The 72089-nt window shown below is 45.3% G+C and overlaps 1 protein-coding gene across 2 annotated transcripts; it reads left to right on the top strand.

The window, feature by feature from the left end:
• Positions 1-36055: 36055 nt before the first annotated feature.
• PRR29 (proline rich 29) lies at positions 36056-68406 on the top strand. 2 transcript variants are annotated; one of them, XM_063963518.1, is made up of 7 exons: positions 36056-36133; positions 38085-38185; positions 44628-44718; positions 46883-46998; positions 48624-48823; positions 64648-64718; positions 67727-68406. In XM_063963518.1, exons 2-7 carry the CDS (start codon positions 38102-38104, stop codon positions 67756-67758), a joined length of 594 nt encoding a protein of 197 aa, XP_063819588.1. In that variant the 5' UTR covers positions 36056-36133; positions 38085-38101; the 3' UTR covers positions 67759-68406. The 2 variants fall into 2 exon arrangements, with proteins under 2 accessions (XP_063819588.1, XP_063819587.1); XM_063963517.1 differs by lacking the exon at positions 36056-36133 and adding an exon at positions 37958-38007.
• Positions 68407-72089: the final 3683 nt, after the last annotated feature.

Genomic DNA, 72089 nt, shown 5'->3' with positions numbered 1-72089 from the left:
TTGAATCTTGTCTAAAATCTGAGTAAGGGAATGTTCGGGGTCAGATATATAGAGAAGGATATCGTCAGCGAAAGCTGAAAGTTTAATTTCCTGACTACCCACTTTTATACCTCTAAAAACAGACCAATCCTGTAATGTCGTAAGTAACGGGTCAAGGGCCAAATTAAATAGCAGAGGTGATAGAGGGCATCCTTGACGGGTTCCCCTTTCCAAAAAGAATCGTTGGCCTCTAGTCCCATTAATTAATAGAGAGGCAGATGGAGTGTTGTAAATATATAGTATATAGTTAATAAAGCTCGTGTCAAACCCCCTTCTCTCCAATACAGCAAACAAATGTGGCCATAGTACCATATCAAAGGCCTTATTGGCATCGAGGCTAAGAAGCATGTTTGAGTCCGTACATGGAGACTGGGACGCAGCCACCGCCGCCAGAGCCATGCGGATTGCTTTAACCGCATGTCTGCCAGTCACAAAACCCATTTGTGTCGTGGTGAGGATATCAGGGAGAACGGATTGAAGTTGCGTCGCCATTATCTTGGCTAGTAATTTGTAGTCTACATTTAAGAGACTAATTGGTCTGTAGGAGGAAAGGAAATTGGTGTCCCTACCAGGTTTAGGAATAAGTGTAATAAAGGCTTCATTAAAGAGCGGGGATGGGGAACTCCTCTCGTGTATTGCGTGAAACAATTCCAGTAAGGAGGGGACAATTTGGGCCTGTAACATGCGGTAGTAATCGCCCGACAAGCCATCTGGGCCTGGAGATTTACCATGGGGCAAATTGGAGATAGCGGTGTTAATTTCCTCCGCCATTATATGACCTACAAGGGCTTCTCTCTGGTCTCTGGTCAAGGGGGCAATACTTCATCTGTGAGCAACTGTGTTTGTATGTCAGTATCTATTTGTGTCGATTGAAACAAGGACTGAAAATAGGATTGAAATTGTTCCACTATTTCCTGAGACTTAGTGATAACCCGGCCAGACCTGGGGTGGTGTATGGTGGTTATAACATGTCGTTTTTGGGGGGGGTCTAGAAATAACCGCCAATAACCTGCCAGCCTTATTGCCCCATCTATAAAATTTATTTTTGGTGAAATCTAGGGAATGTTTCGCTTGGGTAGCTAAATAGGTTTCAAGCAGGCGTCTAGCCTGCTTGTATTCGTCAAGGGTAGTCTCCGTTGGGTTAGAAGTATATGTTCGGAAGGTCCTGGACATGGTTGCTTTTAACGTAGTGTATTCCAATTTGGAATCTCTTTTTTTCCGGGTGACATAACTAATAATGTGGCCCCTCATCACTGCCTTTGAGGCATTCCAAAAGATTTCGGGTTTGTCCCAATATTCTATGTTGTCGTCAACGTAATTGGTCCAATGATATGTTAGGTACAGTTTAAAGTCCTCCGAGTTTGCCAGGTATTGTGGGAATCTCCAGATACGATCTGTCGAATGCATTTGGGGATGGGCCAGCGCTAACGTGACGGGGGCATGATCAGAGATCAATATATCGAGTATATCTACCCCAGCAGTCTGGGACATTAATTCATCGGCAATTAAGAACCTGTCAATACGAGACAAAGTTCCATGTGCCAATGATAAATGGGTGTGTGTTCTGTCAGTCGGGTGTAACAGTCTCCATGGGTCAGAGAGGTCTAAGGAGTTTTGAAATGCCAACAGGTGTCTGCACTGGGAGTCAGTGGCTCTCGACACAGTCGTTGATCTGTCAACTGTAGGATCGTCCACCATGTTATAATCCCCACCCACTATTAGGGAGTAGTTAGTTCTGCTTAGAAGGATGTGGGCAATGTCCTGAATAAATGTGTGTGTATTAACATTCGGGGCATACAGGTTGACAAGGGTATATTTAGTGTGAAAAAGCTCTATGTCCATAATGATATATCTGCCTTCGGGATCAATGATTTCTGTTAAAACAGTAACAGGGAGGTTTTTTTGAAAAAGTATGGCTACCCCTCTGGCTTTTATGCGAAAAGGAGCAGCGATACAAGGACCAAGCCATGGTGCTTTCAATACATTTTCCTCACCCGCCAGCCAGTGCGTTTCCTGTAAGAAAATCACATCCGGATGGAAACGTTTAAGGTGCGTGACCACACGTCGTCGTTTGACCGGGGAATTAAGTCCTCCTACATTCCAAGAAATTAATTGAATCAATTTCGGGGGTAGTACCTCAGATGAGGAAGAAACTGCAGACGGCATGGCTACCCATTCCCCCCAGGGCAGTGAGAAACTTGACAGGTGAACAAGAAATTCAAGCGGACAGTGGCGGCTCCCCTCCCAACCCAAGGCCGCCAGGATAGCAGTGATCTCAACAGCATAAACATCAGCGTGACATGAAATATATAGCACAGTCTTAATATGTGAAATAACAATGGTGAACCATAATGACTCAAAACTCTATTTCCTAACATTTTCCTAACAACCAAAACCATGGTGGGCACCAACTAGGTCTAGTGGTGCGCACACAAAATACTAACGAAGTAATTACTAACTTAGTGAGAGTAGATATTTATAGTAAATTACTGTATGAACTATAGGAGAAGAAAAAGAAAAAACAAAACAATTAAATTGGCAAACACACATCCGCCCGAGGCGGGAGTACCCGATGCGATCAACCCATAGCATCTCACCGACAAATATCCTAATTAACAGGTGACTTTGATGGGGATTTGCGAGTCAGAAAGTGAGATCTCGCCACTTCCGGGTCTGTGTAAAACATTTGACTACCATTCTCAGAGACCCGCAGTTTGGCTGGGTACAACAAAGCAAACCTGATATTTTTGCTATGTAAATGGGAACAAACGTCAGAGAATTCCTTTCTTTTCTGAGCCACTGCAGCCGAGAAGTCTTGAAATATCAAGATCTTGTGACCCTTGACTAACAATTCTCTAGTTTTACGATAAGCTGTGAGAACCTGTTCTTTGGCCCTGTAGTCTAGGTAGCGAGCAATGACCGGGCGCGAGCGCTTCCGCGCTCCGTCCTGCATCGCCCCCAGTCTATGAACTCTTTCGAGATGTGGGATTTCCATATCGTCTATAATTCCCAACGAATTTGGGAGGTCTATAGAAAGATAGGAGGAGAGGGCTTGGCCCGTCAAGGACTCTGGAATGCCTATAAATCTAAGGTTATTCATACGGGATCTATTTTCCAGGTCCTCAACTTTGTCCTGCAGTTGTTGTATATATTTATATTGGGATGATATCCCCTCCTGACAGGATTGGACCAAGTCCTCAGTGTCACCCAGTCTCGTTTCCAATGCAGTAAAACGCGTCGCATGAGAATCTATGCGAGCCAAACCCGTTTCTAAGCGGGCCTGTAGGTCGTCAAATCGCTTATCAAGCAGGGGCATAAGGAAATCTGAAATCTCTTTAGCCGTTAGGGGAGGGGTGTTATCACTAGGTAAGCTAGGTGATTCCGAACCATGTCCAACCGGGGAGGGTGGGCCTGATTTAGGGGGGGGTTCTTTCCCCTTCCCTGCTTTATAAGAGGTGTTGGATTGTTTCGGAGGCATGGTCTTGTCGAGGTATTTGTCCATACCCCAGATAATGAAATATGGAACAATCAACGTCTCCTACAAATAGTGTTTCCCCAGATATAGACAATGGCGGAAAAACAGAGGTGATTACATATAAAGCTCGTGCGGGGGTGTTAAACAAAACTCACTATCTAGAGCATACCGCAATCTGCGAGAGAGCCCATGAAACAGCCCCGGCAATAAACTACGGTAATTCTCGGCTGGGGTGAAAGCATATATCTAGGAACAATATAATATGTCAAGCAATACAGAATAGATTATCTGAATGAAAATAACAAACGTCACATAATGGTATAGAAAAATAACAAATGGTACATAAAGGTTGCTTCAGGAGCCAGCAACGCTGAATATATGGCTAAAGTAATCAAGAGGAAGAATGCAATCTCTCTGTGAGTCTCCTAACAAAGGGGGTAATTCCAAGTTGATCGCAGCAGGACATTTTTTAGCAGTTGGGCAAAACCATGTGCACTGAAGGGGAGGCAGATATAACATGTGCAGAGAGAGTTAGATTTGGGTGGGTGTGTTCAATCTGCAATCTAAATTGCAGTGTAAAAATAAAGCAGCCAGTATTTACCCTGCACAGAAACAAAATAACCCACCCAAATCTAACTCTCTCTGCACATGTTATATCTGCCTCCCCTGCAGTGCACATGGTTTTGCCCAACTGCTAAAAAATTTCCTGCTGCGATCAACTTGAAATTACCCCCAAAGAGTCACTGGGTGGCACTATTCCCTCTGTTGCAGCACAACTCTTGACGCAAAGTCAGGCGATATGATTTCCCTTATGTAGCAGGCAAAGCCTTAGCCCAGGAATCAGGGGAATGATATATAGAGTCCTTCTCTGGGAGCGGGATGTCACGATATAGCACCAGCCGGTGCTATTCAGCATCAGAAGAAACAGTAGGCACTCCGACAAGGACCACGGCAAAACAGTAGACCAGTCCCTTCCGTTAGTGTATAAGGGGCTCTCGAAGGGGGAGGGGAGAAGGAAGGGGAGAAGCAAATGAGGGTAGCTTTTGAACAAGGAGGAGAGGGATGTATTGCAAGGGGGGAGGAAAGGTTCACACAGGAGGGGGGGCGGTACCAAGTAAGGGGCAATGTAGAAGAAGAAAGGGGAGATTGTTAGTTAACGACAGTAGGGAAGACACACAATATTAGTACCTGGGGTAGCTGCATAGCCTCGCAGGCATGCAATAAAAGCAGCAGGTCAGCTCCAGGAACACCAGCGACCGAGTGCCTGGAGAGTTGCAGCCCTGAGGTCCCTTGGATATTAGCTGTATGAGCGGGTAGTCTCAGCGGTACAGGTACGGGAGGGGCACCAGAGGAATCAGGAGCATGCCCAGATGGACATACAACCGATCAGCAGGTATATACTCCTGCCGGCTCCCGCGTTCATCCACCAGGACACGGATCAGGGTGGGCAGCAGCAACTCCAGCCAGCGAGGCGTCCGCGATAGCGTGAGCGGCCAGCCGCGGCAATCCCCACGGGCACCCCCAGCAGCACAGAGTCGAGCGGGTCACGCAGGAGGAGTCCGCTGTGTTTATGAAGCGGTCGGGCCGGCGGCAAGGGGACGGCTCGCGCCGCGCTCTGATCCACGGTGTGAGGAGGCAGGAAGGCCCTCCGACAGACTGCAGCTCCGTACGTGACGGGAGATCCAGGAGTGGTGTCACAGCAGGGGGATCCTTCGCTGGTGGCTCAGGCCTCCAGAGCCCATCTTCGGGGACCCACGGCCGGAGACCCAGCCAGTGACGGTGGAGACGCCGCCCCACAGTGCAGGTACAGAGCGGTCAATATGGAGCTAAGGAGAAGGGTCAGTGGGGAGGGGGGGAGTAGAGCGGACGGAGCCCTGACTCCCGGAGTTCGCGCCCAATCCAGGCAGCTACCCACGCCGCCAGTATCAACGGCTCGACTTCGGCGGAGAATAGATGCACAGGGGTTTGTAAGATACTAAAATGTTCCTCCACACTCGGGGGAAGTATTCCCATAAAATACGTAGCTCCTAGCAGGCAAGATAAGGAGGATTGAGCTGGATTTCCTTAGCCCCTGTGCAGGGAGAAGTTAAAAAGCGGCCATGCTGGATGCCCCGCCCACCGGAAGTCGTCTTTTTATTCTTTAATATTATTTGTGTTATTTAATCACTGTGCAACATCATATTGACTAAAATATATTCTTATTGGTTTTAAAATTTTTGTATTTTTTTGTTTTTTTCACAGATAAATATGTGTTATACATGAGAACATTGCCTACACCTTGCTGATGGGTTCTGTTAGATATATAGATATATAGATATATACACACATCCAAAAAGCAGTGTGTACAGGTGTGCTCATAGTTAAAAGGTAATAGTTCTCAATCCACAGGTAATCCACTCTGGGCTGTAGCACAGGTGTACATCAACACCGCAACAACTCTCCTTAGAAGGCTTAGGACTCTTATGAGCATTAAATAGCTAGAATGGAAAATGAAGAGAGTGTGCTCATAGTGCAGATCAATTTTTGTTTAAAAACACATATGAAATAAAAACATCAGGTAACTCTACAGGACTCGTACCCTGAATAACCCACACCGTGGGCAGGTTAGCATATGGTATAATACATTCCACAGTGGCAAAACTGCATACCGCTGACACATGGACCCAGGACCTTACACCGCGCCGGCTGAATATTTTCCAGACCGTACCCTTCAGGACACCGCGTCACGAACTCAGGGAGCCTGTGCAGTGCAAGTGGAGAAGATCAAACATCTGGCAAGCGTAGCATCAACATGTTTCTTAGATTACTTCATCAGGAGGCTGGCTTGTCAGACATGGAATGAGGTTTATATAGAGACTCAATGTTCTCCATAGGTGTCGCTAATTAGAGGCTCATCAGCTACTGCCAAACAGCAGCTCACAGACACCAACATTACAGCATTTTAAACATACTTTTTCTATATATAATTGTTTTAAAAACTCTCCAGAAGGATATAAATACATTAGAGAGTACAAAGAAGGGCAACTAAAATGGTGCATGGCCTACATCACAAAACTTACCCGGAAAGGCTAAAAGATCTTAACATGTATAGTATGGAGGAGAGAAGGGAAAGGGGAGACATGATAGAAACTTTAAAATATACCAAAGGTTTTAACAAAGTTCAGGAGGGAAACATTCTTCAAAGGAAGAGAAGTATTAGAACTCGAGGACATACACTGAAACTGGAGGGAGGCAGGTTCAGGGGAAATTTAAGGAAAAATTATTTCACAGAAAGGGTAGTGGATAAGTGGAATAGCCTCCCATCAGAGGTGGTAGAGGCTAAGACTGTAGAGCAATTTAAACATGCTTGGGATAGGCATATGAATATCCTTACAAAGAATTAAGGTTCAAAACCGGTTGAGATTACCTAAAGGATAAAAAGTGAAAGGGGCAGACTAGATGGGCCAAGTGGTTCTTATCTGCCGTCAAATTCTATGTTTCTATGAGAGATATACATATATATATTAGTGATGAGCGGGTTCGGTTTCCGAGAAACCGAACCCACCCGAGCTTTACATTTTTTTACACGGGTCCGAGCAGACTCGGATCCTCCCGCCTTGCTCGGCTAACCCGAGCGCGCCCGAACGTCATCATCCTGCTGTCGGATTCTTGCGAGATTCGGATTCTATATAAGCAGCCGCGCGTCGCCGCCATTTTCACACGTGCATTGAGATTGATAGGGAGAGGACGTGGCTGGCGTCCTCTCTGTTTATATAGTTAATTATTAATAGTACAGGTTGAGTATCCCTTATCCAAAATGCTTGGGACCAGAGGTATTTTGGATAACGGATTTTTCCGTATTTTGGAATAATTGCATACCATAATGAGATATCATGGTGATGGGACCTAAGTCTAAGCACAGAATGCATTTATGTTACATATACACCTTATACACACAGCCTGAAGGTAATTTTAGCCAATATTTTTTATAACTTTGTGCATTAAACAAAGTGTGTCTACAGTCACACAATTCATTTATGTTTCATATACACCTTATACACACAGCCTGAAGGTCATTTAATACAATATTTTTAATAACTTTGTGTATTAAACAAAGTTTGTGTACATTGAGCCATCAGAAAACAAAGGTTTCACTATCTCACTCTCACTCAAAAAAGTCCGTATTTCGGAATATTCCGTATTTCGGAATATTTGGATATGGGATACTCAACCTGTATACTACACAGTTGATCTGATTGCTTAGCTTATTGTGGGGAGGATTGGGGACTGGGGAGCAGCTGTTAGGAGGAGTACAGTGCAGAGTTTTGCTAGTTTTTTATCCGTTCTCTGCCTGAAAAAAACGCTCCATACCATATCTGTGCTCAGTGTGCTGCATGATATATATCTGTGCTGAGTGCTCACACTGCCTAATTGTGGGGACTGGCGAGCAGTTATAGCAGGAGTACAGTGCACAGTTTTGCTGACAGTGACCACCAGTATACGTTTGTCTGCCTGAAAAACACTCCTGTGGTGGCTTTTTTTTATACTAGTTTAGCAGTCTGCTGACAGTGTCCACCAGGTCCATTATACTGTATATAGCAGTACGGTAGGCCACTGCTGTACCTACCTCTGTGTCGTCGCTCGTCGTCCATAAGTATACTATAGTATCCATCCATCTACATTGTATACCTGTGGTGTCTTTTTTTTTATACTATAAACGCAGTCAGCTGACAGTGTCCACCAGGTCCATTATACTGTATATAGCAGTACGGTAGGCCACTGCTGTACCTACCTCTGTGTCGTCACTCGTCGTCCATAAGTATACTATAGTATCCATCCATCTACATTGTATACCTGTGGTGTCTTTTTTTTTATACTATAAACGCAGTCTGCTGACAGTGTCCACCAGGTCCATTATACTGTAAATAGCAGTACGGTAGGCCACTGCTGTACCTACCTCTGTGTCGTCACTCGTCGTCCATAAGTATACTATAGTATCCATCCATCTACATTGTATACCTGTGGTGTCTTTTTTTTTATACTATAAACGCAGTCTGCTGACGGTGTCCACCAGGTCCATTATACTGTATATAGCAGTACGGTAGGCCACTGCTGTACCTACCTCTGTGTCGTCACTCGTCGTCCATAAGTATACTATAGTATCCATCCAACTACATTGTATACCTGTGGTGTCTTTTTTTTTATACTATAAACGCAGTCTGCTGACAGTGTCCACCAGGTCCATTATACTGTATATAGCTGTACGGTAGGCCACTGCTGTACCTACCTCTGTGTCGTCACTCGTCGTCCACAAGTATACTATAGTATCCATCCATCTACATTGTATACCTGTGGTGTCTTTACCTCGTGCTGAAGCTGCTGCCACTAGTCATGGCCGAGACGATAAAATGCCATCAACGTCGTCTGCCAAGGCCGATGCCCAATGTCATAGTACAGAGCATGTAAAATCCAAAACACAAAAGATCAGTAAAATGACCCAAAAATCAAAATTAAAAGCATCTGAGGAGAAGCGTAAACTTGCCAATATGCCATTTACGACATGGAGTGGCAAGGAACGGCTGAGGCCCTGGCCTATGTTCATGGCTAGTGGTTCAGCTTCACATGAGGATGGAAGCACTCATCCTCTCGCTAGAAAAAAGAAAAGACTTAAGCTGGCAAAAGCACAGCAAAGAACTGTGCGTTCTTCGAAATCACAAATCCCCAAGGAGAGTCCAATTGTGTCGGTTGCGATGCCTGACCTTCCCAACACTGGACGGGAAGAGCTTGCGCCTTCCACCATTTGCACGCCCCCTGCAAGTGCTCGAAGGAGCACCCGCAGTCCAGTTCCTGATAGTCAAATTGAAGATGTCAGTGTTGAAGTACACCAGGATGAGGATATGGGTGTTGCTGGCGCTGGGGAGGAAATTGACAAGGAGGATTCTGATGGTGAGGTGGTTTGTTTAAGTCAGGCACCCGGGGAGACACCTGTTGTCCGTGGGAGGAATATGGCTATTGACATGCCTGGTCAAAATACAAAAAAAATCAGCTCTTCGGTGTGGAATTATTTCAACAGAAATGCGGACAACAGGTGTCAAGCCATGTGTTGCCTTTGTCAAGCTGTAATAAGTAGGGGTAAGGACGTTAACCACCTCGGAACATCCTCCCTTATACGTCACCTGCAGCGCATTCATCACAAGTCAGTGACAAGTTCAAAAACTTTGGGCGACAGCGGAAGCAGTCCACTGACCAGTAAATCCCTTCCTCTTGTAACCAAGCTCCCGCAAACCACACCACCAACTCCCTCAGTGTCAATTTCCTCCTTACCCAGGAATGCCAATAGTCCTGCAGGCCATGTCTCTGGCAAGTCTGACGAGTCCTCTCCTGCCTGGGATTCCTCCGATGCATCCTTGAGTGTAACGCCTACTGCTGCTGACTCTGCTGTTGTTGCTGCTGGGAGTCGATCGTCATCCCAGAGGGGAAGTCGGAAGACCACTTGTACTACTTCCAGTAAGCAATTGACTGCCCAACAGTCCTTTGCGAGGAAGATGAAATATCACAGCAGTCATCCTGCTGCAAAGCGGATAACTGAGGCCTTGGCAGCCTGGGCGGTGAGAAACGTGGTTCCGGTATCTATCGTTACTTCAGAGCCAACTATAGACTTGATTGAGGTACTGTGTCCCCGGTACCAAATACCATCTAGGTTCCATTTCTCTAGGCAGGCGATACCGAAAATGTACACAGACCTCAGAAAAAGAGTCACCAGTGTCCTAAAAAATGCAGTTGTACCCAATGTCCACTTAACCACGGACATGTGGACAAGTGGAGCAGGGCAGACTCAGGACTACATGACTGTGACAGCCCACTGGGTAGATGTATTGCCTCCCGCTGCAAGAACAGCAGCGGCGGCACCAGTAGCAGCATCTCGCAAACGCCAACTCGTTCCTACGCAGGCTACGCTTTGTATCACCGCTTTCCAGAATATGCACACAGCTGAAAACCTCTTACGGCAACTGAGGAAGATCATCGCAGAATGGCTTACCCCAATTGGACTCTCCTGGGGATTTGTGGCATCGGACAACGCCAGCAATATTGTGCGTGCATTACATCTGGGCAAATTCCAGCACGTCCCATGTTTTGCACATACCTTGAATTTGGTGGTGCAGAATTATTTAAAAAACGACAGGGGCGTGCAAGAGATGCTGTCGGTGGCCAGAAGAATTGCGGGCCACTTTCGGCGTACAGGCACCGCGTACAGAAGACTGGAGCATCACCAAAAACACCTGAACCTGCCCTGCCATCATCTAAAGCAAGAGGTGGTAACGAGGTGGAATTCAACCCTCTATATGCTTCAGAGGATGGAGGAGCAGCAAAAGGCCATTCAAGCCTATACATCTGGCCACGATATAGGCAAAGGAGGTGGAATGCACCTGACTCAAGCGCAGTGGAGAATGATTTCAACGTTGTGCAAGGTTCTGCAACCTTTTGAACTTGCCACACGTGAAGTCAGTTCAGACACTGCCAGCCTGAGTCAGGTCATTCCCCTCATCAGGCTTTTGCAGAAGAAGCTGGAGACATTGAAGGAGGAGCTAAAACAGAGCGATTCCGCTAGGCATGTGGGACTTGTGGATGGAGCCCTTAATTCGCTTAACCAGGATTCACGGGTGGTCAATCTGTTGAAATCAGAGCACTACATTTTGGCCACCGTGCTCGATCCTAGATTTAAAACCTACGTTGTATCTCTCTTTCCGGCAGACACAAGTCTGCAGAGGTTCAAAGACCTGCTGGTGAGAAAATTGTCAAGTCAAGCGTAATGTGACCCGTCAACATCTCCTCCTTCACATTCTCCCGCAACTGGGGGTGCGAGGAAAAGGCTACGAATTCCGAGCCCACCCGCTGGCGGTGATGCAGGGCAGTCTGGAGCGAGTGCTGACATCTGGTCCGGACTGAAGGACCTGCCAACGATTACTGACATGTCGTCTACTGTCACTGCATATGATTCTCTCACCATTGAAAGAATGGTGGAGGATTATATGAGTGACCGCATCCAAGTAGGCACGTCAGACAGTCCGTACGTATACTGGCAGGAAAAAGAGGCAATTTGGAGGCCCTTGCAGAAACTGGCTTTATTCTACCTAAGTTGCCCTCCCTCCAGTGTGTACTCCGAAAGAGTGTTTAGTGCCGCCGCTCACCTTGTCAACAATCGGCGTACGAGGTTACTTCCAGAAAATGTGGAGAAGATGATGTTCATTAAAATGAATTATAATCAATTCCTCCGTGGAGACATTCACCAGCAGCAATTGCCTCCAGAAAGTACACGGGGACCTGAGATGGTGGATTCCAGTGGGGACGAATTAATAATCTGTGAGGAGGGGGATGTACACAGTGAAAGGGGTGATGAATCGGACGATGATGATGAGGTGGACATCTTGCCTCTGTAGAGCCAGTTTGTGCAAGGAGAGATTGATTGCTTCTTTTTTGGTGGGGGCCCAAACCAACCAGTCATTTCAGTCACAGTCGTGTGGCAGACCCTGTCGCTGAAATGATGGGTTCGTTAAAGTGTGCATGTCCTGTTTATACAACATAAGGGTGGGTGGGAGGGCCCAAGGACAATTCCATCTTGCACCTCTTTTATCTTTCATTTTTCTTTGCGTCATGTGCTGTTTGGGGAGTATTTTTTTGAAGGGCCATCCTGCGTGACACTGCAGTGCCACTCCTAGATGGGCCAGGTGTTTGTGTCGGCCACTTGGGTCGCTTATCTTAGTCACACAGCTACCTCATTGCGCCTCTTTTTTTCTTTGCGTCATGTGCTGTTTGGGGAGTATTTTTTTGAAGGGCCATCCTGTCTGACACTGCAGTGCCACTCCTAGATGGGCCAGGTGTTTGTGTCGGCCACTTGGGTCGCTTATCTTAGTCACACAGCTACCTCATTGCGCCTCTTTTTTTCTTTGTGTCATGTGCTGTTTGGGGAGTATTTTTTTCAAGTGCCATCCTGTCTGACACTGCAGTGCCACTCCTAGATGGGCCAGGTGTTTGTGTCGGCCACTTGGGTCGCTTAGCTTAGTCACACAGCTACCTCATTGCGCCTCTTTTTTTCTTTGCGTCCTGTGCTGTTTGGGGAGTATTTTTTTGAAGGGCCATCCTGCGTGACACTGCAGTGCCACTCCTAGATGGGCCAGGTGTTTGTGTCGGCCACTTGGGTCGCTTATCTTAGTCACACAGCTACCTCATTGCGCCTCTTTTTTTCTTTGCGTCATGTGCTGTTTGGGGGGTATTTTTTTCAAGTGCCATCCTGTCTGACACTGCAGTGCCACTCCTAGATGGGCCAGGTGTTTGTGTCGGCCACTTGGGTCGCTTAGCTTAGTCACACAGCTACCTCGGTGCAAATTTTAGGACTAAAAATAATATTGTGAGGTGTGAGGTGTTCAGAATAGACTGAAAATGAGTGGAAATTATGGTTATTGAGGTTAATAATACTTTGGGATCAAAATGACCCCCAAATTCTATGATTTAAGCTGTTTTTTAGGGTTTTTTGAAAAAAAAAACCCCGAATCCAAAACACACCCGAATCCGACAAAAAATTTTCGGTGAGGTTTTGCCAAAACGCGTCCGAATCCAAAACACGGCCGCGGAACCGAACCCAAAACCAAAACACAAAACCCGAAAAATGTCCGGTGCACATCACTAATATATATATGTATATATGTGTATAGATAATAAATAAATAAATAAATGTTTATTCATTTAACCGTTTTTTATACTGCACAGCAAATTCCGTTGCGCTTTTATATAGGGGTGTGCGCCGAACCATTTTTCAGGTTTTGTGTTTTGGTTTCGGATATGTATTGGTTTTGCCAAAACCGGCCTTGTGGGTTTTGGTTTTGGATCTGTATTTTTTTTGGGGGGATATCATAAAAACAGCTAAAATAACAGCATTTGGGGGTGTTTTTGTTCCTACAGTATTATTAACCTCAGTAACGTTCATTTACACTCATTTCCAGACTATTCTGAACACCTCATAGGTTACAATATTGTTTACATCCAGTTTAAGCCAAAAGGTTGCACTGAGGTAGCTGGACGGAGCAGCAGCAGCCCGTGGATGTATATACTGGGAGACAAAATATTAAAAAAAGGAATGTATTTTAAAAAACGCATTAGGCAAGATTTCAGTTCACAAAAAGATGATTAGGGCAAGAAGAATTAAAAAAAAGACAATATTTTAGATGTAATTTATTTAATTTAATTTATTTTAATTTCAATTTGTTTTAATTTCATTTATTTTATTTCATTTATTTAGTATAAAATTCTTCAATTCCTAAAAGATATCTAGAAAGTACAGTATCATGTGCATTCACTCGGGACATTTTTGCTAGTCTGAAAGTGGTATAACTTAGATAGTATCATGGCTATGATAGTGAAACATGCAGCTGCACTGGGCTAGCATTGGCAGCCTGCAACCAGTCCCACACAACCAGTCCTATTACAGCCGAAGGAGCTGATGGCTCAAACCCCTGTCTGGTCTTTCAGGAAAATGTTGTTCCATCTCCAGCTACTGACAGTGAGGGTTATTCAGAGATGAAAGCAGATCGCTGTGTACGCAGCCAGATCTGAGATCATCTCTGCACATGCTGAGGGCCGCCCAGCATGTGTGAGGCCTCCTCCTGATTCGTCCGCAATTTAATTGCAGATGTATCGGAACTAAGATTGATCTCTGGCGTCAGATGGCCAGCGCCTTTCTTTTTTTATCGGAGCAGCTGCATGTGCATCGCGCAGCCGGCCCCCCAACCAAATGGTCCTGGCACCCCCAGTTTGCCCCTCCCCAACACCGCATCGTTGCCCTGAAAATATTTGCTGCTGTCAATCACATTGTGGGCGCATCCATCGGGGATTTGACTGCAATGTGTATGCCCACGCAGCTGCTGTGTGGCTGCTGCGCATGCGCAGTTTGCTGCCACCGGCAAACTGTGATTCGGGCCGCTATTGCGGTGTTCATATGCACAAACAAACAATATCATTATGCCTCTTGCTCTTTACTCCTGACAAGTAATGCAGAGGCTGTGTTTTCACTTTTACACTATTGACAGTCTTTCTTAGAGTAGTAATACTGAAGGTAAGTCTATTGGACTCACTACTCTTTAATACTCTGGTGTATTACTGATAAGCCTTCAGTCTTTGCTGTAATTGCACACCCTCCAACATCCTTAAACAAGAAAGCAGTACAAATTCGGGAAAAGGGGCATGGTCATGGGTAAAGGGGGCGTGACAACGCAGCGCTGCCATGGCAATCCATAGGATAAGGGAGATGCTGAAATTGGTACAAATCCCCTTTTGGCCGGTACAGACCATTAAAAAATGGTACTGTACCGGCCAAAAAGGTACAGTTGGAGGCAGTCGCGTGCGATGGGGTGAGGCAGGTGAGGCAGAGCCTTTCCTGTCATACTAACGTTTAAAACAGAGGTTTGGCTATATAAGGTATATGACAAATACAAATAATATATTATAAATATCTTCTTTTTATTATTCTAATGATTTTTAGAGTCAAATCTCTGGAGTAAAAAGTCTATGGCAGGTGAAGCAGTGCCTCATATTTTTCTCCGTCCTGACACTGCCCGTATTAACTGTGGTGGCTGCACTGCACCTAATGACCCAGCAGTGGCATCAAAATAGGGGGGCTACGGGGGGTGCGTCCTGCATCGGGATGTCATCCTTCAATGGGGTGACACCAAAAAGAGCCGGAACCATTACACCAGGGCCCAGCGTTATTAAGAGACTCTCAGCCACCAGCTAATATAATGAGTCAATCAGACTCATTATGCTGATGCACCGCTCTGCAGTGTCAGCCTCTCGTGAGAGGCGTGGACCCTGGGCCAGGAGTAGAGGCAATGGGGACCTCCCCTGTTATCACTCCCCAGCTCCTCCTCTCTGCTCTGCCTCCTGAGTGCCGGCCGGGGACTGGACGTGCGCTGAGGGAGAGGCACGATCATGGCTAGGCTGAAGAAAGTTACAGCCCTGCCTGCCTGCACAGTGCACAAATTAATCCAGCACACAGACACTCAGTCGCCATTTTACAAATATCGTTGCTCACCAGCACTGACCTGGCCACAGAAAAAAGCATCAGTACTATTGTAAATCATCTCCTCTCCTGCATCTGCTCTACCAGTGCAGCCACTGGAGGGAGTCCAGCTCTGTCCCCAGCCACAGCAGCAGGTTGTGTTCCTGCTCACACACATGCAGCAGGCACGCTGCTGCCCCGTGAGACCCCAATAACAGGCAAACATGGCCCCAGGGGCTCCTGATACCTGATGCCACCACAGACATCAGGTCCACCCCTCCCCACCCTTCTCCCCTTCCCACCTACTGTATTTCATAATGCCACCTGGATTCAAACATATTCTGGTGAGAACACTGTCATTGTCACCCACAGTCTCTCCCAAGTCACCCACTACCTTTCCCCAGTCGCCCGCTGCCTCTCCCTATCATCCTTTGCCTCTCACTGTCACCCTATGCCTCTCGCTGTCTTCCACTGTCACCCTATGTCACTCCCTGTCACACTCTGCTTCCGGTTTTCACCCACTGCCTCTTCCTTTCATCTCTACCTGTCACTACCTGCCTCTTCTTCACACACAGACTCTCTCGCTGTTACCCTATGCCTTTCATCTTCCTCTCACCCACTGACTACCCAGTCACCCACTGCCTCTACCTGTCTGCAACTCCCATCATCTACTGACTCTCTCTGTCACCCTCTACCTCTCTGTCACCTATTGACTCCTCAGTCACCACCTGCTATCCAATACCTCCCCCTGCCACCATTGGCCTCTCCCATCACCCATTGTCTCCTCACCCATCTACCGCTCCCTGCCAATCACTGCCTCTCCCTGTCACCCACTGTCTCTCCCAGCTACCTCTACCTGACACCCACTGACTCCCCAGTCACCACTGGCCTCTCCTGCTGTCACCCACTGCATCTTCCCAGTCACTCACTTCCTCTGTCCTTATGGTGGGAGAGGGGGGGCCAGAGCATATATTTGCATCTGGTCCCACCACTCAAAAGTTCCGTCACTGTGCACCCCCATCCCATCCACTGACTTGACAGAGACACATCAGCGGCTCCGTCCACACCCACTCCTCCTTGGCACCAAGCACCGCAGTCACGCCCGTACCCCTGCCGACTTCACACACCTGCCTGCCTGTACACTGCCACCGGGTCTATACTGCCGTATTCTGTCATGATGCCAGGTGCAGCGCTGTACGGTGATGTCATCATGCACATCGGCACCGCATGCCATTCTGGAAGGGAGGAGTGCTGTGTTGCTAACCAGAGGAGGACCTGCCCTGCAGTCAGGCCTGTTTTGTTCATATGTTTGTAAATCCAGTCATCATGACACAGAGACATGTGAGTTCACTGCTGTGCTGTTTATTCCCTCACCAACTCCAGACACACTGCACACTGGACCACCCACTTCCCAGCATCCTCCTGGTCCCAGGGACCATCACTGAAGATTCAGGCTTACACAGATTAGTAAGGGAGTGTCTACAAATATTAAGCATTCTAAAACAATAACATCACATCCTCTTTTCTTTAAAGATAAGCCCTGTACGCTTCAATGCAACAATTAACAACGTCATATTAAGAACATCATCTAACACGTTTTAATGAGTCTCTCAGGTCTGCGTATTTCCCTTTTGGGTCTTTCATACACAGTCTGTGTTTCATGGACCATGTTGGACCTTTCTAGAATCGTGGTTTGTTCACCATTATCAGGATCATCATACATGTCAGATGAAGGGTATTCTTCAGTCATGTTGTCTTCATTATGGTTAGGTTGAGATCTTAAATCCACCCGATTTCTTCTTACTTCCGTTCCACGCTCTGTACGTATAGTATAAGATCTTGGTGCTACTTGTGCTTGCACAATACCTTTCTGCACCCAAATGCCTTTCTTGTGATCTCTGAGACAGACTTGGTCACCCGATTTTAGATCAGATAAGCTTTTTGCTCGCTTGTCATGGAACAGTTTCTGTTTCGCCTGTTGACGTTCCTTACTCAGTCTGACCAACGCTGAGTTATGTGTATTAAGCAGTTCATCATGTATTGGGAGATTTGCTCTAATCCTCCTTCCCATCAGCATTTGCGCAGGAGAAAGTCCATTCTGTAAAGGTGTACTGCGGTAGATTAAAAGACTTTTGTAGAAATCTTCTTTACCTTCTTGAGCTTTTTTCATGAGACTCTTTACAGTTTTTACTGAACTTTCCACCAACTCATTTGAGCGTGGATAGTCGGGACTTGACGTAGTATGGACAAATTCCCACTCATCAGCAAATTGTCTAAATTCAGCACTGGAAAACTGAGGACCATTGTCAGTGAACACTTCCATAGGAACACCATGCCTTGCAAAGATTGACTTCATGCAATTGATTACGGCTTTACTAGTAGTTGTATGTAGTGTCTTCACCTCAGGGTAGTTAGAGTAATAATCAGTCACGAAAATGTATGTTTTCCCATTACAATCAAACAAATGTGCGCCAACTTTTTGGTACGGTCTCTCTGGCACTGCGTGAGGACTCAGTGGCTCGACTTGTTGTTTCGGTCTATACGTAAGACATAATTCATATGTAGCTGTAGTCTGTGCTATGTCTTGGTTCATTCTTGGCCAATACATAACTTCACGCGCTCTCTGCTTACATTTTTCTTCTCCTAAGTGGCCTTCATGTATCTTGCACAGCATAGTTTTTCTTAGTCGTGCAGGTATGACAAACCTATTGCCTTTGTAAATAATACCATCGACAACTGTAAGGTCACTGCGATACATCCAATAAACATGGATAGACAGCGGGCACGCATGTTTTTCTGCTGGCCAACCTTTCAGGATGATTTCTTTCAACACTTTCATTGTGTCATTTGTCTCAGTCTCTTTCCTAATCTGTTCTTGTCTTGCAAGAGACACTGGTAGAGAAGCTACGATCAAATTAACATAGGCTTCTATCTCTTCATCCATCAGACTTTTGGAACCTTCACTTTTGTCCACAGCACGAGAAAGTGTATCAGCAATGTACATGTATATGCCGGGACAGTACAGCAAGTGTACATCATATTTCTGTAGTCTGATAAGCATTCGTTGAATTCTCATGGGACAGTCATGTAATGATTTAGTCATGACAGCTATCGATGGCTTGTGGTCAGTTTCCACTGTAAATGTTTGACCATACACAAACAGATGAAATCGCTCACATGCATATGTGATCGCTAGAAGTTCTTTTTCTATCTGAGCATACCTTGTTTCAGCACTTGTCAGTGCTCTTGATGCATAGATTACTGGTTGCCATGTATCCTCATGTTCTTGTAACAGCACTGAGCAAAGGCCAAATTGTGAAGCATCTGCTGAAATTCTTATTCTTTTTGCAGGATCAAAGAATTTTAGCACTGGTTGCTCTGTAATGATCTGTTTCAAGTTTTGCCAACTTTCCTCTTGTTCATGTGACCACATCCACTCGTTATCTTTGTCCAACAACCATCTAAGAGAGGCTGTTCGTTCAGAGAGTTGAGAAATAAACTTTCCTAAGAAAGTAATCATTCCTAGGAATCTTCTGATGTTGTCTTTGTTGTTAGGACGTTCCATGTTCACTATGGCTGATATTTTCCTTGGGTCTGGTTTTACACCTTGATCCGAGACCAAGTCGCCCATAAAGGTAAGTGTATTCACGCCAAATTCACATTTGTCCTTGTTTAGATTTAGATTCACTTTCTTGACAAGTTCCATTACTTGTCTCAATCTAGAATCATGTTCTTCCTTTGTAGATCCCCAGACAATAATGTCATCCATCATTGTTTCAACACCTGGAATATGTTCAAAAATAATGTGTATCTTTTTGTGATATACTTCTGGAGCAGACAATATTCCATATGGTAGTCTAAGAAATCTGTATCGACCTTCTGGTGTATTAAATGTACAAAGCTTTGAGCTGGCCTCATCTTCATTTGCCAGAATCCTGAAGATGCGTCCAATTTACTGAACCATTTTGCTCCCGCAAATTGCGACATGATTTCATCTCTGGTTGGTAGTTTGAAATGTTCTCGTTTAATAGCTTTGTTTAAATCTCTGGGTTATAGACATATTCGGAGTTGTCTATTTTTCTTTTCATCAATTACTAAGGAGCTTTCCCATTCAGTAGGCTCATCAACTTTCTGTATCACACCCAAGGCTTCCATGCGATTTAACTCTTGTTTCAGTTTTTCTCTCAGCGCAAACGGCACTTTTCTCCAGGGGTGTATCACTGAAGAAACTTGCGTGTCTTTATTTATTTTATGATCCCCAGGCAAACAACCTAGACCTTCAAACAAGTCTCTGTATTCTGTAAACATCGATTTGCAGTCATCTTCTACTTGTGAAGTCACCATAAAAACTTTCTTTAGCAAGCTTAGTTTCTCACAGGAACTTAATCCTAGAATCGGTTGCACATTTTTATCCCCAATCAGTAGAGATGTTTTAAACTGTTGTCCCTTATATTTCAGTGTCACTAAGCATGTACCTTTCACAGGAATTTCCTCCCCAGTGTACCCTGCAACTTTCACTTTGGCTGGGTGAATTTTATGTTTTACTCTAAAAGTCTTATAGTCTTGAAATGATATTAAATTCACCTGCGCACCAGTATCAAGCTTAAAGGGAATGACAATCTCGTTCACAGTTAAAGGGACAATCCATTCTTTCTTATCTGCACTGCAAAGTTCAATGCAATCCACAAAGAATTCCTGTTTGTTTAACAGCATGCACATTGCTTGTTTCCCTTTTCATTTTACAGCATTTGACAAAATGATTAAGTCTACCACATTTCATGCAGGTTTTACCATAAGCAGGGCACATTTTAGGATTGTGAGCATTTCTACATCTACTACACATTTCCTTATTAGACTGTGGCTTAGACTGCTTCATTCTTGAGAATGGAGGTTTGCATGGCTCTGTTTTCTGCACTACATGCACATCAGCTTCCTTGTGTAACTTTTTGGCTTGAAATCTAGTTATTTCTGCAGATCTGCACATAGTCACTGCATTTTCTAGTGTTAGGTCTTGCTCTCTCAGCAATCTCTCTCTGAGTCCATTATCAGGTATTCCACAGACAATACGATCTCTAATCAGTGAATCCTTTAAATCACCAAACAGTGTGTCAGTATCCTCTCTGAGACCCTCCCGGTAGATGGATGAATGACAAGGGCTGGTTCGGATCCAGATGAATAAAACGTCCTGACCCAATTAATAAGATCTGATGCGTTTCGCTGCGTATAGCCTGCAGCTTTTTCAAAGGTCAACTCTCCACATTGCCAAGAGACTCCTGCTGTATTGCACTTTATTTCTCAAAAGAGCACTCTTTGGAACGGACTCCTTCATTGATTCAATTACTTACCTCCTAACCCATTACCCAGGGTAATATATATCTTTCTTAACTTTGCACATGAATTCATGACACATGTTTTAAGTATGCATTTGTGATTTTTTATTAAATTGTTTATTTTACATTTATTTATTTGGAATTAGCTATTGTTGTTTAAATTCAAAATACAGCGCAGCCTTTTTCTGCTCAAATCTAAAAATTGGTATAATCAAATTAAAGATTATTTAAATATTTTTATTGCCACAGCACAGAAACACTGGTTTATGAGCTTGTGTTGAGTATGAGAAAGGAATGCACTAATCTCTCCAGCAACTCTCAGCAGATACAGCAAAATATGCACTCCTGCAGTCATTGTCATTTTGATTTACTAAGCCACTTGCTTACTTGTATGGATAGGTGCAAACTTGCAAAACTACACATGATATCACAAAAGAAGGAGAAATGGCATTTTCACTGCACATCTGTATTTCCTCAACTGTTTTTAAATCAGATCAAGTGATGGTATTATTTAACTCAGTAGACTGATACCCCTTTCACATCTCCAATGCCGGATCGCACCCGGGAGGGACCGGCATCAGACCCTAACAACACGTTTCGGCAGGCTTCCCGATCTGACAATATGCCGGGTCGGTTGCCATAGCGGCGGGGGGGCGGAGGCGGCGCTAGGAGATGAGCTAATCTCCGCGCCGCCTCTTCCTATGTAGTGAACGGGTCCCAGGTCGCATTGACCCGGGAACCCATTTACACTGCCACTGACCTGGTATTCAACACGGGAATAACCCTTCTTATAACCCGGGTTGAATTACCGGGTCAGGTGACCCGGGAATTCTCCATGGCCCCTTTCACGTCACATGGTGGCCCATGCTGACCCGGCAATATAGCGGGTCGATACTGGGTTATTTGTGCGATGTGAAAGGGGTATGAGAGGCTGAGAAAGAAGTGTGCTACTTGTGTGCCACAACTGATGGGGAGGAGCACATGAGTGGATTTGAGATGATCATGTGACATGTTAAAGCCCACTGCTGCAAGACTTCCGGTGGATAATGTACTTGGATATTAACCACTTTTAATATACTTACAGCTTTTAAGATAACATTTCTGCAACCTTCTTTTATCAATCATTTTGTGCTTTTGTGCTATAGGAGTGTATTAGTAAGTTCTTAAGGTGTATACAACAAGACCGAAATTCTGCTGTTCCCTGAATAAATAATTAACATTGGAATAGTCAAATTAGATTTTTTTTTTAATAATCCAGTATTAGTAATTTATATAGTAGTAATATAATTTTTGAACGAAACCCTCAGTTACCTTTACTAGTGTATATTTGTCTTAGTCATTCAGAAGAGCTTGTGGAATTTTCCATTCATCAGTCACAGGGTCTTCTGTAGAATTTAAACTTTAACAGAATTCTTGTAACTATTACTACGTCTTGTGAAAATATCTCCTAATGCAAGAAGAATACAAAAAATCTTGAGTAATTTGTGGAACATTATAGAGATAACATGACTGAACATGACCTCCCAGGCCTGGCCGTACAAATGATTCATCATAAATTTGTGTTTTAATTTTTGGGTTTTCTACCCTGTTTTTTTTTTTTTTTTAGCTTCAGATCTATTAAGAACAACACAAGACTAAACACAATGTCAGTTACTCTACAACTCATATTAGTGAGTTGTTATGTAGTCAGTCTGACAACCATATACAGGGTCGGCTCTACCTATAGGCATAATGGACAGATGCCCAAGGCACCGAGGATTCCAGTGGGGCATCACCAATAGCGGTTAGGGAGATACAGGGAAGAGTCGCTGGCCTGAGGTTGGGGAGACACAAGAAGTAGTCATTGGGCTGAGGTTGGGGAGACATGGAGAAGATGGAGGAAGAGGCTGAGATTGGGGTATAAGCACAGGAAGGAGATGGTGAGCTGGGATTGGGGTGACACAGTGGTGTATTCAATAAGAGTCGGATCTATTTCAACATGCATTTGTCGGAAAGGATCCGACATACCCTATTCAATGAGAGGCCAAGTCCAGATTTGAGCCAAATCCGACTGTTGGATTTGGCCATTCCCTGTGCCCTGTCCCTGCTGCTGCTGTCAGCAGCTCCCTGTGTGTGATTTCACAGGGAGCCAATGGAGGGACACGCTGGAGGGACACGCCAGAGGGAGCTGCTGGAGGGACACGCCGGAGTCAGCCGCCGGCGGGAGCCGTGGCCGCCAGTAAGCACTCTCTCCCTGCCTCGCCCCGCTTCCCAGGCTCCACACCTCAAGCCGACTTTTTTAAAAGTCGGATTGAGGTTGTCGAAAACGGGGCCAAATCCGACAGGATTTGGCCCCGGTTCTTACAGAAGCACGTGGATCGGCGGCTATTCTGCAGATCCACGTGTTTTCCGACAAGTCAGGAATTACCAGCTTGTTGAAAATCAGCCCCTATTGAATAGGTCAGAATGCCTTTCGACCTAAATCAGTCAGAAGCTGCCGGCTTTTCAACAAGACGGCAGCTTCCGACTCTTATTGAATACACCCAATAGAGGAGTTTGGGGCTGAGGTTATGGAGACACGGGAGATGGGGAAGACACAGGAAGGAGAGAGAGGCAGAGATTAGGATGGTCAAATGGATAATTTAGATTGGGAAATACACAGGGAGGAGACGTGGGTTAAAGACTGGAGTATATGCAGGCAGGGGATGAGATTTGGGGAGACAGGGCTCAGAGGTTGCTGGAGGACTGGTTAATGGGCCAATCGGAGCATTGTAATAGGGGCTTTGGACAGGGGCCTGCACTGTTGTTAAGACAGCCCTGACAGGGTGGTCATTCCGAGTTGTTCGCTCGGTAATTTTCTTCGCATCGCATCGATTTTCCGCTAATTGCGCATGCGCAATGTTCGCACTGCGACTGTGCCAAGTAAATTTGCTATGAAGATTGGTATTTTACTCACGGCATTACGAGGTTTTTTCTTCGTTCTGGAGATCGGAGTGTGATTGACAGGAAGTGGGTGCTTCTGGGCGGAAACTGGCCGTTTTATGGGAGTGTGTGAAAAAACGCTACCGTTTCTGGGAAAAACGCGGGAGTGGCTGGAGAAACGGAGGAGTGTCTGGGCGAACGCTGGGTGTGTTTGTGACGTCAAACCAGGAACCAAACTGACTGAATTGATCGCAGTGGCAGAGTAAGTCCCGAGCTACTCAGAAACTGCTAAGAAATTTCTATTCGCAATTTTGAGAATATTTCGTTCGCAATTTTGCTAAGCTAAGATTCACTCCCAGTAGGCGGCGGCTTAGCGTGTGCAATGCTGCTAAAAGCAGCTTGCGAGCGAACAAGTCGGAATGAGGGCCCATATACAGATATCTTTTCAGGAATATCTGGTCCCCACCTAGCATGTTAGCATTTCCCTGTGGGGGATTGCACAGAAGCAAAGAAAGAACAACAATTTTTGGGGGGCACATTTGAAATGGACAAAATATATAGCAGTAAATGTAATAGGGTACAAGAAGCCGGAGGTGCAGGAGTTTGTGCAAGAATGACCATCATTTTAAAGTGGCAGTCATTTACAAGGAAAGACCAAAATGGTTTTGTAAATTATTGCCACTTTAAAAAGTCAAGTTTTTGCCTGGTGGTGGGATGTGAAAAAAATGCTGATACAATAAGGCACCGTGATTCAAGAAAGTTTGGGAACCACTGGACTACTGAAATGACATGTCCCATAAACCTTTTTAGAGATCTTGGAAACATGCCAGAGAGTTAAACTGAGGTCAGAGGAAGTAATGTTCCTGGCAATATTCCAAGGGAGAGACAAAGGTTAATAAAATCTCTGATCTGTAAAAATTGATAAAATTATCTATTCAAAACTTTGAAGCTTATTAGTTTAGACATGGCTAAATAGACACAGCTTTTCTACTGGAATTGCGTGCCATATAATAGATTCCTAGGTTAACCCAAACCTCTACCGACCACAATCTCAGCAAAATAGCCATAGCGATTCCAAATTTCTTTCCTTTTGATTTAAAATTGTAAATACTTAATTGTGATGCTATAAAAAATATTTTAAGGGCACATAATGGAATAGTATGTAATAAATACTGTATATATCAGTGAGGTCAATGGCTGGGGAGTCAGAGCCAGATTTACATGATTTGGTGGTGAGTTTTGACTATAAAAATGAAAAATACAGAGATGATATTTAAAAGTTATAATTAAAGGTAGAAATTGATAGACCTCTTCTTAAAAACGCTAATTTAGATGCCGATTGCCTGACCAACTACAGACCGGTATCAAACCTCCCTTTTCTAGAAAAGGTTATTAAGAAAGTTATTGCAAATCAACTGGAAACCCGCCTGACAACCCATGAAATTTATGATCCATTCCCATCGGTATTCAGGAGAAGATACTGAAACAGCCCTGGTGTGTGTGTTAAATGATCTTTTGATGGCAAGAGTTACAGGTGAAAGTTCCATATTAATCCTTCTACATCTCTTTGCAGCATTTGATACCATAGACCATGGGATTCTGATTTAGCGCCTGAAAATTTTCTGTTGACTTGACGGTACAGTCCTTAGCTGGTTCAAATAATTTCTCACCGGCAGGTCACAAAGACTTTTGTCTGGAGTACACTCATCATCACCAGTGCCACTGCCATGTGGTGTCCCACAAGGTTCTATACTAATCCCCCAATCTATTTGCAGTATACATGCTGCCACTAGGTGAAAATAATCAGACATCATGGCCTGGTCTACCACTGCTATGCAGATGATACACAGCTGTACCTGTCCTTTGCTTCGGGTACTGAGAACCCAATAACAACCTTAAATGGCTATCTAACTAAGCTCCAGGAGTGGATGAGACTGAATCTGGATAAAACAGAGGTCCTTATGATAGGATGGCAACATCAAAGGACAAGACTGCAGCATAGCCAAAGGACTTATGCTTGGGGAATCAAAAATTACAAACCACTGATCATGTGCAGACTCTTGGCGTTGTCCTTGATGGTGGCTTGACAATTAAACATCAGATAACAGCCACAATCAAATCCCCATTCTTTCATCTGAGGAACATAGCCAGAATCAAGCATATAATTCCCTCTGAAGATCTGCCAAAAGTCATACATGCATTTGTATCATCTCGATTAGACTACTGCAATGCCCTCTACCTTGGTCTCCCAGCAAAAGAATTGCACCGCTTACAGCTGTAAAAAAAAATGCAGCTGCCAGGCTGTTAACCAACAAGCCCCGTTCCAGCCACATAACATCGATTCTATACTTACTCCACTGACTGCCAGTAAAATGGTGAATCGTCTGAAGCAGCTTCTGATTCCATACTGTCCCACTCGATTACTGCGATCTGTAGATGAAGGACTATTAGCAGTACCTAGAATCTCCTATAATTCAACTGGAGCTTTTAGCCATGTGGCTCCAACTCTATCGAACTCACTTCCCCGTACAGTTCGAGAGGCTCCCACTCTAGAATCCTTCAAATATGAACTCAAGACTTTCCTGTTTCCTGTTTACTCAAGCATTTCCATAATTGTCCGTTTAATATCTCCATGCTCTCTGTGTTTTATGATAAGCTTTTCTGTTCTTCATTGTTTCTGTACTATATTATGTTATATGGTCTCCAGAACTGGACACAGTATTCCAGATGAGGCCGCACCAATGACCTATACAGTGGCATTATTACTTCTCTTTTCCTGCTACTGATTCCTCTTCCTATGCAACCAAGCATCTGACTTGCCTTTCTCATTGCTTTGTTGCATTGCTTTCCTGCCTTTAAGTCACTTGAAATAGTGACTCCTAATTCCCTTTCCTCCTCAGTAGTTTCCATTATAGTACCCTTGATACTATATTTAGCCTTTGGGTTTTTGAGACCCAAGTGCATGATTTTGCATTTTTTAGCATTAAACTGTAGTTGCCATGTTCTTGACCATTTTTCAAGTCTAGCTAGGTCATCAATCTTTTACCCCTCCTGGTGTGTCTACCCTGTTGCATATCTTTGCATCATCTGCAAAAAGGCATACTTTCCCTTCAATACCATTTGCAATGTCACCAACAAAGATATTAAAGAGAACTGGTCCGAGTACAGATCCCTGGGGTACTCCACTGGCAACATTTCCCTCCAGAGATTGCACTCCATTTACTACAAATGTCTGTTTCCTATCCTGCAACCAGTTTCTTATCCATTTAACTATTTTATAATCCCCCCCACACACACACACACACACACTTTCAAGTTTATTTAGCAGTCTGCGATGGGGGACAGTGTCAAATGCCTTTCTAAAGTCTAGATATGCTACATCTACAGCTCCCCCTTGATCTATTATTTTCATCACAGAGTCAAAAAAGTCAATAAGATTTGTTTGGCAGGATCTCCCTCCAGTAAATCCATGCTGTTTTGGATCCTGTAAGTTGTTTGATTTAAGATATTCCACAACTTTTTATTTTAGTATTTTTTCCATTACTTTCCCTACTACTGATGTAAGGCTTACTGGTCTGTTGTTACTTGCTTCTTCCTTGCTTCCACTTTTGTACAGTGGAACTACATTTGCTCTTTTCCAGTCCTCTGGAATGGCACCTGTATTTAGTGACTGGTTAAATAATTCTGTTAATGGTGCCACCAGCACATCTTTTAGCTCTGTTAGTATCCTTGGGTGTATCCCATCTGGTCCCATTGATTTATCCACATTTAGTTTTGAAAGTTCAGTTAGGACCTTCTCCTCTGTAAATGTACTTTCATCTACCTTATTTTTATGAATGTCCTTGCAACTTAACTCTGGCCCCTTCCCTTCTCCTTCTGTAGTAAATACTGAGCAAAAATAATTATTTAGGTGATCTGCTATTGCCTTGTCTCCCTCCACCAAATTCTCACTCTCTGTCTTAAGTCTTATTATTCCTCCATTTGATTTTCTCCATTCATTTATATACTTAAAAAAAGTTTTGCCCCCTTCATCTACTGATTGGGCCATTTTCTCCTCAGCTTCTGCCTTTGCAAGTCTGATCCCTTTCTTAGCATCCTTCCGTCTGTCAAGATACACCTCTTTGTCATTATTATTTTGAATCTGTTTGTATTTCCTAAAAGCCATCTTTTTTGCTTTCACACTGGTTGATACTTCTTTTGTGAACTACACTGGTTTCCTTTCCTTCCACACTGGCTTCCTTCCTTCCTTCCTTCCTTCCTTCCTTCCTTCCTTCCTTCCTACCTTCCTTCCACACTGGTGCTTTTCTTAACCCTCTCCTGCACCCCTTCCAAGTTCCTCCAGTCCGCCAATGAATCACTTAAACATCTCCCCATTTTTGCAAAGTCAGCATTTCTAAAATCCAACACCTTTGTGTTTGTGTGACAGGAGTTGGATCCTGTCTTTATACTAAACCATACTGCTTGATGATCACTGGATCCCAGGTGCTCACCCACATATATGTCTGATATCCTGTCACCATTTGTAAGAATTAACTCTAATATTGAGTCTTTGCGAGTGGGCTCCCTCACCAATTGCTTGAGAGATGCTCCCTGTAAGGAATTTAGAAATCTGCCACTTTTAGCTGAACTTGCAAAGGACCCCTCCCAATTTACATCAGGTAAACTCCCATGATTATGACTTCTCCCTTTAAAGCCATTTTAGAGATGTCCAACAATAGGTTCCTGTCCAAATCCTGCCCCTGGCCTGGTGGTCTATAGATCACTCCAATGCGAATAATGTCCTTCTCCCCGGTTTCTGTGGTGACCCAAAGGGCCTCAGTTTTGTCCTCAACATTTTGTATTAAAGTAGCATTTATGCTTTTTTTCACATACATTGCTACCCCTCCTCCTATTCTTCCCATTCTATCCTTCCTAAATAAATTGTATCCTGATATAGCTATGTCCTAGTCATGATTCTCATTGCACCATGACTCAGTAATTGCGACAATATCAAGGTTATCCCTTGTCATTATCACAATTAGCTCTGGAATTTTGTCTCCTAAGCTCCTAGCATTTGCACACATAGCTTTAAGAATTTTGTCTGTGCATCTCCATGTCCAGACAGTACAAAATAAATGTCAAGTTTAAAGTTGAAATTACCTGTTTGTTGATGTTGTTCAGTGTTCGGAATTTTTTTTTCCCACTAATCAGGAATCACACTCTGTCCTTTACACCACGATTACACCTCACTAAATGTAAAGATATAGTACACCTGTCCACAATGGCCAAATGGTCAAAGGAGGGAAACACCAGACAGAATGCAGTAATAAACTGTTTCACTGAACAACTTCCCCACACATGCAATGCCAATTACAAGCAAATCATTACATCAAAAACATACATGAGTTTGCATAAGAGAGAACTGTAGTGAGCAGATTGGGGCTGTCTTTTCTTGGTTTTAAAGACAGATAATATGCATAAGATGAATTACATACTTTTGAGGCATTAAGGCAGTCCATATGTCATAGTTTTGGTGTGTTGTTGTTTCCCCTCTGTTTTTCTTCGGTTTAACGCAGGTATAACGCTAATATTATAATAACACTTTTATGTCAGCACTTCTATGGAAGCACTACCAGCCGACGGCTACCAGCCGTATACTCCTTCCTCCCCCACACACACCACAGTCTGTCTCTCCCCAATGCCCTGTATCCCATCACCAATCCACTCTTACCCCGGGGAGAGACTCCTCTGCGCCGCACTCTTTCCAGTTTCCAGTCCCTCACACTGCACAGTAGGTACTAGGTGGCCCTCACAGCCCACCAGAAGAGGCCAGCGCAGGGCATGGGAATACTGGCCAGCGGAGCTGCTGCCATGTTCCATAACTGCCTGCAAGAAAGCTGGACCCAGAATAGCGGCCACACACTCATGCCGCACAGTCACTGTGTGCGAGAAGCTCCTGTCACTCTGAGGCTGCACCCGCACTGCCTACAGCTCACTGCATTATTTTGGACAAGACGGCGTTCATCCCTGCTGAGCAATAAGTGACATCTCCTTGGGGCCACTCTGATCCTTGAGGGCCAGTAAAGGTGTCTCCTTTGACCCCCTCCTGTCGCCGGCCCTGATTGTGTGTGGGTTTGAATAAGGCCTATAATAGTCTGTCACAGCACAGGTGAATTAATTAGTACCTCAGTCATTATTTTATTTAAAACATATGTGTTCAATCATGGAATTCCTTATAACTCGGACCTTGAGGTTATTACTGTGGCTCAGTGGATCAGCGGCAAGTGGGTTATGAGATCTCAGCAGACTTTGCTACAGTGTGTAGCTGTCAATGGGGAACCTGCCAATGGGAGGTATTCAGCATCAGATGGAATTGAGATGCGACCGCATCACCCAGTCTGCCCCCGCAGCGCTCACACGCAGGACCCGCTCTGCGAGCCAGTTATGCCTGATTGCAGAGGCGTTTGCAGGTCGGTACTGGGCGGCGATGCAGCATTGCAGGGGCGGTGACGTGGCATTGGACAGGTGTGGCGACAAAAACAGGGGCGAGTTCAGGGCGGCCGCGTGACATCACATGCGGCCACTGCGACCAGGAAAATGCCGGCAGTGCTTCTGCCTTCGCAGTCTGGCTGCAGAAGAAGGGGGCTTCCACAAAACAGCGATATAATCACGCATCGCTGCCAGGTATTTGCATGCTGGGTGGCCTTGCATTGTGCTGGGCGGCCCTCAGCATGCGATCGCAGCCAGGAGCAGTTTTGCTAAAATAGTAAAACTGCAACTGAAGCTGAATGAGGTCCAATATCAGGAAAACAAGGAGCACAGTCTCTATCACTTCCATAATGAAATGAAGAGAATGACACAGCACCTGCATTTGTGCATTCAAATGATGACAGAAGACGTTGGTAAGGTATTTTATATGACTGTCCCGCAATGGGGGGGGGGGGGGGGCGCTAGGTTGGGAAGCTCCCTGTCACTCACTGCTCTGCTTAGGGATATGTGGTTTCAAATGGGACATCAAGCAGCATCTGACATGTTCATAGCCTTAAGCCCCATACACACTGGCCAATATTGTGAACAATATTGCTCAGAAAGGGCTTTCTGAGCGATATTGTTCACAATATCGCCTTGTGCGTACACTCATTATCGTTAACATGTACAGACAAGGGAGGTCTTCGTTAACGACAGCCATGCTGCAGATGCAGCATGGGTGTCGTTCCCCCCGATGCGCCTGCCATCACTCCTTGCCCCGCTGGCACCGGTAAGTGTGTATTTCGGCGTCGGCGGGGGCTCAGCTAGTGTGTATGGTGCTTTAATGTTATGTATATTCAAAGATTTCATATTCAGGAAATGGATTAGCTCTAGTGATGAGAGGAAGCAAACTCTGCAAACTCCTGTCATTAGAGTGAAATAAAGAGATAATGGGTGGATGCACTAAAGCAAAAATGTGGTAAAACCCCCAAAAATGGGGGTTTTACCGCATTTTCATATTTACTAACACACTACCGCCGCCTTTTCGGCGTCCAGGGTATCGCCATCTCGGGATGGCGATACCCTATAGAAACCTATGGGCTTATCGCCGACCGCCGCAACCCGCCGACACCGCCGCAGACGCCGACCCCCCTCCCCCCTGCTTACCTTCCTCCAGGCTGCCCTGGACCCGGAAGGTAGTCTCCTCCTCCCCCTAGCAACGAAGCCGGACGTCCTTCCGGCTGCAGGGGGAGTAGGAGGCGCCGGGGGCAGCCTGCTGTTGCTTCCCGGCGTCTAGCCAGTGTGAGGACCCCTGGGAGGTGACAGAGACCCCCCGCAGACCACCTAACAGGTATCGCGGGGGGCCTCCGTCACCGCATCGCGATGTTGATCACATATGTTAGTACATATGCAATCAACATCGCTGTGGTAACCGGCGAGGGGCGGCGATGTATCTTAATACATCCATCCCATAATATGCTAATGCTGTGCTTAGCAGAGCAGCAGTGACAGGAGACAGAGGGGCTGGGGCATGTCCGGCAGCTCACAGAGCGCTGGGCATGACCCCACAGTGATGAAAAAAGAGATGTGGCTCGCAATCACTGCATTCCCTTGAAGCCACACACCTTTTATTGAGGCCCTACACCCTCTTTTTTTGTTGTTGTTGTTGTTGGGTTTTTTTGGGGGGGGACGCAGGAGACTCGAATTACCTGCTCACAAAGTTGGGAGGTATGGGAATGTATAGTTTGCAATGTGGTAAATTGCTTGGAATTGGTTGCAAATGTGCTACATTTTTGTATTAATAGTAAAAAATAGTAAAAGGGTGGTGAATCATTGAATCTCTGCCATCAGTGGCAAAACCATCAATGGTTTTTAGATTCCTAGATCAATTACTCCCTGTCAAGAGCCATAACTAGACATTTTGGTGCCCTGTGCCAGGAGGAGAATTGGTGCGCCCTCTCCCCCCATATGTAAAATAGAGAATGTGTATGTGAGGGCGCGCGTTGAAAATACAGGTGTGTGGGTTCATGGGTAAGGGGGTGCCACAGAATAGTACCTATTTATATTACGTCCTATAGTAGTGTTGATTATTCAAATGATGCTGCGCAGTAGAGCCCCTTTTACACATGATGCCAAATAAATCCCCTTAAACGCATAATGCAAGACACCAGGTAGAGCCCCTTATAGTGTGAAACTCCCACCACACACAACAGAACATCAGAAGGAGGGGCAGACCACACGGGAAACATGGGCTAACACTCTCACTACACAGTGCTGTCTGCTGTTATGTATACAGTGGACAGCTCTGCACCTGGCGGATGGTGACAAGTGTGCATGCAGCTAAAATGCGTGGTGTGCAAGCAATCGTCTGCACCATTCTGGTTATGATCCTGTCCCTGACACATGGTTCACTGCGTGTTGCATGTGGGGGAGGGGTACTGTCACATGAGGGGGTGGATAATAATTTATACAAATATCTTTCTCATTAATTTGGTATGTGTTTTTGTGTTTAAAAATATTGCTGCCTTAAACACTGCAAAGTGTAAACAAAATGCTGAAAATTATTGATTTTACCAAACTGATACATATTACATCTCCCCTAAGGTTATGAAAAATGAAACTATCATTAAGGGGTAGATTTACAGCAGCTTCCAAAATAGACAAGGTGGTGTTGTCCGTAGCAAACAGATTCTATCATTTTCTAGAATGTAATAGAGAAATGATAGCTAGAATCTGATTGGCTGCTATAGGCAAAAACACCACTTGTCAGTCTCAAAAGCTTTATTAAACTACTCCTAAGATCGTTAACAAGTTAAAAAATACAAAAACTGACATCAAACTTCCATGAAAGGGATTAATAAGTACCTGTTATTACAATTAGCAACCACAAGATGTCCCCACTGGCATAATACTATATACTTTACAATTGTGTTTCTTTTATTTTGAGGGGGGGAAAACATTCTCCAAATGGTATAGTTCTGTTTAGATTTGTTCTAATTAATTACTATATACTTTACAATTGTGTTTCTTTTATTTTGAGGGGGGAAAAACATTCTCCAAATGGTATAGTTCTGTTTAGATTTGTTCTAATAGGTTTCTGGTTACAACAGACAGATATAATTACTTTTTAATTTTAATCAATATTTTTTTTTTTGTTTGGACGGAAAAGAAGCGCTAATACTGAATAAACGTTCTGAGTGACAAAATGCTTTGTTGCCAGTTGACAGTTTTAATATGATCCAAGCACTTAGGCAGAGATAACATTAAGTAAGGGGAATTAATTGATCTATCCAGATTTTGCAATAAAATGGGATAAAATAAATTGCACAGGAAATATAGACAAAAGAAATAAGCAGAATAGAGGTCTCAGTGGGATGGGAATAATCTAATGATAGATAGATAGATAGATAGATAGATAGATAGATAGATAGATAGATAGATAGATAGATAGATAGATAGATAGATAGATAGATAGAGCCTAAGTCAGACCTATTCGCTAACTAGGGTTTTTTTGCAGTCCTGCGTTTGCTCAGTCACCGCCCATATAGGGGAGTGTATTTTCACTTTGCAAGTGTGAGAACGCATGTGTAGCAGAGCGGTACAAACAGATTTTGTGCAGTCTCTGAGTAGCCCAGGACTTACTCAGCCGCTGCAAACATTTCAGCCTGTCTGGGACCGGAATTGACGTCAGGAACCCTCCCCGCAAACACATGGACATGCCTGCGTTTTTCCAACCACTACCAGAAAATGGTCAGTTGACACCTACAAACGGCTTCCAATCTGTTTGCGAACTTCCCATGCAAATGGATTCTTTGTACAAACCCATCGCTGAGCGGCGATCCGCTTTGTACCCATGCGACATATCTGCGCATTGCGGTGCATACGCATATGCAGTTTAGACCTGATCGCCCGCTGTACGAAAATGCAGCCTAGAGATCAGGTCTGAATTAGGCCTATTCATTTTTTGAACTTTTTCATACTTTACGATCCATGTGGACTACAATTGGGAACGGTAACCTGTGTCGAGCGCAGCGGTAATGGAGCGAGGTACCTTGCCCGAAACATGGCGAGCGAAGCAAGCCATGCAAGGGGGCACGGTGCACTAATTGGGGTTCCCCGTCACTTTACAAAGAAAACAACATGAAAAACAGTCAAAAAACTAATGTCGACCTTTTGTCCGTGTCGACCTGTTTCTGGTGTCGACCTAATGTGTGTTGACCATTTGGTTTTGACCTAAGTGTTGACGACCTAATTGGTGTCGAACTTGAATCCAAGGCCCATAGATAGATAGATAGATAGATAGATAGATAGATAGATAGATAGATAGATAGATAGATAGATGCTTTGCCTGTGCAAAAGTGTGTTAATGCCTCAAAAGGCACCTTGTGTAAAAAGATTGACTGGCGGACCAGCAATATATCAGCCATCTATCGGCCAGTGTGTACCCAGCTGACGGGACCGCGTCTTTCGATGGTGTACTGTACAGTGTTTGGCTGCCGAGTTTGCCAGCAACCTACCCTGCAATTTATGTCTGAATTTTAGGAAGCATATACTGTACTTTGAATGATATTTGCTTACCCTCCCACCGAACCAGGAGCGGTTCTTGGTGCGGGCAAGCAGTGCCTGCGCCCGGGGCACTGCGGCCTGGGGGCGTGGCCGCAGTCACCCCGCAGGCACCGCTGCCTACCCGCACCCCGCTCCCCGGCTGCAGCTTGCAGCGGACGCCATGGGCTGTGTGGGCGTCCGCTGCAGCCGGCTCCAGGTACAGACACTAGAGGTCATTATTGACCTCTAGTGTCTGTGTGGCGCTGCTATGGGAGAGACGTCATGACATCTCTTCCATAGAGAGGAGCTGCGGGTGGCCAGAGATGCTCCATCAGCAGCAGCAGCAGCAGCGGCGGTTGGGAAGCAGGAGCGGGGCAGTGGTAAGTATTTTTTTTTGTGTGTGTGTGTGTGTGTGTGTGTGTGTGTGTGTGTGTGTGTGTGTGTGTGTGTGTGTGTGTGTGTTTGACAGAAACAGTGGGCACAGCAGCAGAGGTCACAACTACAGGGGGCACAGCTACAGGGGGCACAGCTACAGGGGGCAAATCTACTGGGGGCAAATCAACTGGGGGGCACAACTACTTGGGGCAAATCTGGGGGCATAACTGTGGCCACGCCCCTTCCCTATGAAGCCGCGCCCCTATTTTTGGTGCGGCCCTGCACCGAACGGCTGGGAGTCTCCCGAAAATTGGGTGGCGCTCCCTGCCCCCCCAAAAGGTGGGAAAGTCCTGCGCTAAATCACGCTATCGTAGCTCCGTCCTCTGCTATCCAGTGCCTGTTTTCGCGGGGAGTAGGGCGACGATGACACATTTGTGTTGCCACACCCCCGTACAGCCCTCTCCCCGCCGGACAGATGTATAATGAAAGCGGAGCCGGAAGCCCTTTTATAAAGGGGTCAGACTTTGAAAACCACGGGTCTAGCCAAAGAATACAGGGACTCTGCAAGAACCCAGAGAGGAGGTGATACTAATAGAACCTGAGATTCTAAAGAGCCCGTCAGCCGCTTGTACTTCCTTGAAAAGGGTAAATAAGTTTGGCAAGTGTCTACCCCTCACACTACACTAAAGTACGGTACCCCTTGTGTGGAAGCAAATTAACCCATACAAGTATATTATAAAGAATAATTCAATCATGTTGAAATCGACCTCTAATAAGTTTTCATGTCAAAAAAATCCCTTCTCAGGAGAATTGCAGTCCACTACTAGAAAATGTCCAGGCTTAGAGCAAATGGAACTAGTCGAGTCACAGTCACATGTAAACAGTTGTGAAAATCTCAGTCTCTAAGGGTAAGGCTTTCTGAGCAAACATCTCTCTGTCAATCAGCGATTCCAGAATGTATCTGAAGAAGACTGCATGAGAAAAGACAATGGGGTAAGTGAAATAGCCTGCATGATGTAGGCATCAGCAAGTTCCCTGGCGAGTCTGCCCAATATTTGAAAGTGCCAATTATTTACAAGGTGAAAGCAAGCTGGTTTTGCCTTGTAAATGATTGCAGCTTTAAAAATATGGGCAGACTCGCCAGAATTCCCGCACAGTCTGCAGCTCGCAGACTATTACATAAGCCTCCATAGCTGTGCATTTGTTTAGCCACCTCCCAATCACCGCCCAGGACACCCAGCACTTTTCCAAGACATCCCTGATACTATGCTTCTCTACTGCTACAGTGCCTTTATGCAAAGCGCTGTAGGAGTTTTAGGCAGTGGAGCAAGTAGAAACATTTTCTTAGTAGTACTGAGTGCCGAAAAATGAGCGTTGACAGGTGTTGTAAGGGGGCGTGGCCACATGCTGCTAGTGGGAGTGGCTACATGACACTAGCGGCGTGGCCACAATACAGCCCCCTTTTTTTTTTTTATCTGGAGGCAAGGCTAATAATATATAGTAATGCCTCCAGTATAATAGAAATATATAGTATTGCCCCCAATTTAATAACAATATATAGTAATTACTCCATTATAACAGGAAAATACAGCCACTGTCGCACTCCCAGTAACCCTGACAAAGTGGGAGGAGCCGTCATGCTGCCGAACATCATGGTCTTGTTGCTTTATGGCATATTATAATTGTGGTAATGGCAAAGTGTATGGCAGGTGGTACTACGTACCCGCTGCCAAATTCTTAAGTGTACTCCGTACCCGAGCGTACCCGCATACTAGCACTGCTGGTTTTAGGACATTTTTTAGCTTGAGCAGTAGCAAAAATATCGCTCAGCTCCGCTAACATCAGTATTGTGAGTGGCTCTGAATCAGGTCCAAAGGTTGAAAATTTACAGTGCCCAGCAAAGCAGCAATCCTGTTGATCACTGGAGTGAGTTGGCTTTATATAAATGCAAATGTCCACAAACTGTCCCATGAAACCAAAGCAATGTAGCCCCTCACATACAGTAGGTGATCCCACGTAACAAGTTTGACGGCTATTTCAGAGTCCATTGAATAAAAACAATAAAACATTATACATATAGAAACACATTATTAGATGACATAGCAGCAGTTAGCAGCATAAATGTGTCCATTAGATATAAATAGCATAAATCTTAATGGGTGGTATTCAGTATACCGGTTGTTGGGATCCCGGCGCACAGTATACCGGCGCCGGAATACCGACACCCGTCATACCGACAACTTTTCTCCCTCTTGGGGGTCCACGACCCCCTGGAGGGAGAATAGATAGCGTGGTGTGCGTATCGCGCCACCGTGCCCGCATCGTGGCAAGCAAAGGGGCTCATTTGCGCTCGCCCCGCTGTCGGAAAGCCGCCGGTCGGGATCCTGGCGCCGGGAATCCGGCCGCTGGTAACTCATACCACACCCATCTTAATAACTGATAATGGTGGTAATGTACTTCTTAACAGTCAGTAATAAACTTTCCCCAGAACATAAGGTTAGACCATCTTACAGTTAATGAATGTAGGAAAATAGAGCAATATATTAAAGCTGATCATGTAAAAGAAAACAAAAAAAAACTTTTACTTATAATTAACCAGAGGAAGAAGGCTGTTCAGTTTTAAGTCTGACAAGTCAAACAATATTTTCACCACCATTGTAATCTCCCTGTACTCCGTTCTGACTCACAAATAATTAGTGGCCACTTGGCTATAAGGTAAATAAAGCCTACACAAACACAATGTACATATATACTTATGTATGCAATCTTAGCTGCATACACTGAACACATCATTTGTGTACATACAGTTTCCAGGGCAGCCACTTCAGCTGATCATGACAGACCAAGCCTCTCCAGATTAGTTTCCTGTACTTAAATTACTGCTGTTCATTTGTTGTTCATTTGTTGTCCTATTCTCATACTCCCTAACTCCCTGCTTTTACAGATTTGTCCTTGGTTACGATGTTTCAGCATGTAGACACCACTTACTCGACCAACCCGTCCTTGGAGAGGAATTACGCTGGATTACAGATCATCCCTCCTGCAGTAAATCCTGAGTACTTTGGATACACAATTTGCAGTTTGTTTATATTGTATACTTGTATATTATGCCTATTTAGTAAAAAAGTGTAAACATTCCTTGTTGCGGTGATTAGAAATATTATTTTGGGGATATTTATTAAGGGGTAGTTGCTGGGACATGGACCATGCATGAAACAAAAAAAAGTTACAGAAAAATATTTGTTTGTTTTTTTATTATTTTCCTATGTATTTAAACAGCTGTGAAGAAAAAGTAACAGCATTGTTGATTTAGTTCAGGGGTAAGCAACATAAGGCAGCTGCTGTGGAACTATACAGCACAGCAGGTCCTGACACAGTTTTAGCATGCCCTAACAGCAAAATTGTGGCAGGGCATGCTGGGATGTGTTGATTTAGTAGATTCTCAGCTTTATTTATATTTTATTATTTATTTGTAAAATATTTTTCCAGAAAGAAGTACATTGAGAGAAACCTCTCGTATTCACGTATGTTCTTCTGGTTACATCATGATCACAAACAAAAGGCATTAAGCATCACAAGTTGTTTGTTGATATATAATGCAGCATTCTCTGAGATTATATATAGATATGCATAGCATTCTCATATTGAGGTTTTTACTTGTTACTCTGTATCTGTTAATTCTATATAAGGCCTATAAAAAGTATACAAAAAAACTGTTGTCCTATGAGTGGCATATGGTCATCAAAGTGGCCATATGTAGTCTGTCCACATGTGACCCAAGGATACAAATAACCCTTTTCAGGAGTTGGGGGGTTATGTTAGGGATACGCATCAGAAACTGATGGGCAGCAATCATCAATGCTCCGAGACTGATGGAAATGAGTTTCTATTTGATGGTGGGATTGCTATGGTTGCCAACATCGCAGCTTACTGTATGTTCCATGACTCATCCAGTGGCTACTTGCTTCCATTCTGCTGTATACAGTGTAAGCTGCTGTGCATAGTATAGTAGTGTTAGTATGCACAAGTACAAACCTCCAGTATTTGCTATGTGTGCACACTAACACTACTATACTACGTATGAGCTAAAGCTACACTTATGATTAAATAATTGAATGGTTACCTTACAATGACTATATGTAATTGCAAGCCATGTTGCTAGAGTGACAATGCTGCCACTATTCATTGGCCATTCCTACTGTCTGTAAGAAACCCTGTGAGGGGTAAAGAATGGAGCAGCAGCAGCAGGCGGGAAAGCATAGACGTACATTAAGAAGTAAGGCCTGTGTAAATGGCAGTGTGCTGCCTCTCTAAGGCAATGTGTGCCCCTGTCTACAAAAATGCTGGCAAATTGCACCTGATAACATCAGTGCAAAGTACAGATTTTCGATACTTCGCACATTCGTTCTGCACGTGCGTGAACGGGTCCTGCTGCGGCATATGATGCAGGCTAACAGACTGTCGATTGACAGTCTGATGGCATTTTGGGGGTGGGGAGGGGTCAGCAATGGGCTCCATTTTAAAAAACTGAGGCGTAACCCCACCGTATAGGGGGTGGGAAAAGGCCAGGGATATCTGTCCTGCACCATGGGTGCCATAAGTCACCCGATGGTGGGTGCTTTGATCTGATGCTGCTCGGATCACTAGTGCAGCAGCAGGCGTCTGCATTACATACAGCTTTATCACTGCTGCTTCCAAGGAAGCAGTAGTGATAGCAAAACTAACCGCACCCGAATGACCCCCATAGTGCACAGTTTGGGACCCACTAGATTAGATATTGGGTGAAGCCATCATTTCACCATCTTGACTAGGACCATAGGAAACCATTTGGGTTATATACTGTAAATAAGTGAGGGGGAGTCTAATGTTAATGTCATCTAATACAATGCTTAGGTCCCTTGTGGGGACCACCTCCCACATTGGAGATCTGATATAAATAGGTGTTCATAATAAATGCATTGTTGTACTCTCTGACAAAATGAATCAAGTACAGTATAAAAATACTTGATTAATTTATCAACCCTCCCTACTTGGTCTTATTTTGTATGCTCAACTGGTCAATTTCAGTTACTCAGTATCAGGGGTGGATTGGCCCACTGGGATACCAGGACGGTTTGCTGCTGGGACAGGTCCCATGCTCTCCTTAGTGGCCATGCCCCCATCCTCCATGCGGGTGGTATTCACATGACCTCCTCCGTGAGCCCGAAGGCTCACTATCCCGATGGTCGGCATGCCAACCAACAGGGACTATTTCCACTCGTGGGTGTCCACGACACCCATAGAGTGGGAATAGAACCCGTGGCAACCGCAGGTCGCCACCGAGCCCGCAGCGTGGCGAGCGCAGCGAGCCCGCAAGGGGCTTGCTGCACTCGCCCCTCCCCGCCGGGATCCCGGCGTTGGTATGCCGCCGGGATCCCGGCGTCTGTAAGGTGACCGGCGGTCAGGAGACCGCCGGTCACCAGTACTACACCCCTCCATGCTGGTCCTATTCATATATGTGGCTGTCCGCTGTCACCGGGCAGACACTGAGGGAGCGAATACAGCCTCTAGAATGAAGCTGCTGCTCCGCCTGCACGTAGCCGTTGTCACAAGGAACAGTGAAACTGAAGGGAAAATGCGCAGCTTCTAACCTGCTGCTGCTGGACATGCTGGCTACAGTGGTCATTGTAATAATTGATTTCATATTGCTGCATATGTAGAGGGGGAGGGGGAGGGGCAGATAGGGACGGGGCAGAGAGGATAGGTAGGGGCAGATAGGGAATGGAGACAAGGGGAGTAGGAGCAGATTGGGAATGGAGAGAGTAAGGGTGGGCATGTGTAGAGATTAAGGCAGATATTTACAATAAAGTTTTATATTTAATTAAAAAGTAATTACGCCTTGCCATCTTGTGCCTCCACATGGTGATGGTCAAGTGCAAAGGTCAGTGCAAAAGAGTCTGTAAATCTTCTAGCTAACTATTATTTGCCCCTGTCAGATGTCAATGTGATGGTTATTTTCCTGTCGGTGTCAAAGTGATGGTTATTTTCCTGTCTGGTGTCACTGTGATGGTTTTTTTCCTGTTGGGTGTCAATGTGATGGTTATTTCCTTTCGGGTATCAATGTGATGGTTATTTTCCTGTGAGGTGTCAATGTAATGGTTATGTTCCTGTCGGGTGTAAGTGTGATGATTATTTTCCTGTTGGGTGTCAGTGTGATGGTTATTTTCCTGTGGGGGACAATGTGAGGCACAATGGGGTAAATTTACTAAGGTGGGAGATTTTTAGAACTGGTGATGTTGCCCATGGCAACCAATCAGATTCTACTTACCACCTATCTAGCTGCTTCTAGCAGATAATAGATATAATCTGATTGGTTGCTATGGGCAACATCACCAGTTCTAAAAATCTCCCACCTTAGTAAATTTACCCCAATGTGTTTTATTTATTTTTTCTTGTGCAATGTTTTCCTCTGTGCATGCATATGAGTTACACCACACATGTGTCCTGATGGTATTCATACAGAACTGCAGTACACAGGTGTATTAGAAATGTGTTGCCTGTTCCAAGGCAGTTACAGGCGGTTGGGTACTCAGATGCAGATGTAAAGTAGTATGGGTGATATTGTAGTGACACAGGCACATTGCTGATAGTGGTTGCATAAAGAGATGGTGAATTGCTCACATTGGATGCCATACTCAGACGTACCTAGCATAGGGCTGATGAAAGTTTCAGTGGTGCCACCGATGGTAGCGTCTAATCATGAACAAAACATGATTGCAACATCTGTAGACACTGACACAGTGCGCGTCTCAGTCCTTGAATATTCGGACGCACGGATGTCCACCACGGACGGACACTGTAGCTGCATTAGCATAAAGCTGCAGACACAATTACTGCAAAAGACCCAAGGAAGTTCACAACTGCATCCAACTCAGAATCAGGTCCTATGAGGATCGAGTTTCCATGCCCCAACAGCAAACACCCCCTCAATAGAAATTTCCCGGGTTGGTTTTCTATCCCAATCCACTCCTGCTCAGTATGTTTTATGTGTTCTCTTTAATTGGTATTACTGTGTACCCAGTGGTGCACGTATGGGGGTTTCTGAGTACCCAAAAACCCCCAGTGACAGATATTTTCTTTTATTTATGTTAAGCCCCACCCCATCCACAGGTCAAGGCAGAGGGGGCAGGACTAATATGACATCATTCTAAATGCATCACATCTTACTTACTCTGCTCCCTCCCAGAAGACCGGTGAATTGTGGCATTTTGCCACAAGGGCCGGGCCTAATCAATGGCGCATGCCAATAATTTGTTTTGAACAGAAACTGAGAACTGCATTCAGCAAACCACGCAGGTAAAAGAGAACAGTGGATTTTCAAAACTGGACACTAAGGGGGCAATTCAACTGTTCTGCTGTTCGGGTGCAAATGCAACGTGTGCTGACATCTCTGCTCGCTGACTTCCAAGGTGGCTAGTAGAAATGTGCAAAGTGTTCTGTTTTGGCACCCAAATTGGACTTTTTATGTTGTGGACAGTATTTTAGTCAGGTTTAGCCACTTTGCACAGCTAAATCCGATGCTTTTGGGCCCATCTGAAGTAATTGGTGTCCAATCGGAATAACAATTGAATTGCTCTGATGGACACCCATTATTGTGGGTGCCCAAATAAACAATTGAATCACACTCTAAGAACTGCATGTCCATAAGGCAAACAGTAGTGCCATTTTGCCTTTGTTCATGTAGGCCAGGGGTGGCCAGACTTTTGGAGTCGGTGATCTACTTTGAAAGCTGAAAATCTTTTGTGATCTACCTAGGAGGAATAATTGCGCGCGCCCAAAATAGGGGCGTGGCATAACAATAAAGGGGGCATGGTATAACAAAAAAGGGGCATGGCCTTGCTGCACAGGGTGTAATGACTGCCTCGCACGAAATCACACATTGGCCCCCACAGGTAAAAACCTCAAACACATATGCCTCCACAGTGCCACATATACCCCCACAGTGCCAGATACACATATGTCTCACAGTGCCATGTGCCCACAGTGCCAGACATGTCTCACAGTGCCAGATACACATATGCCCCCACAGTGCCAAATATGCCCCCACAGTGCCACATATGCCCCCACAGTTCCAGATACACATATGCCCCCACAGTGCCACATATGCCCCAACGGTTCCACATATGTCCCCACAGTGCCATGTGCCGATGTTAACATTAATACTTAATTTAGCTGGCTGGATCCCCGCTGTCACGTGTCTGCTCCTGCTACCGCTTCCCACCGCTGCTGCTGCTACTCCTCACATCACGTTTCCCAATCGTGCATTGCGCGGCTGACATCATGATGTCACCTGCGCACCCGCGCAATGCATCATTGGGAACGCTGCAGACTCAGATGGCAGAGGTGGCACACTTGGATCGCGATTTACCGGCGAGAGCTCCGCGATCTACCGGTAGATTGCGATCAACGTTTTGGCCGCCTCTGATGTAGACAGATAGTATACAGATAAACTTGGACTGCAACTGTTCTGTGCTTGTATTACTCCTGGTTGTGACTATGGCCCTCATTCCGAGTTGTTCACTCGCTGGCTGCTTTTAGCAGCAGTGCAAACACTAGGCCGCCACCCTCTGGGAGTGTATCTTAGCTTAGCAGAAGTGCGAACGAAAGGATCATAGCTCTGCTACAAAAAAAGATTATGCAGTTTCAGAGTAGCTCGAGACTTACTCCTAGCTAGCGATCACTTCAGTCTGTTTAGTTCCTGTTTTGACGTCACAAACACGCCCTGCGTTCGGTCAGCCACTCCCCCGTTTCCCCAGCCACTCCTGCGTTTTTATCGGGCATGCCTGCGTTTTTACACACACTCCCCGAAAACGGCAGTTACCACCCAGAAACACCCACTTCCTGTCAATCACTGAACGAACAGCAGTGCGACTGAAAAGCGTCGCTAGACCTTGTGTGAAACTGCATAGTCTTGTGTGAAAGTACGTTGCGCGTGCGCGCTGTGCACCATACGTATGCGCACAAGTGCCGATTTTTAGCCTGATCGCTGTGAACAACAGCAGCTAGCGATCAACTCGGAATGACCCCCAATGCACCTATTTTGTGCGCAAAAGTGTTGAAAGTTGTCTATTTTTTTTATATACGACACAAAAACATTGCAAAGTTAATTCTGTGCATATTTAAAGATATCACTGCTGTAATCACTGCAGACCTCCCAACCATCACGATTTCAGTAATAAAGCATTTCCTAATCTAAAATATATTTGTATAAACATTTAGGTATTTTTACTCCATGCTTCCAGTATAGTGTCCTCATAATGTGGCCAGCCAGTATTCCTGAGGTACAGGGTATCAGCAATATGTTCATGGTGAAAGATGCAGCGGCTGTAGTGTAGTGTCCACCTCTGAATCAGCCCAATTATTAATAAATAGGCCCCTGTGACATCTCTACACAGTACAGAGAGAGACATTAAGGGTGCCCTAATGTCATGTTCTTCTATTTTTTCAGTTTCCCCAACAGCCAACTATAATTCAGCTGCTTCCAGGAGATTTCATCCCTCCTCTGTCTCATCCAATCAGACATGGACGTGCTAAAGAAGGTGAGATAAATTTAATGTAAAGAATATACACTCTAAGAGTGCCGGGTTGGGCCTAGAATGAAACATACCTACAGAATAAAACCAACTTACCTTCTGCTGAGATGATGTATTAATATATCATCAGGAGCGTTCCTAGCCATTCTGTCTTATACAAACTGTCATAATCATTTGAAGACGAGTGGGGTATCGCATTAATAAATACTGTCACTGATAATTGTTATTACACCTTTAAATTATTTTTGTATCTATAAAATTATGAATGAAGGAGAATGTTGTGCAAGAAAAAAAAAATCCTGTGACTGCAAGTTCAGAGAGAGTAAAAGCCTTTTTACTGAGAGAGTTTAGAGGAGAATGGCCAGACTGGTTTAAGCTGACATGACTGGCAACAGTAACTCGTATATTACAACAGTGGTATGCAGAAAAGTAGCTTTGAACACACAGCATTTGGAACCTTGTAGTGGATGGCCTAATGCAGCAGACCACACCTGGTTTGTCTCCTGTCAGCTAAGAACAGGAGACTGATGCTACAGTGGGCACAGGCTCATCAACACTGAGCATTGGAAAATTGGAAAAATATTGTCTGGTCTGACAAATCTTTATTTCTACTATGATCTGCAGATGGTAGACTCAGAGGCTGACCTAAGCAACATTAATCCATGGATCCATACTGCTTTGTGTTAACCAGGGATGGCCATCGACCATCGATGATTCATAATCATCAATGGTTTATGGCCGATGTAGAATACTTTTGCCATTGATCGGGAGGAACCAGATGGTTTCCCTCCATCGATGGCATAGCATAACCATATTTGTATTCCCCCCCCCCCCCCCCAAAATGCTGGTAAACGGAGCATCCACCCCCTGATACCTATGAAGCTCCGGCCCCAGGTTTTGATTGGCCATTCAGTCAAAGAAAAGGGATGACCATCGGTTGGTGAAACCATTGATGGTCATCCATTGCATAGTAGGCTGCCATCGATGGCCACTTACAATATAGCCACTTATCTATAGCCACTTATATGGCTATCGGTGTGGTTACCATCGATGGTAACCACACCGATAGACATCCCAAGTGTTGACCATACGAGCTGGTGGAGGTGGAGTAATGGTGTGGGAAATGCGTACATTTTCCAATATGCACAGTTGCAAAAAATTGTTCAGATATGTTAACATCGACATTAAGTTTGGCTCTGAATCAGGCCCAGAATTTCATGTGCGGGAAATGGGTCTTTCGTGCACCTTCAGAGAGAATAGTGGTGCAAATGTATCTACAGTATATGGCAGGGGGTGGCCAGACTTTTGGAGTCGGTGATCTACTTTGAAAGCTGAAAAGCTTTTGTGATCTACCTAGGAGGGATAATTGCATGCGCCACAAAATAGGTGCGTGGCATACCAAAAAGGGGGCATGGTATAACAAAAAAGGGGCGTAGCCTTGCTGCACAGGGTGTAATGACTGTCTCGCACGAAATCACACATTGGCCCCCACAGGTAAAAACCTCAAATACATATGCCCCCACAGTGACAGATATGCCCCCACAGTGCCATGTGCCCACAGTGCCAAACATGCCCCCACAGTGCCAGATACACATATGCCCCCACAGTGCCACATATGCCCCCACAGTGCCAGATACACATATGCCCCACAGTGCCAGATACACATATGCTGCCACAATGCCACATACGCCCCCACAGTGCCATGTGCCCACACTAACATTTATACTTACTTTGACTGGCTGGATCCCCGCTGTCACGTGCCTGCTCCTGCTCCCGCTTCCCGCCGCTGCTGCTCTTTACATCGCATTCCCAATCGTGCATTGCATCACCCGCGCACCCGCGCAATGCATCACTGGGAACGCTACAGACTCAGGCACCAGAGGCGGCACACTTGGATTGCAATTTACCGGCGAGAGCTCCGCGATCTACCGGTAGATCGTGATCAACGTTTTGTCCGCCTCTGGTATATGGTAATACTTCCCAGTTCTATGCAAATTAATATTATATTTAGGCTACTGCAAATAAGTACAATCTGTCAACGTGACCATCAGGCAAAACAAGGTTGTGAATCCGTAGTTTAAACTCTCTTTTATTACACAGATATCTAAACAATTCTGTATTATTATCTACCTAACCTATTTTATAACTCTGTATATATTTTTGGCTTCAGATTTAATAGAACTGATGATGATACAGAATGCACAGATGCATCAGGTTATTATGAACAATATGACAATGTCAGCATTGTCCAGCTTTGGATATGGCACAACTCAAACCGTCCCAATGGTAAGTTAATGAGCAGCCTCTCTTTGATTTTGAGTTGCCACAATGCTGATATTCTCAGAAATGGTCCATGCTTTTCAACTGTGCATGTGTGTAAGTCGCTAAAACATCACACAGAGCATACGCCCCATGATATGTACACACAGAGGCTCAGTTGCCAATGAGATGCATGGTACACAGTGTCTTGGAAATGTGTTGGGTGTTCCAGGGCTGTAACTGGGAGGTGGCTATACAGATGCAGATGGTCCGTCTTATGGGCGTGTTATAGGAGTGTCACAGGCGTGTCTCTGAGGTGGTTTCAAACTCAGGTGCTTAATTGTCACAACGGAGACCATACTCAGACAGATTCTGAACCTAGCATGAGGCAAGTGCAAGTTTCGATGGTGCAACTGATTGTTGTGTCAAAAGACTCACCAAGAGTTGTTTCTATGTACTAAGCCTTGGGGAAAAAGAAAGTGGAGAGAGATAATGAACCATGCAATCAGCTCCAAACTGTCATTTTTCAAATACAGCCTGTAACATGGCAATTAGAAGTTGGTTGACTGTTACTTTATCTCCGTCCACTTTATCTCTCTCCAAGACTTAGGGCCTAATTCAGACCTGATCGCAACAGCAAATTTGTTAGCAAAACTCTGTGCACTACAGAAGGGGCAGATATAACATGTGCAGCTAGATTTGGGTGGGTTATATTGTTTCTGTATAGGGTAAATACTGGCTGCTTTATTTTTACACTGCAATTTAGATTTCAGTTTGAACACACCCCACCCAAATCTAACTCTCTCTGCACATTATATCTGCCCCCCCCGCCCCCGCAGTATACATGGTTTTGCCCATTAGCTAACAAATTTGATGCTGTGATCAGGTCTGAATTAGGCCCTTCGTACATAGACATCTTAGTCATTGCACAAGCACAGGTGTACACCAGGGAAGGGCTTGTAGTGGTATTTGCATGAAGTCGCACATACTAAACCAGCAAGGAAGCCACTCATGGATCTTTTGCAGTCACTTTGAGGACTAAGGGGTATGTTCAATTACAGTCGGATCCTCTCCGACGGTATGACTCATGGCAGTAATTTAAAATTCAGATCCAGGGCTAGCTGGGACATGTGTTGTGTCAATATAGAATATAAAATATTTTCCTTGTACATATTTAATAACCTCACACACACTGCCTTAGCAGGATTTGGGGAATAGCCCAATAGCCCTAGTGCTAGTTATTTCTAAGGGAGAGAGGAGCTTTTTTATGTTTCTTTTTTTGCAGGCCCCACTCCGCTGTGCTAACAAGCCTAGGGCTCATGGCAGGGAGGAACCCCCAGTCAGAGGATGCTAAAGTGCCACATGTAGTAGCCCCATATTTTTTGAAGTGTGGGTTCATAACCTGCCGCATCTCACTGGCAGATTGGCAACTCAGCCTTCAAATTGCAGGATACTACATTGCATGACTTGGAGACCAAAGTCGTTGCAATGACTTTACAGTTTTCGGTTATGTAAGTTACTAGAATTTGCAGCCAATTACATTCTCCCCATATCATTAGCTGAGTAGGTCATGTTAACTGTTTGGGAGGACAGCTGATTGAGTAACATGTTGTTTTCAATGTATTAATCTGCTTTCTTTTCCCTATATATAGCCTAATGTGGTTCCAGTTCAAGTTGATGAGGATGAGCCTATTGTGTATCATCATCATTATGAATCATACCCAGGAAACTACATGACCTATCCAGCATATCCTACATTACCACCACCAGCACCCATGCCACATCAAGATCCAACCATCAGACACTTAAATCTGGATATGCAACCCGTCTCACCCACACGCAACATAGACCAGTGAGATGGCAGTGTGTATCTGTGTTTGTGATAATGTTGTATTGAAATATAGAAGCACTGTACTATGTTGTACTACTCTGTACATCTTCAATATCTATATGCAAGCAAGGGTGAGATTACAGGTACCCAGAATGTAACCTTCAGATCAGAAAGATAGTAAAAAAATATTCAGAATGACAGTAGCACTACCATTTCCAAGATCACCAAAACAAGGCCCTCTTTATTTGGTAATTTTTTCTAGAGCAAGACATTCAGATATCTATTGTTTGGAAACAGGGGCCAGTATTTACTAAAAATCCGAGTTTGGCCGATTTGTGTTTTTTTTTCTAAGTCCCAATCCGGGAATTCACTAAGCACCAATCTCGGCAATGTCTGGTCTATTCTTAATGGTTTGAATGACAACGTTCCGAAATACGAATGAATAGACCATCGGTCAACTGCGGCTGTTATTTAATAGAATACGGGCATTCACTATTCATTCGTATTTGGGTGTTAGTTTCTGAGTGCTCAAGTGCGGGTCTGTTTTTTTTTCGATTCGTTAAAAAAACCAGCAATAAAATAGACCTGCTTTTTCCAGTCGAGTTTGGATAACCATGCACGGATCAGTGAGATCTGTGCATGGTTATCTATGGGAAAGGGTCTGTTTAGTAAAACGGGGAAAAAAATTGCGTGGGGTCCCCCCTCCTAAGCATAACCAGCCTCGGGCTCTTTGAGCCGGTCCTGGTTGAAAAAATATGGGGAAAAAAAGGACAGGGGTTCCCCCATATTTAATCAACCAGCACCGGGCTCTGCGCCTGGTCCTGGTTCCAAAAATATGGGGGACAAAAAGCGTAGGGGTCCCCCGTATTTCTGAAACCAGCACCGGGCTCCACTAGCTGGGGAGATAATGCCACAACCGGGGGACACTTTGATATCGGTCCCTGCGGCCGTGCCATTAAAAACCCAACTAGTCACCCCTGGCCGCTGCCCTTGGATGGGGGGGGACAGCCTCGGGCTTCACCCCTGGCCCTTGGGTGGCTGGAGGGGGGGGACCCCTTGATTGAAGGGGTCCCCACTCCTCCAGGGTACCCCGGCCAGGGGTGACTAGTTGGGGTTTTAATGGCACGGCCGCAGGGACCGATATCAAAGTGTCCCCCGGCTGTGGCATTATCTCCCCAGCTAGTGGAGCCCGGTGCTGGTTTCAGAAATACGGGGGACCCCTACGCTTTTTGTCCCCCGTATTTTTGGAACCAGGACCAGGCGCAGAGCCCGGTGCTGGTTGATTAAATATGGGGAACCCCTGTCATTTCCCCCCCCATATTTTTTCAACCAGGACCGGCTCAAAGAGCCCGAGGCTGGTTGTGCTTAGGAGGGGGGACCCCACGCAATTTTTTTCAGATTTTTAAAGACTTTAATCATCTTTTTAAGGTACACAATGAAGCCCTGCACGGATCTCACAGATCCGGCCGGGATTCCTTGTGCTTTTTCAGGCAGTGTTTTACTCATCACTCCCGTAAAACACTGCCTGATATTACGAATCACATCGACATCGGAAAAAACGATTGTGCAAAACTCGGCAGCTTATTGAATGATCGTATCAGGATTTAAAAAGTTGCAGTAAAATGCACCCGATACCATTCGAGTTCAAACACCCTTCAAAACGGCCAAAACACGAATATTAGTAAATATTGCCCAGGGTTGGGGGGGGGGGGGGGGGGGGACAGTTTTAAAAAATAAGAATTTACTTACCGATAATTCTATTTCTCGTAGTCCGTAGTGGATGCTGGGAACTCCATAAGGACCATGGGGAATAGCGGCTCCGCAGGAGACTGGGCACAAAAGTAAAAGCTTTAGGACTACCTGGTGTGCACTGGCTCCTCCCCCTATGACCCTCCTCCAAGCCTCAGTTAGGATACTGTGCCCGGACGAGCGTACACAATAAGGAAGGATATTGAATCCCGGGTAAGACTCATACCAGCCACACCAATCACACCGTACAACCTGTGATCTGAACCCAGTTAACAGCATGATAACAGAGGAGCCTCTGAAAAGATGGCTCACAACAATAATAACCCGATTTTTGTAACAATAACTATGTACAAGTATTGCAGACAATCCGCACTTGGGATGGGCGCCCAGCATCCACTACGGACTACGAGAAATAGAATTATCGGTAAGTAAATTCTTATTTTCTCTGACGTCCTAGTGGATGCTGGGAACTCCGTAAGGACCATGGGGATTATACCAAAGCTCCCAAACGGGCGGGAGAGTGCGGATGACTCTGCAGCACCGAATGAGAGAACTCCAGGTCCTCCTCAGCCAGGGTATCAAATTTGTAGAATTTAGCAAACGTGTTTGCCCCTGACCAAGTAGCTGCTCGGCAAAGTTGTAAAGCCGAGACCCCTCGGGCAGCCGCCCAAGATGAGCCTTGTGGAATGGGCTTTTACAGATTTTGGCTGTGGCAGGCCTGCCACAGAATGTGCAAGCTGAATTGTAATACAAATCCAACGAGCAATAGTCTGCTTAGAAGCAGGAGCACCCAGCTTGTTGGGTGCATACAGGATAAACAGCGAGTCAGATTTTCTGACTCCAGCCGTCCTGGAAACATATATTTTCAGGGCCCTGACTACGTCCAGCAACTTGGAGTCCTCCAAGTCCCTAGTAGCCGCAGGCACCACAATAGGCTGGTTCAAGTGAAATGCTGAAAACACCTTAGGGAGAAATTGAGGACGAGTCCTCAATTTTGCCCTGTCAGAATGAAAAATTAGGTAAGGGCTTTTATAGGATAAAGCCGCCAATTCTGAGACACGCCTGGCTGAAGCCAGGGCTAACAGCATTACCACCTTCCATGTGAGATATTTTAAGTCCACAGTGGAAAGTGGTTCAAACCAATGTGATTTTAGGAATCCCAAAACTACATTGAGATCCCAAGGTGCCACTGGAGGCACAAAAGGAGGTTGTATATGCAGTACCCCCTTGACAAACGTCTGTACTTCAGGAACTGAAGCCAGTTCTTTTTGGAAGAAAATCGACAGGGCCGAAATTTGAACCTTAATGGACCCTAATTTTAGGCCCATAGACAGTCCTGTTTGCAGGAAATGCAGGAAACGACCCAGTTGAAATTCCTCTGTAGGGGCCTTCCTGGCCTCGCACCACGCAACATATTTACGCCAAATACGGTGATAATGTTGTACGGTTACATCCTTCCTGGCTTTGATCAGGGTAGGGATGACTTCATCCGGAATGCCTTTTTCCTTCAGGATCCGGCGTTCAACCGCCATGCCGTCAAACGCAGCCGCGGTAAGTCTTGGAATAGACAGGGTCCCTGCTGGAGCAGGTCCTTTCTTAGAGGTAGAGGCCACGGGTCCTCTGTGAGCATCTCTTGAAGTTCCGGGTACCAAGTCCTTCTTGGCCAATCCGGAGCCACGAGTATCGTTCTTACTCCTCTCCTTCTTATGATCCTCAGTACCTTGGGTATGAGAGGCAGAGGAGGGAACACATACACTGACTGGTACACCCATGGTGTTACCAGAGCGTCCACAGCTATTGCCTGAGGGTCCCTCGACCTGGCGCAATACCTGTCTAGTTTTTTGTTGAGGCGGGACGCCATCATGTCCACCTTTGGTTTTTCCCAACGGTTCACAATCATGTGGAAAACCTCTGGGTGAAGTCCCCACTCCCCCGGGTGGAGGTCGTGTCTGCTGAGGAAGTCTGCTTCCCAGTTGTCCACTCCCGGAATGAACACTGCTGACAGTGCTATCACATGATTTTCTGCCCAGCGAAGAATCCTTGCAACTTCTGTTATTGCCCTCCTGCTTCTTGTGCCGCCCTGTCTGTTTACGTGGGCGACTGCCGTGATGTTGTCCGACTGGATCAGCACCGGCTGACCTTGAAGCAGAGGTCTTGCTAGGCTCAGAGCATTGTAGATGGCTCTTAGCTCCAGGATATTTATGTGAAGTGATGTCTCCAGGCTTGACCACAAGCCCTGGAAATTTCTTCCCTGTGTGACTGCTCCCCAGCCTCTCAGGCTGGCATCCGTGGTCACCAGGACCCAGTCCTGAATGCCGAATCTGCGGCCCTCTAGAAGATGAGCACTCTGCAACCACCACAGGAGAGACACTCTTGTCCTTGGAGACAAGATTATCCGCTGATGCATCTGAAGATGCGACCCGGACCATTTGTCTAGCAGATCCCACTGGAAGGTTCTTGCGTGGAATCTGCCGAATGGGATTGCTTCGTAAGAAGCCACCATTTTTCCCAGAACCCTTGTGCATTGATGCACTGAGACTTGGCCTGGTTTTAGGAGCTTTCTGACTAGTTTGGATAACTCCCTGGCTTTCTCCTCCGGGAGAAACACCTTTTTCTGGACTGTGTCCAGGATCATCCCTAGGAATAGAAGTCGTGTCGTCGGGATCAGCTGCGATTTTGGAATATTGAGAATCCAACCGTGCTGGCGCAGCACTATCTGAGATAGTGCTACCCCGACTTCCAACTGTTCCCTGGATCTTGCCCTTATCAGGAGATCGTCCAAGTAAGGGATAACTAAAACTCCCTTCCTTCGAAGGAGTATCATCATTTCGGCCATTACCTTGGTAAAGACCCGGGGTGCCGTGGACAATCCAAACGGCAGCGTCTGAAACTGATAGTGACAGTTCTGTACCACAAACCTGAGGTACCCTTGGTGAGAAGGGTAAATTGGGACGTGTAGGTAAGCATCTTTGATGTCCAGAGACACCATATAGTCCCCTTCTTCCAGGTTTGCAATCACTGCTCTGAGTGACTCCATCTTGAATTTGAACCTTTGTATGTAAGTGTTCAAGGATTTCAGGTTTAAAATTGGTCTCACCGAGCCTTCCGGCTTCGGTACCACAAATAGTGTGGAATAGTACCCCTTTCCCTGTTGTAGGAGGGGTACCTTGATTATCACCTGCTGGGAATACAGCTTGTGAATGGCTTCCAATACTGCTTCCCTGTCTGAGGGAGACGTCGGTAAAGCAGACTTTAGAAAACGACGAGGGGGAGACGTCTCGAATTCCAATTTGTACCCCTGAGATACCACCTGAAGGATCCAGGGGTCCACTTGCGAGTGGGCCCACTGCGCACTGAACTTCTTGAGACGGGCCCCCACCGTGCCTGAGTCCGCTTGTAAAGCCCCAGCGTCATGCTGAGGACTTTGCGGAGGCGGGAGAGGGCTTTTGTTCCTGGGAACTGGCTGTTTGTTGCAGCCTTTTTCCTCTCCCTCTGCCACGGGGCAGAAATGAGGCGCCTTTTGCCCGCTTGCCCTTATGGGGCCGAAAGGACTGCGCCTGATAGTATGGCGTCTTCTTAGGTTGAGAAGCTACCTGGGGTAAAAATGTGGATTTTCCAGCAGTTGCCGTGGCTACCAGGTCTGATAGACCTACCCCAAATAACTCCTCCCCCTTATAAGGCAATACTTCCATGTGCCTTTTAGAATCCGCATCACCTGACCACTGCCGCGTCCATAAACCTCTTCTTGCAGAAATGGACAGCGCGCTAACTCTTGATGCCAGTCGGCAAATATCCCTCTGTGCATCACGCATATATAGAAATGCATCCTTCAAATGCTCTATAGTCAACAATATACTGTCCCTATCAAGGGTATCAATATTTTCAGTCAGGGAATCCGACCACGCCAGGCCCGCACTGCACAGCCAGGCTGAGGCTATTGCTGGTCGTAGTATAACACCCGTGTGAGAGTATATACATTTTAGGATATTCTCCAGCTTTCTATCGGCAGGTTCCTTTAGGGCGGCCGTATCAGGAGAGGGTAGTGCTACCTGTTTAGACAAGCGTGTGAGCGCTTTATCCACCCTAGGGGGTGTTTCCCATTGTGCCCTATCCTCTGGCGGGAAAGGGTACGATGCCAATAACCTTTTAGGAATTATCAGTTTTTTATCGGGGGAAACCCACGCCTCATCACACACTTCATTTAATTCCTCGGATACAGGAAAAACTACAGGCAGTTTTTTCTCACCAAACATAATCCCCTTCTTAGTGGTACTTGTATTATCAGATATATGCAATACATTTTTCATTGCTTCAATCATGTAACGTGTGGCCCTAGTGGAAGTCACGTTTGTCTCCTCATCATCGACACTGGAGTCAGTATCCGTGTCTGTGTCTGCCATTTGAGGTAACGGGCGTTTTAAAGCCCCTGATGGCGTTTGAGACCCCTGGACAGGCACAAGCTGATTAGCCGGCTGTCTCATGTCGTCAACTGTCTGTCGTAAGGAGCTGACACTGTCATGCAGTTCCTTCCACAAGCTCATCCACTCAGGTGTCGACTCCCTAGGGGGTGACAACTGTATAATAGGCAATTGCTCCGCTTCCATCTCATTTTCCTCCTCAAACATGTCGACACAATCGTACCGACACACCGCACACACACAGGGAATGCTCTGATAGAGGACAGGACCCCACTAGCCCTTTGGGGAGACAGAGGGAGAGTATGCCAGCACACACCAGAGCGCTATATATATATACAGGAATACCACTATCAAGTGTGCTTTTCCTTTATAGCTGCTGTTAATATAAAACTGCGCCAATTAGTGCCCCCCCTCTCTTTTTTACCCTTTTCTGTAGTGCAGGACTGCAGGGGAGAGTCAGGGAGACGTCCTTCCAGCGGAGCTGTGATGGAAAATGGCGCCCGTGTGCTGAGGAGATAGGCTCCGCCCCCTTCTCGGCGGCCTTTTCTCCCGCTTTTTTGGTAATTCTGGCAGGGGTTAAAATACACCCATATAGCCCTGGGGGTTATATGTGGTGTATTTATGCCAGCCAAGGTGTTTTACATTGCTGCTCAGGGCGCCCCCCCCCCTAGCGCCCTGCACCCTCAGTGACCGGAGTGTGAAGTGTGCTGAGTAACAATGGCGCACAGCTGCAGTGCTGTGCGCTACCTTGTTGAAGACTGATGTCTTCTGCCGCCGATTTTTCCGGACCTTTTCTTGCTTCTGGCTCTGTAAGGGGGCCGGCGGCGCGGCTCCGGGACCGAGCTCCGAGGCTGGGCCTGTGTTCGGTACCTCTGGAGCTAATGGTGTCCAGTAGCCTAAGAAGCCCAATCCACTCTGCACGCAGGTGAGTTCGCTTCTTCTCCCCTTAGTCCCTCGATGCAGTGAGCCTGTTGCCAGCAGGTCTCACTGAAAATAAAAAACCTAAAACTAAACTTTTCACTAAGAAGCTCAGGAGAGCCCCTAGTGTGCACCCTTCTCGGCCGGGCACAAAAATCTAACTGAGGCTTGGAGGAGGGTCATAGGGGGAGGAGCCAGGGCAGACCAGGTAGTCCTAAAGCTTTTACTTTTGTGCCCAGTCTCCTGCGGAGCCGCTATTCCCCATGGTCCTTACGGAGTTCCCAGCATCCACTAGGACGTCAGAGAAAAAAAGATTATTTTTTTTCTGTTAAAACCATTTTTTTGTTTCTTTTTGGGTTTAAACAATTTTTTTTTTTTTTTTTTTTTTTTTTTTTTTGCAATAATGTTTTAATGAAAAAAATTGGAATCCTGCATATTATATTAATACCGTGAAACATTGCTATGTATTGGAAACATTAATCAACCATGTTTTAATTCTTTCCGGCATTAACAATCCAAAGTTATTAGGCTTTGATATGATTTATTTTACATCTTTCAATAAAACCAATTTTTTACTGCTTATTATTCCTATTACATCTGAATATATGCAGATAGACTAAACATATTAAAACATACAAAGTACACCGAGAGATAGATGAAATTGACAATAAGAATAAAAGGTTTATGGTAAAAATTAGACCTACTTATTCCTTATAATTAAACTAATCTGAATAGTAATACAAAAATAAGAATTTACTTACCGATAATTCTATTTCTCGTAGTCCGTAGTGGATGCTGGGGACTCCGTCAGGACCATGGGGTTTAGCGGCTCCGCAGGAGACAGGGCACAATAATAAAAGCTTTAGGATCAGGTGGTGTGCACTGGCTCCTCCCCCCATGACCCTCCTCCAAGCCTCAGTTAGGATACTGTGCCCGGACGAGCGTGCATAATAAGGAAGGATATTGAATCCCGGGTAAGACTCATACCAGCCACACCAATCACACCGTACAACCTGTGATCTGAACCAAGTTAACAGTATGATAACAACGAAGGAGCCTCTGAAAAGATGGCTCACAACAAGAATAACCCGATTTTTGTAACAATAACTATGTACAAGTATTGCAGACAATCCGCACTTGGGATGGGCGCCCAACATCCACTACGGACTACGAGAAATAGAATTATCGGTAAGTAAATTCTTATTTTCTCTAACGTCCTAAGTGGATGCTGGGGACTCCGTCAGGACCATGGGGATTATACCAAAGCTCCCAAACGGGCGGGAGAGTGCGGATGACTCTGCAGCACCGAATGAGAGAACTCCAGGTCCTCCTCAGTCAGGGTGTGCCCCTGACCAAGTAGCAGCTCGGCAAAGTTGTAAAGCCGAGACCCCTCGGGCAGCCGCCCAAGATGAGCCCACTTCCTTGTGGAATGGGCTTTTACTGATTTTGGCTGTGGCAAGCCTGCCACAGAATGTGCAAGCTGAATTGTACTACAAATCCAGCGAGCAATCGTCTGCTTAGAAGCAGGAACACCCATCTTGTTGGGTGCATACAGGCTAAACAGCGAGTCAGATTTTCTGGCTCCAGTCGTCCTGGAAACATATATTTTCAGGGCCCTGACAACGTCAAGTAACTTGGAGTCCTCCAAGTCCCTAGTAGCCGCAGGTACCACAATAGGTTGGTTCATGTGAAAAACAGAAAACACCTTAAGGAGAAATTGAGGACGAGTCCTCAATTCTGCCCTGTCAGAATGAAAAATTAAGTAAGGGCTTTTATATGATAAAGCCGCCCATTCTGACACACGCCTGGCTGAAGCCAGGGCTAATAGAATCTTCACCTTCCATGTGAAATATTTTAATTCCACAGTGGTGAGTGGATCAAACCAATGTGACTTTAGGAAACTCAAAACAACATTGAGATCCTAAGGTGCCACTGGGGGCACAAAAGGAGGCTGTATATGCAGTACCCCTTTTACAAACGTCTGAACTTCAGGCACTGAAGCCAGTTCTTTCTGGAAGAAATTCGACAGGGTCGAAATTTGAACCTTAATGGACCCTAATTTTAGGCCCATAGACAGTCCTGTTTTCAGGAAATGTAGGAAACGACCCAGTTGGAATTCCTCTGTAGGGACCTTCTTGGCCTCACACCACGCAACATATTTTCGCCAAATGCGGTGAAAATGTTTTGCGGTTACATCCTTCCTGGCTTCGACCAGGGTAGGGATGACTTCATCTGGAATGCCCTTTCAGGATCCGGCGTTCAACTGCCATGCCGTCAAACGCAGCCGCGGTAAGTCTTGGAAAAGACAAGGCCCCTGCTGGAGCAGGTCCTCTCTTAAAGGTAGAGGCCACGGTTCTTCCGTGAGCATCTCTTGAAGTTCCGGGTACCAAGTCCTTCTTGACCCATCCGGAACCACGAGTATCGTTCTTACTCATCTCCTTCTTATGATTCTCAGTACTTTTGGTATGAGATGCATAGGAGGGAACACATACCCTGACTGGTACACCCACAGTGTTACCAGAGCGTCCACCGCTATCGCCTGAGGGTCCCTTGACCTGGCGCAATATCTGTCTAGTTTTTTGTTCAGGCGGGACGCCATCATGTCCACCTTTGGTTTTTCCCAACGGTTTACAATCATGTGGAAGACTTCCCGCTGAAGTCCCCACTCTCCCGGGTGGAGGTTATGCCTGCTGAGGAAGTCTGCTTCCCAGTTTTCCACTCCCGGAATTAACACTGCTGAGAGTGTTATCACATGATTTTTCGCCCAGCGAAGAATCCTTGCAGTTTCTGCCATTTCCCTCCTGCTTCATGTGCCGCCCTGTCTGTTTACGTGGGCGACTGCCATGATGTTGTCCCACTGGATCAATACCGGCTGACCTTGAAGCAGAGGTCTTGCTAAGCTTAGAGCCTTGTTAATTGCCCTTAGCTCCAGTATATTTATGTGGAGAGAAGTCTCCAGACTTGATCACACTCCCTGGAAAAAAAATTTTTCCTTGTGTGACTGCTCCCCAGCCACTCAGGCTGGCATCCGTGGTCACCAGGACCCAGTCCTGAATGTCGAATCTGCGGCCCTTTCATAGATGAGCACTCTGCAGCCACCGCAGAAGAAAACACCCTTGTCCTTGGAGACAGGGTTATCCGCTGATGCATCTGAAGATGCGATCCGGACCATTTTCCCAGCAGATTCCACTGAAAGGTTCTTGCGTGAAATCTACCGAATGGGATCGCTTTGTAAGAAACCACCATTTTTCACAGGACCCTTGTGCAATGATGCACTGATACTTTTCCTGGTTTTAGGAGGTTCCTGACTAGTTCGGATAACTCCCTGGTCTTCTTCTCCGGGAGAAAACATCCTTTTCTGGACTGTATCCAGAATCATTCCTGGGAACATTAGACGTGTCGTCGGAAAAAGCTGCGATTTTGGAATATTTAGAATCCACTCGTGCTGTCGTAGAACTACTTGAGATAGTGCTACTCCGACCGCCAACTGTTCTCTGGACCTTGCCCTTATCAGGAAAGCGTCCATATTTCTTTTAGGAAGAATCATCATTTCGGCCATTACCATGGTAAAGACCCGGGGTGCCGTGGACAATCCAAACGGCAGCGTCTGAACTGATAGTGACAGTTCTGTACCACGAACCTGAGATACCCTTGGTGAGAAGGGCAAAATTTGGACATGTAGGTAAGCGTCCCTGATATCCAGTGACACCATATCGTCCTGGTTCGCTATCACTGCTCTGAGTGACTCCATCTTGATTTGAACCCTTGTATGTAATTGTTCAAATCTTTTAGATCTCACCGAGCCGTTTGGCTTCAGTACCACAATATAGTGTGGAATAATACCCCTTCCCTTGTTGTAGGAGGGGTACTTTGATTATCACCTGCTGGGAATACAGCCTGTGAATTTTTTCCCAATACTGCCTCCCTGTCGGAGGGAGACGTTGGTAAAGCAGACTTCAGGAACTTGTGAGGGGAAGACGTCTCGAATTTCCAATGTACACCTGGGATACTACGTGTAGGATCCAGGAGTCCACTTGCGAGTGAGCCCACTGCGTGCTGAAACTCTTGAGATGACCCCCTACCGCACCTGAGTCCGCTTGTATGGCCCCAGCGTCATGCTGCGGACTTGGCAGAAGCTGTGGAGGACTTCTGTTCCTGGGAATGGGCTGCCTGCTGCAGTCTTCTTCCCTTTCCTCTAACCCTGGGCAGATATGACTGGCCTTTTGCCCGCCTGCCTTTATGGGTACGAAAGGACTGAGACTGAAAAGACTGTGTCCTTTTCTGCTGAGATGTGACTTGGGGTAACAAAAGTGGATTTTCCAGCTGTTGCCATGGCCACCAGGTCCGATGGACCGCCCCTTTATACGGCAATACTTCCATGTGCCGTCTGGAATCTGCATCACCTGACCACTGTCGTGTCTATAAACATCGTCTGGCAGATATGGACATCACATCTACTCTTGATGTCAGAATGCAAATATCCCTCTGCGCATCTCGCATATATAGAAATGCATCCTTAAAATGCTCTATAGTCAATAAAATATTGTTCCTGTCAAGGGTATCAATATTTTCAGTCAGGAAATCCGACCAAGCCCCCCCAGCGCTGCACATCCAGGCTGAGGCGATAGCTGGTCGTAGTATAACACCAGTATGTGTGTATATACTTTTTAGGATATTTTTCAGCTTCCTATCAGCTGGCTCCTTGAGGGCGGCCGTATCTGGAGACGGTAACGCCACTTGTTTTTATAAGCGTGTGAGCGCCTTATCCACCCTAAGGTGTGTTTCCCAACTCGCCCTCACTTCTGGCGGGAAAAGGTATACCTCCAATAATTTTCTATCGGAGGAAACCCACGTATCATCACACCCTTTAATTTATCTGATTCAGGAAAAACTACAAGTAGATTATTCCCACCCTACATAATACCCTTATTTGTGGTACTTGTAGTATCAGAAATATGTAACACCTCCTTCATTGCCCTTAACATGTAACGTGTGGCCCTAAAGGAAAATACGTTTGTTTCTTCACCGTCGACACTGAAGTCAGTGTCCGTGTCTGTGTCTGTGTCGACCAACTGAGGTAAATGGGCGTTTTTACAAGCCCCTGACGGTGTCTGAGACGCCTGGACAGGTACTAATTTGTTTGCCGGCCGTCTCATGTCGTCAACCGACCTTGCATCGTGTTGACATTATCACGTAATTCCTAAATAAGCCATCCATTCCGGTGTCGACTCCCTAGAGAGTGACATCACCAATACAGGCAATTTGCTCCGCCTCCTCACCAACATCGTCCTTCTACATGTCGACACACACGTACCGACACACAGCACACACACAGGGAATGCTCTGATAGAGGACAGGACCCCACTAGCCCTTTGGGGAGACAGAGGGAGAGTTTGCCAGCACACACCAAAAACGCTATAATTATACAGGGACAACCCCTTATACAAGTGTTTTCCCTTATAGCATTTTCACATATGTAATCATATCGCCAAATAAGTGCCCCCCCTCTCTGTTTTAACCCTGTTTCTGTAGTGCAGTGCAGGGGAGAGCCTGGGAGCCTTCCTCACAGCAGAGCTGAGCAGGAAAATGGCGCCGTGTGCTGAGGAGAATAGGCCCCGCCCCCTAAAACGGCGGGCTCTTCTCCCGGAGTTTGTGAGATCTGGCAGGGGTTAAATACATCCATATAGCCTCAAGGGCTATATGTGATGTATTTTAGCCATAAAAAAGGTATAATACATTGCTGCCCAGGGCGCCCCCCCCCAGCGCCCTGCACCCTCAGTGACCGCTGGTATGAAGTGTGCTGACAACAATGGCGCACAGCTGCAGTGCTGTGCGCTACCTTATGAAGACTGAAAGTCTTCTGCCGCCTGTTTCTGGACCTCTGGACCTCTTCAACTTCGGCATCTGCAAGGGGGGTCGGCGGCACGGCTCCGGGACGAACCCCAGGGTGAGACCTGTGTTCCGACTCCCTCTGGAGCTAATGGTGTCCAGTAGCCTAAGAAGCAAATCCATCCTGCACGCAGGTGAGTTTACTTCTCTCCCCTAAGTCCCTCGTAGCAGTGAGCCTGTTGCCAGCAGGACTCACTGAAAATAAAAAACCTAACTTAAACTTTTATTCTAAGCAGCTCAGGAGAGCCACCTAGATTGCACCCTTCTCGGCCGGGCACAAAAATCTAACTGAGGCTTGGAGGAGGGTCATGGGGGGAGGAGCCAGTGCACACCACCTGATCCTAAAGCTTTTATTATTGTGCCCTGTCTCCTGCGGAGCCGCTAAACCCCATGGTCCTGACGGAGTCCCCAGCATCCACTTAGGACGTTAGAGAAATGAAAACTGCAAATGCACTTTTCAGATAAAAACACACACACACACATTAATATTTTTCAATAAAAAGACTCCTTTTTTTAATTAGTCTTTTTTTTTAAGAAGTCACAGCGCCATGCCTGTAGTCACAGCATAATACAAAAACCAGACTTATTTATTTATTATTATTATTATTTCTGCACTTAGCATTTTCCATAAAAATAGTATTTCTGTAGCTTAGAGTGGTACTTAAAAATACTAAACAGCATGTAAAGATTACCCCTACCTTTCTCACACTGCCACTGTCATCACCCTTCAGAAGAGTTCACTTTGTGAAAAATCTGTGTGTGTGGCATTAACACCAAGCAGCAGGATATATTTACTTTTTTATTTTATTATGTCTTTTGAAATTTTCTGGCTTTTGGGTTCTATATGTAGGTGCCAGCTCTCAGCCCTAGTTCCAGGCAACTCTGCTCAGTACCTCTGATTGCCCCCCTACCCTCACTCCCAGTTCACCTTCTGGTTACCTCCGCCCTCATAGACTGTAAGCCCTTCTACAGGCAGGATCCTCTTCCCTCATTCTCTTCTTCTAGCACTATCCATGTCACTAGTTTGCATCTGTTCTCCTTTCTCCATTTTCCCCACCGGTAGTGCTGCAAGTATGCAGTACGGGGTGGTACTGCGTACCGGTAAGAAATTGCCAGCTGGTACACAGTACCGCCTGCCCGACCTCCATACTTGCAGCCGCTGCGCAGCGTGTGCCTCTTCTGTGTCCCTCCTGTGTCTCCGGTGGTGGCATGTCTCTGAAATGAGGCACGGTTCGTAAGCCAATCAGAGCTCGCAGACAGGCAGCTGTGGCTCCTGATTGGCTGCTGGTCCGCGAGTTCTGATTGGCTCACAAACCGGCATCTCATTTGAAAGACACACCGCCGCCGGAGACACAGGAGGGCCACAGGAGAGGCGCACGCTGCGGTTAGCAGGGGAGCGTGTGTACCTGGCACTGGGGGGGCATACGTGGCACTGGGGGCATATGTGTACCTGGCACTGGTGGGGGCATATGTGTTTCTGGCACTGTGGGGGGGGCATTTGTGGCACTGGGCTCATATGTGTACCTGGCACTAGTGGGGGCATATGTGTTTCTGGCACTGTGGGGGTGCATTTGTGGCACTGGGCTCATATGTGTATCTGGCACTGTGGGGGCATATCTGGCACTGGGGGCATATGTGTATCTGGTACTGTGGGGCATATGTGTTTCTTGCACTATGGGGGCATATTTTTATCTGCCACTGTGGGGGCATATCTGGCACTGGGGGCATATGTGTATCTGGCACTGTGGGGGCATATGTGAATCTGGCACTGGGGGGACATATTTGTATATGGCACTGTGAGGGCATATCTGGCACCGTGGAGGCATATGTGTTTATCTGGCCCTGCACTACTGGGAGTATATGTGTATCTGGCACTCCACTATTGGGGGCATATGTGTATCTGCCACTATTGGGGGCATATGTGTATCTGTCACTGCGCTATTGGGATCATATGTGCATCCGGCCCCCCATATGTGTATCACGCAAATAATTTTTATCTACTTGCACCACTGCCCACCGGTGAGTATGATCCTGTCTGTCTGTCCCTCTAAATTGGTTCAGGTTCACTGATTTTATCTTGGTCCCAATTCCCTCCTGAGCAACCCATCATTTCTTGCTTTTCAAGTCTCTCTCTCTTTTCAAGTGAGTTTCTCTATACTGCCTGTTACCCTCCACATCCACATCCACCTCCACCCCCCCCCCTCCACCCTACACACAGTATTTGTCTTATTTCTGTTATGGTGTTATCTTTTGTATTTTTATATATATATATATATATATATATGGAGAGAGAGAGAGAATTTTGTTTTCACTGTAAGCATGGTGGGCACCTTGCGGAGACCCATAAAAACAGTTCATGATAATAGTAATAATTATGGCATAAAGGCACACAACAGACTAGGGAGCCGTAGGACAAACTGGGTTGGCATCAAGGTGCACTGAAGACTGATACACAGAAGACTCACAAGAAACGCTAAAGTAACCTAATAGTCTGGTCCGAGGCTGAACTAGTTTAAGTAGTGCAGGAAATTTGAAAAGAGTCAGCGGTTACTTGACTGCAGTTTAAAAAACACACCAGCCCAGCCGCCACAGCTCACCATGGAAGGAGTGTATTTCCGAACATGGACCTGGTAAGAAAGTGACTGACTCCGGGTCCAGCATGTGACATGCCAGAAGTCAACTTTTTACTTCCACAGAACAATTAAATTCTATTTACATCAATCGGGCATATATAAACGTTAGTTTTACAGCGTTATACAGTGGTTAGGGGGTATAGGAAGAATGCTCTTTAACATATGAGACTGTACTCAGAGTATCTCACAAAGAAGCAAAATGCCAACACTTCTAACAGATTGTGATGTGTCTCCACAGACGGGCTGTACCACCTCCTCCACCGCTGAGTGCTACAAGCACTGTTGGAGCGGACATCCCTCCAGCTTCAGGTAAATAAGGCTCATTACTCCCCATACTGAATATATACAATGTAAACAAAAATGTTTTTACCACAGAAATATCAATCCCGCAGCAGTATTATAATTTAATTATGTCCTATTATTGTAGGGCCCTGTGCTCGAGTATTGCTTAATATCTATGTTGGTGTTATTCCAACTGAGTATAAAGAAGCTATTTCGAGCTTCTAACTAGAGTGAATACTAACATAAATAAGAGAAAAGCAAGTAGTGACCAGGGTGCACTCATACAAAAAATAATGAATAAAAGTCAAATACTTTATTAGTATATATTAAAAATTTTTACTGACAGATATTCTTATTTTAAAATGTGGTGAAATATAAAATAAAAAATTATGAAAACCAGTGTAATAACATTTTTATTCTACAAACATTGTGGTCGCCGTCTTTTTACTGTTCTTCTTTTAATATCAATTATAATGGGACAGTGGCCTAATTATAGAAATGTGCTTATTCACTGCCTTTTGTTTACTAATATTCACAGATGATTTGCTCCCTTTATTCATAGAGAGTTTCAATTGGCCACTAGAAAACTGTTATAGGCCCTACACACATGCCGATCTTTCTGCACGATATGAACGATCTCGTTCATTAATGAACGAGATAACGTTCATATCGTGCAGTGTGGAGTCACCAGCGATGAACGATGCACGGCCCCGCGCTCGTTCATCGCTGGGGACATGTCGGCTGTGCATGCAGGCCAATATGGACGAGATCGTCCATATTTGCCTGCAAGTCTACGGAGCCGGGTGACGGGGGGAGTGAAGAAACTTCACTCCCCCCGTCACTGCCCCCCCGCCGCCGGGTCGCCCGTCGGCCGTATCGGCCGTCGGGCATCTCGGCGGCACCTCGTTAAATGTGTAGGGCCCATTACAGTGATGTGTCAGTTGTTAGAAACTTTTATAGCAGAATATTCTATTGCAACAATTTACATAACACAGGGGTCTATTCATGAAGCAGTGAAAACAGTGGAGAAAAGGGTCAGTGATGAAGTGGCCTATGGCAACCAATCAGCTTTGAAGGAAGCCTTTATCAAGTAGAGCCTATAAAATGTAAGGGAGATGCTGATTGGTTGTCATGGGCAACTTCTCCACTAGTGTATTTCACCACTCTTTTCACTGCTTCATGAATAAACCCCACAGTCTGATATAATCAAGGGAAATGGAGTGGAATGTTCCCATGAGAGGTCAGCGTTTATATAGTTTCAATGCAAATGTATTAGGTAGTACTATATCCCATTCTCCTGCATAGCTATTATGTTCAGATTTCTTATTTATAAAGTATCCATCTCCAATATTAGCATTATTGTAACATATATAGTTAGTGTGTAATAGTTACATAGATCATTAGCCACATACACTGTTATACAATAGTATTGTCTCCTATTTATTGCTTACTTTCCCGTTGTGAATAGGCTTTAATTACTGCTGTGCTACAGCCGTAAAGAGCTCATGTTGGTTTTCCTCAAAACGTGATGCAAACTGATATCAATAAATATTACATGGGGTCTGTGAGGGAATAAACAAACAATGCCGAATGCCCTTCTGTGATATATTGAGACAGCTTTCATCTAGTGGATGTATACATTATGCAAAAACATGTGTCAATATTTTAACACAAAATACACTCATATAGCATTTTGGGCAGTTAACAAATAAACAGTGCAGTAACAAGTCACATCATAAAATATACATTAGAATGCAGACAGTGGCGATTAAAAGCCTACGGCCGTTTCTGGTGAATTCATGTATTAATTATTTTTGGTCCGAGTGCAGCCTGGTTACTACTTGCTTTTGTCCTCTATATGTTAAAAAGATGTTTTTGTATACTGTAAGTGGTGAGATAAGTTTGCTTGTTGTCCCTTTTTTTCTGATGTTGCAATCCTAAAATATATAAACTAAGAACTTGTTCAGACAAGCATATGAATAGATATGGCTTATGTCACAATCCCAACAGAAGTTGCTGTGTGAAACATGCTGACATCAATATTACTGATGATGACAGTGTTTGCATGTCCTATGCTTCAGACAAGTAGCAATGTAGCATTATAATCTGTGCAGCAAGCCCATGGTATGCACGCATTATTCTGTGACCAGTGATTTCATCTGCTGCTCATCTGAAGTGCAAAGGCATACAGGTACTGTCATCAGTGATCCTGATGCCAACATGAACAACAGAGCAATGTGGAATGTGGTGTAAGGCCAATAGTTTTTTCTTTAACTGCTTGGCTTCTCAGTGGGCAGTTTGCAGTTACTAATGAGACAGATAAGTGCATGGGAATATCATTTTGTAAGTAATAGGATACAACAATTTATTTTTCCTGGTAAGCACCCACTATATGAACTCTAGTATGGCATATCCATAAGAGTATACACACTGGGCCTGATTTAGAGGAGCACACTAACTACATACAATGCTGATGTTCACGTAGTTGAGCGATCATTTGCTACTGCACGTGCGACACATATTGTGAAAACCCCTATGGCGCATGCATTACTCTGAGAGTATGTATAACAACGCTGTTGCATACAGGACTGGTGGTATCAGAAATGGCAAAGGAATACTATGGGCATTCCCAGTTGTTGACCTGAAGCGAGTGCAAAACAAATCCATTGCATGGCCGTTTTATAGGAGTTTCATGGGCGTTCTCAGATGCAGAGTAACAGCCACAGAGGCCATGTTCATATGGAAACACTACACCTGCCATAGGGCAGGAGCAAGTGTCGATGGTGCACCGATGGTGGAGTGTCTTGAATCACCGGCAGGGTTACAGTGTGCAGAAACACTGAAAGTGGGTATTTTAAGTGTGTGCTTGTACATGTGGAGACGGGTGAAATCAGCATGTGCAAAATATGAACACCGCAACTCTACAAATATACGCACCAGCAACTGCGACTGTGTGCTCCTCTGAATCAGGTCCACTGTCAGGTGTATTTGTTGTACTTACCACTTATTTTATCGAGTTTTTCCTCTCTTTTCAGAGTACTACGACTTGACTGAAGCTCAAATATAAGATCACCAGGACCAGCCTAGAACATAGAGGACTATAAACAAAAATGTAGTGTTACTGCACTGGTGCAGACCAGAATTCAATAGGACAAGCTTATTACATCTGTAAAAGCAAACACTGAACTAAGAGTGGAAAATAACCATAATACTATATTGTGTGGCGGCACACACACCAGTTTTCTAAAATCTGCTATTATCCTTTTTTTTATTTAATTTTTTTACTTTTTTTCTTAATTAAAATTCCCATCCAGCTTCTTTCCCCTTTTCTCCATGGTGTGATGGTTACCCGATAACCATACGCTATTTCATTTTTCTTTGCCCATCTTCTCTTTAGCTATTATATTAATATCTGTGTCTTTGGAACCTACTTCCAAGCTGCATCAATAGTACATATTCAGTCTGTATTTTCAATGTGTAATGTGTTAATATTTTATACAGTGAATGTCTGAATGCCATTTAAAAAATTATTCTTTTTTTTTTAAATATATGTTAGTTCATGTTATGAGTGTGTGTTTTTACAAAATGTTATATATATATATATTTTATATCTATGTCATTAATATATGATTATGATAAAGTCACCTGTTGCTTCCACCTCAGGTAGACAGTCTGTGTGTGGGTTAAACTACTACTTGCATAACACCCATCATTTGAAATAGATTTTTTTTTTAAATCAGCTATTTTATTGAACACCCCCCCACACACACCCCCGCCCACGATTCACAAATGTGTGTTGCCTCCAACTGCAGGGGATGAAGGGGTGTAGTTACAAAGAAAGCAAATAAGGCCGAAATAATATCAATATGTATACAGATGTGTCCACTTACATCTACCCTGCACGTTGAACCGTTCTTCTAGTCACAGTAGTGCAGAGCATCTTTGTGTATGACTTTTTCTATTAAAATACATCTTATTCGCAAAATGATGTGAATAGGATGCACAAGCAGACTATGTTGATTAAAATGATATGAAGCATGCCTAAATTCTGTGTGCGACCATGACTGTATCTGTATACGAAATGCTATGCTACACTGTAACATAGCAAGTCGGATGAAGATAAAGCCGCGGTCCCACGTGGAATATAGGTATGCCATATATAATTCTAAGCAGCAGAGTCTGCTTGTGCGGCTTATTCATTTTGGGGGGGTTAACCGCAAATATTTAGCATCCCCTGAATGTATCATAGAGGTACCACAGCAAATATCTTCAGTACCTGCTGGGCTCCCTCCATTCCCACCAGCAGTGGGATCTGTCAGCTGGCATGCTGCCAGATTTACCAACTTCGGAAAATTGGCCCAGCAGCTACTGCCAGCTAAAGATGGCGGTAGCCTGCTGTAGCCTATGGGCTACACACTGCAATCGTATCCAGCAGAAATTTCCCCAGGAACTTTGGGCCCGGTGGCTCACTTCGCTCGCCACAGGTTATATTCTCACTCGACTGGTGGCGTGGACCCACCAACTGAGTGGGAATACGTTGCGTCTAATGGGATTCCGTCTGTCTGCATTTTCACTGGCTGGCGGGATTCCGGCGTCTGTCTCCTGATCGCCGGGATCCTGACAGCATATTAACTGTATCCCGTCTGAACAACGAAGTAGCACCAATCATCAACAGTGCATTCGTACACAGCCAATCAGAAGTGTTAAGTGTTACACTGGACACTGCGCAAACTAGCGTAGTACTCATTATCATCAGTCTCTTGATGACTATGGTAAAACATTATTTGCCTATTTTCTGTAACTGAATGGCATTCCAGTACTAGTTTTAAATTTATAGCTCAATACGTAAAGTATTTTGCAGATATATCTTGTAAAATGAAGGACATTTATTCTGATATATTTTTAAATTCTTAGACCTATGCATTTTTATTAGGGAATGTTTTCACAAACATTCCACAATTACCCAAACTGGACAATGATTACATTGCCACTTCCAGGTAATTTGCAATGGTGTGTGAGGATTATGGGTCGGATACAGATTTGTACACAAACCCTATGGTTTACGTACAAATCCAATGTTTGTGGGTCAGCCCATGCGCAAGACCTGTTCTGCAAATGTGCAGAACAGGGCTTAAGATATCACTAGCAGCTCCCTCTTGGCCCCAGCATGTTTGACATGCTGCAGCATTGGGAGCAAGGGGTGGGGTGGGCATGACACATGGAAGGCAAGCGGCACTGTTCTTTAAAACAGGGGCGTGTTGTACCAGTTTTTGTAGGCTTCCTGTCCACATCCTACGGACAATCTGAGTAATCTTTAGCTTGCGCAGACTGACCACGGTCTACTAACATCAAGAGTCAGGATCTATGGGGGTCATTCCGAGTTGATCGTAGCTGCTATGATCATCTTTCCTGACATGCGGGGGGACGCCCAGCACGGGACTAGTCCGCCCCGCATGTCAGTCCGGCCCTCCTCGCAGAAGTGCAAAGGCATCGCACAGTGGCGATGCCTTTGCACTTCAGGAGTAACTCCTGGCCAGCGCAGCTTTAGCGTGCTGCCGGGAGCTACTCCTCGCTCCCTGGCCCGCAGCGGCTGCGTATGACATCACTAATCCGCTGCGGCCCGCCCCCCGTTCGGTCCGGCCACGCCTGCATTGGCCGGACCGCACCTACGAACGGCGGCTAAACGCAGCCGTTTCGCCACCTCCCGCCCATCGATCGCCTCTGCCTGTCAATCAGGCAGAGGCAATCGCTATCCTGCTATGGCCTTCGGCTGTCCCGCATGCGCAGGCACACTACGGTGCCGGCGCATGCACAGCAGGGACCCGTTCGCTCTGCTGAGTTCAAACGCAGCGGGCGAACGGGTCGGAATGACCCCTTATGCTCGATATGATAAATGATAATCTTTTATTATGGATTTTTGTGGAAAAGAGGAGAGGAATACAAAAGTAAGAAAAGAGAGTCAGCTTATGGAAGCAGGATAACATAGCAATCCTACAGTTCAGATTTGATAACAGCAAAGAAAGTTGTGCACATTGGGGGCTATTTATCAATTTTTTTTGCTGGGGGTAGCTGTAAATAAAAAAGCATTCTTCAAATGTATCTATGGTGGTTCCGATGCATTACGGAGCTTGGCCCCGGTTGTTAGTGTCACCTGAAGATGGCACTTGCTATTGTAGCCTATAGTTACAGATTGCAAAAAGCACTCCGCATCACTCGCCACTAGCGTGCAAGCGTTCCATGGAAGTGAAAGTAAAGTGAAAACAAATGTGATCACTTTACTTTTACACACCGCAGGAACTGGCTCCTGTTGGAGCCCCTGTACCTGCATATGTGTGATAACACATGCCAGCGGTAAATCATTTCTTTCTTTTTCTTTTTCAAATTTACATTTTTATTAGTATTTGTCAAAGATTACACAGAGAACGGGGAGAGGTTACAGAAATAAAAAAGGGAGGGAAAAGGGAGGGATAACGCATTAGGTACATTCAATGCATCGGGAAAAGATTAAGCCATACAATATCACATAATCAGAGGAAACACAGTGTTTTACGGTTAAAGAGAGATAAGATTCAACTATTGATAACCAGAAGAACTGGAAAGAAAAGCATACCAACAACTTTACAGTAAAAATGAGCCACCTTGTAGTAAATATCTAGAGGGACTGTTGTATTTTGTAAGTGCTCCAAGCAGACCATTTTGTTCTGAGAGCTAGAGTAAGGGGCACCTGCCGTTTCAAATTCAAAGTGAGATTGCACAGCATTTTTGACCTCTGTAAATGAAGGAATTAAAGGCGTGCACCTGTTTCGTGCTAGTAGAAGCTTTGCAGAAGTTAAAATATGACCCATGACATATCTGTCAGAGGGAGAAATAATTTCCGGTAGTAAATGTAATAAAGCTAATTTAGTGTTAGGGGTCAAGGGAAGTTCCAGTACCGTTGAAATGAGCCAGAAAACCTGGTTCCAGAAATTTTTAATTAAAGGGCAAGACCAAAATATATGATAAAGAGTACCCACTGTTCCACAATTACGCCAACATTCATCAGATGTAGTGGGCCACATACAATGAAGGAGAGCGGGTGTTAAATACAGTCTATGAAGAATTTTATAGAATTGTTCTACATGGGACATGCATTTAGATAAAGTAAAACAAGTACGAAATACTGATCACCATTCATCCTCTGATATAGTGCATGCAAGATCAATTTCCCATTTGCTAAGCGAGGATAGTTTTGTAGACGTGTTCGATGTAATCAGAAGGGAATACCATCTAGATATTGCACCTCTACTTTTTGCTTTAACAATCAGGTCAAGTACTTGTCTAGGGGAGTGGTATGGCTGACCGAATGTCTCCTGACCGCCGGTCAGCATACCGACACCGGGATCCTGCAGCATACTGACG

The sequence above is a fragment of the Pseudophryne corroboree genome, chromosome 3 (assembly GCF_028390025.1).
Source record: "Pseudophryne corroboree isolate aPseCor3 chromosome 3, aPseCor3.hap2, whole genome shotgun sequence".
In the NCBI taxonomy this organism is placed as follows: Eukaryota; Metazoa; Chordata; class Amphibia; order Anura; family Myobatrachidae; genus Pseudophryne; species Pseudophryne corroboree.
This window is presented reverse-complemented; position numbering and strand designations above follow the sequence as displayed.

Bases quoted from the DNA above. Each gene is read 5' to 3' on its own strand.
- PRR29 (XM_063963518.1), top strand. From the start codon at position 38,102: ATGTTTCAGCATGTAGACACCACTTACTCGACCAACCCGTCCTTGGAG. The intron at 38,186-44,627 runs GTAAATCCTGAG...CTATTTTTTCAG, and splicing joins TACAGATCATCCCTCCTGCA to TTTCCCCAACAGCCAACTAT. The intron at 44,719-46,882 runs GTGAGATAAATT...TTTTGGCTTCAG, and splicing joins ACATGGACGTGCTAAAGAAG to ATTTAATAGAACTGATGATG.